The sequence below is a fragment of the Cryptomeria japonica genome, chromosome 1 (genome assembly GCF_030272615.1).
Source record: "Cryptomeria japonica chromosome 1, Sugi_1.0, whole genome shotgun sequence".
Classification (NCBI taxonomy): domain Eukaryota; kingdom Viridiplantae; phylum Streptophyta; class Pinopsida; order Cupressales; family Cupressaceae; genus Cryptomeria; species Cryptomeria japonica.
The window spans coordinates 241,776,279-241,848,367 of record NC_081405.1 but is presented as its reverse complement, the minus strand read 5'-3'; the positions used below and the strand labels follow the sequence as shown (position 1 = coordinate 241,848,367).

General features: G+C 33.4%; 5 protein-coding genes and 2 pseudogenes across 5 annotated transcripts; all 7 read left to right on the top strand.

The window, feature by feature from the left end:
* LOC131034150 (chitinase 2-like) overlaps positions 1-1,422 on the top strand; it is a 6,546-nt pseudogene extending 5,124 nt beyond the window's left edge.
* A 4,586-nt stretch (positions 1,423-6,008) lies between these two features.
* LOC131034151 (chitinase 2-like) lies at positions 6,009-10,002 on the top strand. The gene is given in 4 exon segments (XM_057965542.1): positions 6,009-6,069; positions 6,197-7,047; positions 7,874-7,916; positions 9,992-10,002. Coding segments are annotated over 4 exon segments (966 nt in total).
* Positions 10,003-17,140: 7,138 nt separating this feature from the next.
* LOC131034152 (chitinase 2-like) lies at positions 17,141-21,133 on the top strand. Its single transcript, XM_057965543.1, is given in 4 exon segments — positions 17,141-17,201; positions 17,329-18,179; positions 19,006-19,048; positions 21,123-21,133. Coding segments are annotated over 4 exon segments (966 nt in total).
* Positions 21,134-28,271: 7,138 nt separating this feature from the next.
* LOC131034154 (chitinase 2-like) lies at positions 28,272-32,265 on the top strand. The gene is given in 4 exon segments (XM_057965544.1): positions 28,272-28,332; positions 28,460-29,310; positions 30,137-30,179; positions 32,255-32,265. Coding segments are annotated over 4 exon segments (966 nt in total).
* A 7,138-nt stretch (positions 32,266-39,403) lies between these two features.
* LOC131034155 (chitinase 2-like) lies at positions 39,404-43,397 on the top strand. The gene is given in 4 exon segments (XM_057965545.1): positions 39,404-39,464; positions 39,592-40,442; positions 41,269-41,311; positions 43,387-43,397. Coding segments are annotated over 4 exon segments (966 nt in total).
* Positions 43,398-50,258: 6,861 nt separating this feature from the next.
* On the top strand, positions 50,259-51,315 carry LOC131034156 (chitinase 2-like; annotated as a pseudogene).
* Positions 51,316-64,722: 13,407 nt separating this feature from the next.
* LOC131034157 (chitinase 1-like) lies at positions 64,723-65,537 on the top strand. Its single transcript, XM_057965547.2, has 2 exons — positions 64,723-64,783; positions 64,888-65,537. Exons 1-2 carry the CDS (start codon positions 64,723-64,725, stop codon positions 65,535-65,537), a joined length of 711 nt encoding a protein of 236 aa, XP_057821530.2.
* Positions 65,538-72,089: the final 6,552 nt, after the last annotated feature.

Genomic DNA, 72,089 nt, shown 5'->3' with positions numbered 1-72,089 from the left:
TCTTCATACTAGTTAAGAAGCTCCTTCTGTTTAAGAAAATTGTTTTGATCCATGCCGTGTAGAATAACTTCTTTGTTCAGAGAATCCAGTTCCTCTTCAAATTTTAATTTGACTAAAAAAATGGTTAGAAAATTTTCCCTGTTCCATTTTAAGAGCTTCTACTTGATAGATTTCTGTTTGACTACAAAGAAATATAATTTAGATCCTTCACACTGAACTTCCTTCCACCAGCTTTCAACCATCTCAAAGAATCTTGGATCCTTCGTCCATATTTTCTCAAAATTAAAGGGATGGTTTAAAGGTTTTAACTCTCCCAAAATATCCAACTATATAGGGAAATGATTTGAGCCTAAAGAAAGTAAATTATATGATTTAAACAAAAAGAGAAAAGTGGAAAGATCTCCTCTAAAGAGGATCGTGTCCAATAATTCAACAATATTGTTGAATCCTAACCTGATATTATTCCATGTGAAAGAGCCATTCTTTTATTTTATTTTGATTAAGTATTTCGAGCTAGCCAACTCTTGAATTTTGGTTGAGACTGAGATTCTCTTTGAATGCCTCCAATTTTCTTTGAGATGTGAAGAATTGCATTGAAGTTACTTCCAAGGACTATGTTTTCCAAAGGGGCCAAATGAACAACCTTTTCTAGGCCCCTCAATATTCCTAACTTCTCATTGTTTTATACTAGCCTATAAACATTAATAATTATTATGTTAACATCCCCATTGTTATATATTAGGGAATCACTAATCCAATTTATACTACTTGTTGTTTTCACAAAGGAAACCCTTCCAAGATTCCAAAACAGAGCCAGACCACCTGAGGAGCACACTGCTTCAAGAAATTCAACTTCCCATACTCCTAATTTCCTTTTAAATGGTGTCATTTGTTCTCCATTCAGCTTGGCTTCTTTTTTAGAGAAATTGTATATACTTTTGAAAGTTTAATACAGTTCTTTACTGAACATTGTTTGTTAGGGGCATTTAGTCCCCTAAATTTCATGAAATAATATGCATTGGTCCAAGAGGAAGGGTTTCCCTAATCTTATGATTCAGAGTGTTGAAATGTTTTTCTCATCTTTGGCTTCACCATCTAATTTTTTGTGTTATATCAATGATCTCCATCATCTCCTACTACTAGGAGACTTACCACAATCTGGTTTTATCTTTATCAATAGATTTTCTTGCAGAACCAAGGAACTTCTATATTTAGGGCATTCCATAACTTCTAATTGATCTATATCCTCTTTTAATATTCTAATGTCATCCTCCTCTGGCTCTTCAAGATTTAGAATTTTTTGAATAAGAGTTTATTTTTCAATCTAACATTCTTCATTATCTATAGATTGATTATTAGAAATTCTCAAAAAATAATAAACAACTGCTAACTTGACAGGGACTGGAGAGCCCTCCTCGATAGAGTTATTTACCTCTAGAGCCTTAGAGGAGAAGGTTTGAGTTACAGGTGGAGCTTCACCATCCTCTAAAGAGATTGTGTTCTTTTGATTGAAGTCTGGAATCGAAGACAAACTATAATCATTCCTCCTAAATGAGTCTAAAGAGGATAACATTCCAAACTTCTTCACAGACACTAGTTCAAAACCTTTCACATTTTTCTGACCTTGTAATCTCACGAACCTTCTTTCGACTTAAATAAGACTCCAAGCTATAAATTTTTTTGAATTTTATCCACCACATGACTTCCTTTTCTAGTTGTTTTAATTGCCCATACACCTCCCACTTTTGTCTTTCGGAGAGGTGGAGAACTCATCCCCTAACTCTCTCAATCCATTTACTTCAGGTCGAGGAACAATTCCACTAACAGATTGAAGGTTTTTCTTTGTCAATTATAAAAAATGGTTTATTGAGCCTTCCTCAATCTTTTAATGAATTATTAACCTTATGCTTGTCCTTGGAAATTTTCTTTCTACATTCTCAGTTTGAGCCAATCTCCATTTCTTAAAGAGATTCATTTCCAGGCCTTAAATACCAATTTTTAGGAAAAATTCTCTGGTTTGCCAAAGAAAAATTTCCTTTTTCATCTCAAAACCCTTCTTTACATAATTCATTAGTTTCTTTCCTTTATACTTAATCATCTCTTGTTATCTTCTAAGTCCTTCCAAGTTTAGAAGGTAATTTTAATTTTTAGATAGATTACCTTACCGCTTTCCCTGAAAAATCCTCTCCAACCCTCTATCCAAATTTCTGCCAAATTAATTCCCTCTAGTATAATTTTGATGGAATTGGGAAATAAGAAGGCAACCAATCTTCTTTTCTATTGATCGTACAAAGTGGTATCTTGTTATTTCATCCAACTAATTGAATTAGAATAGGTAAATTTTTATTTACAGTTTCTAAGTTAGCAACTTCTACTTTTTGAAGATGAAGATATTGATCTCTTATCCCTTTATCTTCCCCTAGCACTTCATTATCTATCTCTTCCAACATTTTGTCTTGACTTCCTCATACCAACATTGAAAAAAAATATCTTAAGTCTTTTAAGAAAAAATTATCCTATGGAATCTCAAAGTTCCTCAAAATCATTTGAGAAACTGCTATAGGGGAACAAGGAGAAGAAATTTCAAGGAAGACCTCTGAAGCTTCAAATATATCCTCCATGAATTGAAAATGATTGGAGATGGAGAAAATAATTGGCTATGAATTAGAGTTAACTCAACTGCTAGAACTATTGATGTCCAGGCATGAAGAAGAAATATAATCAGGTAAGTGGCATATACTACAAACTAGGGAGGGTTCTTCAGAAAACAACTTTTGGGGCCAGCAACCATTTTTTGAATTTATTTTCAAAGAAGGAAAATCTAAAAACAACGTCTCTTTCTTCTTTTGATTCCAAAAGTGACACAAAAAAGCCATTTCCTTGATATATTAGAAATACTTCTAAAACTCCTTTTCAATTCTTTGATACACAATGAAATTAAAAAAATATATCAATAAAGGTTTTTGAAAGTACAAATTAGTGGTTGTTGGCAAAATTTGTGAATCTAAGGAGAGAGGGAAGATTTTGAAAGTGTAATACTCGAATATTTACTCCTTTCCCCATTGCCAACCTAAAATTCTTTACCTTATTCAAAGCTAGCTGAATCCATATGAACTTTTGCAGAGTACAAATGATCGTTCTCTACTTCTCCTTCTTGAATAATTTCTTTTACCAATGGGAAAGACTATTTTTCTACTTCTTTCTCTGTTGCTTGATCCATAGAAGAACTAGAAAATTTGGGATCCTATATGTTGCGATTCTAAGGTTTCCATAAATGATTTTAGTTTGGGAACACCTTTCTAAATATTGAACCAATGGAGTTATCCCCAACCCGAGATCTATATTGATGAAAACGTAGAGACTTATGTGAAATTAGAATGTTGTTAGGGAAGTATGGCCGAAAGGAAATGTTTCTAGGATTCCCAAACCTACTAGAATCAGGAGGAAAATGGTTATTCAACTATGGCTCTGAAAAGGGATTTTTCTTCCACCCATATGATGACCTCAAAGCTTCATTTCTTCTCTTATGGATATCCTAATGATCAGCTAACCAAGCCTTCTTTGTAAAGGAAGATTTATTGGAATCCCAGAAGGACAGAGAAGAAAGATTGGTATACTGTTCGGAAAAGAAGCTGATTTTTTCCCTAGAAAGGATACTTGAGATGATCTCCTTCTACCATTTCTTTCTCCCTGCCACGAGGAATTGTTTCCATACTACTTTAGAGTTCTTTTTTCAAATCTGGAGAAAAAAGGAACTAATGTTCTCATCTTAACTAACTGAAATCCTTCCTAGAACCCTAGGAACTCCTCACAAATCTCAAACCATCTCTACTCTGATCCAATCTCCATGCTCTTCTCCAATCTCTTCTCTAAGATTGCATGGAAGAATAATAATTGCAGAAGTAGGAAATTACGTAAGTAAATAATATTGTTTTGAATTTAATATATTTTTTATTTAAAAATAAGAATAATTTTATTGAATTTTTTTGAAACTTATCTTGATCACTAATCAAATATCTTTTTTAATTAATTAATTTGAGAAGGTATTTTAAGTACCTTTAAATTTTTTATGTAAATCTAATTTTATTTAAAAAAATTGTTTTTCTTGCAAATCCAACAATTTACTATTTAATATTTTAAAGAAATGTTTATTTTTTATAAATATATATTTATCCATATTCCTTTTATACCTATTTAAATAACATAGTTTTTAAAATATTGATCAAATATTTATAATTTAAAGCAAACTATGACACAAATTATTTATATATAGAAAGAAGAGTTGGAATTCAAATCGCATCGAGTTTTTATTTATATATACCTTCTTTAATTCATTCAATTAGTGTAATATTCCTCTCATTGTAATTATAATGGACCATGTGAAAATCTATTAAAACAAATAGTATGACATCTAATATCCAATGTGACAATACAAAATGCTCCAATCATTCTCCATCTCTCATCTTGCATGATTACTATTCTAATGGAACTTCATCATACACATGAATAAAATAGGATTTCGTATGGCTACTAAATTAGGTAATAAAATCTACCTTTCATGTCTACTTTGATAATTTATCAAAATAAATATGATCTTAGATTGGTCAATTGAAAATGAAATCAAATAATTGGCAAAAGAATTTATAAATAAAAATTAATTAAATTAGATTGGATTTACTTTGACTTTATTGTTACGTCGATCTTAACTATCTAGAGGTTGAAAAAGATTTAGAAACTCTCTATCTCTCCATCCTCTTTCTCTATCTTCTTACCGCTCCCTGGATCTATGTCTATCTCTCTCTCGTCTCCCTCTATATTTCGCATTCTCTCTCTCTATCTCCCCATATTTATGTCTCTTTGTTTCTTTCCCTCAGTCTTACTCACTCATCTCTCTCCATTCACATCTTTCACTACTAAATCTCCCTTTCCATCTATATCTCTGTCTCCATCAATATATGCTAAACTATATCTCCCTCTCTACCTATCTCTCTTCCTCTATCCCCCATTTTCACTCTCCCCCTCCTCTAACTATATCTCTCCCTCTCCCTCCCCCCTCTCTCTCTATACATTGATAAAAATAACTTGTATTACAAACTTCTTACAAACCTAATTTGACTTTAAGAATGATTATTTAAATTTTTGAATATAATAAACTAAAACATAAGAAAAATACAATAAAAACTAAAATATAAGAAGATTACCATAAAAGCTAAAACACGACAAGAATACGATATGACATATATACATTGATAAAATAAGATGTATTGCAAACTTCTTACACACATAAGAATTATTATTTAAAATTTTAAACAATATTTTCTTAATTTTTAAAAATCAATAAAGATTTTAATTTAATTTATTATACTCATACAAATGTTCAATTCCACGACTTTAATTATAATTTGGTTTTTAAATTTGAAACTAATCAGTGAACGGCAATTTAATATGGGTGTGTATTTTGTTGGTTCATCCATATTATTGCTTTGTATTGCTTTTTGTTTGCAATGGCATCTACATAGACATTATCTTCCGAAGATGAGAATACAAAAGACGAATAAAATGAACGTAATATTCAGTTCCTTACGAAAGCCAAAATGTAACTTGCACAACTACGCTTCATTAGTATGTATTCACGTAGCCGTCTGTCGAAGTGAGGAGAGTAACATAAACAGAATTTCAATGGAACCTTCACAAATAGGCTAAGAAAACGCATCGACCAAATTGCCAGCCATCGTGATGTTTCTTGCCTGATAAATAACAAACTCTTGAACCCTTCTGAAAGCACAAGAATAGTTAAAAATACACAAGGTTTTATTCTATTAGTAAGTGACATGACCTCGCCTAATATGTAGTTTAGTGTCCCACATCACGTGATAGCGACAAATACCGTCTACATAATTTAAAGTTATTCCATGTATGTATATATATAGGACTGTTTGCTCTAATCGTTCATCCATATTTCTCACGACAATCCTCTCAGGCTGCGCTTTCTTTCTTCGCCTAACGCCATGGCTGAATTCTTCAAGATTTCTCTACTTGTTCTTGCGTTGCTCGTGCCTACTACAATAGGTACGTGTCTAACTGTACTCTATTTTTATTGAAGTACAGGGGAATAAGAGATTGTTCTTCTCGTTTGTATTCGGTCCTCTCCATCGCTATATATTGTTTTCACATTGTTGCCACATTAATTTAGCAGCCTTATTGTTTTATTAACCGGATTAAATTTCAGGTGCGAACACGAAACTTTTTAGGGAATACATTGGCGCCGAGTTCGATAATGTCAAATTTTCTGACTTACCAATCGATCCCGGCACGCAATTTCATTTCATTTTGGCCTTCGCTATCGACTACACCCCGTCAGGAAGCTCTCCTACAAATGGAAAGTTCAACATTTTCTGGGATAGTGACAATCTGAGCCCGAGCGCCGTGCAAGCCATCAAAGCTCAACACAAGAACGTCAAAGTTGCTCTCAGCTTAGGTGGAGACAGCGTGAGCAGTGGCAACGTCCAGTTCAGACCATCGTCTGTGTCGTCGTGGGTGAGCAATGCAGTTTCTTCGCTCACTGACATAATCCAGCAATACCATCTTGACGGCATCGACATCGATTATGAGCATTTCGACTATTCCGATCCCAACACATTTTCTGAGTGCATTGGGCAGCTCATCACGCAATTAAAGCAGAACAATGTCATCTCCTTCGCCTCCATCGCTCCCTATGACGACGGCCCAATACAATCCCATTACACTGCACTCTGGAAAAACTACGGCAATTCAATTGACTATGTGAATTTCCAATTCTATGCCTATGACTCGAGCACCAGCGTCTCACAGTTCATGAACTATTTCAACGCTCAGGAGTCTCGCTATAGCGGTGGAAAAGTGCTGGCTAGTTTCATGACGGAGGGAAGTGGAGGTTTGTCACCTGCGAATGGCTTCTTTGACGCGTGCAGAAAGCTTAGAGACTCTGGCAAGCTCCACGGCATCTTTGTGTGGTGTGCAGACAGCTCGCAGTCTAATGACTTCCAATATGAAAAGCAATCCCAGTCTGTCATCTTGGGCTCCTGATTCGCACAATAGGATTTGATGATAGTGGCTGGTGAATAATAATTACATTGTTTCCTTTTTATGTACTTGTTTCCATACTTTTAATATATTTCCTAGATTTCAAAGGGCGTCCCATCAAAGATTCGGTTCAAGCTTAAGACTAGTAGGATTTTGAGAACCATGACTTAAATTATAGCCTGGCTCTGTTTCTTTGTTCCTTTTTAAATCCTTCGGCAACCCAGTTTCTTGCGACATTGACCGTTACTGTCAAAAAAATTTATATCAAGAGTTTTTTTTTTTTTATAATCTAAGTAACGTTCTTTCCAAAAAAATCTCAAATGAGAATTCCATTTACCTATTAAGAAATCATGGTCATCGTCATTATCACTGTCCAATATCTAATTTAGAAGAAAGTATCTATTTATTATGCATAAATAAATCTCCCTTAGGAATTTCACGAAAATATTTATTTATTATGCACAAATAAATCCCCCTTAGGAATTTCACGAAAAGATTAAATTACTAGTTCTGATAAGCGAACATTCAGTCTAATTCTAAAAGCAATTTGAAAATTGTATTTACAATTACAGTTTAATGTATCATATGTTGTTATAATTATAAGTTTGCAGTAAATATTTTGAAATCATTTATTCTGGAACACTTTTCAGTTTGTACAATCTAGCATCTCTAAAATAATTAGACAGATTGGGATCTCGGAAATTATAAATAAATATAAGTTTTTAACACGGTTCATCAATTTGGCTATATCCACAGGCTTTACTATTATTGCAGCTTGCATACACAGTAAATATCTTTATTATTATTAAAGCTTGTTGCGACGATGAACCGTCGACTTCGACATGTCCAGTTAGGCATTATTACCCTATTCATGCTCCTATTTATCACCCCCACTCGGTCGAACGCTCGGGGTCATACCCTACCGGTGTCGTCCCTTGAGCGCCCTAACTTGTAAAAATATAGATAAGCAAGTTCTTACACATCCTGACCTATTGATCCAACCACTGAGACCTATGGGTGTGCCTTGCATACTTGTAGAAAATATCCTCCTTAAAATCCAAAATAAAATCAGCAATACTCACTTCTCTTGAGACTAATTCACATCTAGAACCTTCACCTCCACTCTTCAAAGTATATTTCACTGTCTCATATCTTTTTTTCTCAACATAATTCTTTCCAAACTCGTGTTCGCTGCCCTCATGAAAACATGAAACAAACTTTGACAACCCACCACATTCCGAGCACTTCTCATTCAAACAATCATTTCTATAGAAATAGCAGCCATCATCTCGAGGGCATAAAAATGGATCTTGCAAGTCTCTTGATGTTTGGGATGTGGTGTGCGGTCTCGGTTGCCGATTCTTAATTTCAAAACGTCCTTTACATTGGGTGACACTCTAGAATTAGAGTGCCAAAATTGTTTAATCTCCTCCTTCACATTGTCAATCAACTTTCTATCAACACGTCGAACCCTCTCACCAAAAGCCCATGTATCTTGTTGAAGTGGATCGTCAAGTCTTTGTCTTCGTGCAAGTGCTCTATCCAAAGTTTTACAGTTTATGTTAAAATCAATACAAGTTTGTCTCATTTGACGATCCTTCCTTAATTGATGGCTTACTAAGGAGGTTGTAATCACTCTTCGAGCGACTCTCTTATCTCTTTCTTTGGTATTTTTTCCAATAGAATTGAGAGCATCAAATAGATTTTTTCCAATAATAGAATTTCTCTCCATCTTCTTGTTCATACGAATCTTCAATTTGTTTAGCAATGGTCTCATCTTTATCATCTTAAGCAATTGAACAAAGAGTTGGCATTGCTCGGTCAATGTCTTATTGCTAAAATTTTGGTCAAAAATTTGTGTAGCCCACAACTGAACGGTTCTTATTGACCTCTTACCTTCAAGATTTGCAATAATGTTCTCATCGATTTCAAATAACCATTTTGGGGTTCTTGAAGGTCTTGGATTTGCAATTTTTCTTTCATCCATGAGAGCGTCTTCATTTCTAAAGTAATTAGGTGTTACATATGGTTCACTTGGTTGAACAATTCCACCTTCAATGTCAAAATTTTCCACATTTTCACCTCCTACGTCAAATTTTCCACATATTGAGCATTTTCATTATCACTTTCAACATTTTCAACATTTTCAACATTTTCACTTTCAAAATCTAAATTTTTATTTTCAATAACTTGTGACATTCGTTAGTTTGTCTAAGGCCAGAAAACCCTACCAAAGAGTTATACCTAAAAAGAGCCTTGAGACCATCTCTTATATTTCATGAGATCTAATTTGTTATTAATTATCTTTATTTTAATAAAAAATTCTACACACTTGATCCTTTTGGGGGATATTGAGACATAAAGATCCCCTCTAAACTCAAATCGTCTAAATATTTCTCTTTTAAAATTTTCATCCATTTCAAATTCGAATCGTTATAGAGTTTCCAAATGAGTTTTTATGTTAAAGCTTTATTTTGTCAAAGATGATTCCTCAAACTAACACCCCCCAAGTTTTTGGGCCTACAAATATTTTCCCAAATGACCATAGCTATTTTCTTTTTATCAACCATACCTTGCTAATGAAAGGTTCTAAATTTCTCAACTAGCTTATTGTTTACTCCAATATAGAGAGATAAGTAGGACATTAGATAGATAGGTAGAGTATAAAGAAAATATTTTAACATAGTTACTCTTCCTTCCTAGGACAATCATTTTGTCTTCCAAGATTCCATCCTTTTGTCTATTCTTTTTCCTATTGGGTCCCAAACATTGGATGATCTCAAACCCTTTAGTAAAGCTAGACCTAAATAAGACCAAGGATGTTCTCCTTCCATAAAACCGAAAAGAGAAAAGATCTCATGCTCAAGAAATGGTTTAATATTAAAGAATAAAACTTCATACTTGATCTGGTTTACCTGTTGACTTGCAGCTTTGGAGTAGATTCAAAGAATTTTTCTAAATTTCATTGCTTCCCTCTTCTCTGCCTGCCCAAAGAGAATTGTGTCATCCGCAAATTGTTGATGTGTGATAGCTTCAAATTCATTTATAATCTTAATTCTTCTAATAAATACATCTTGTTGAGATTTGATTAGAGACCTACCTAATGCTTCTACCATTAGTATAAATATGAAAGGACAAATAGGATCCCCTTGATGAATACCTCTAGAGGTTTCAAAAATCCTATTGGAGATCAATTAAGTAGGACCAAAAAATGAATAGAAATATAATAAAAGATTAGATTAATCCATTCTTTTGAAAAAACAAAAGCTTCTAATTATTTACATATGAATAACCAATCCACTTTATCATATGCCTCCCTAATATCTAGTTCGATCAGCATGCTGAGTTTCTTGTTAACTTAAATTGAGTGGATAGATTCTTGGGCAACAATTACTCCGTCAATGATTGATCTTCCTAGAACTAATAATTTTTGTCCTTCAAAAATTAAAAGAGGAAGGATTTTATTCAATCTATTAGCTAAAACTTTGGACAACAACTTATAAATTATATTTCATATGGAAATAGGTCTGAATTCATCTAATTTTAAAGCCTTTTCTTTCTTTGGGACTAAAGCAATAAAAGAAGTGTTAATTTACTTGAATACTCATCCTAAATTCATTAGTTCCTCTAATGCTTCTATCATTTCAACTCTAAGAAATGCCAACACTTTTGAAAGAAGTTGGTAGGAAATCCATCTAGGCTTGGAGATTCATTAGGATGCAGTTTATTAAGAGATATTTCCACTTCCCAAAATGGTAATTTTTTAGTTAGAATTCTTTTTCGCAACTCTGAAATCAATCTTGAAATTTTAATCAAAAGTGCTTTTTTGTGAGGATAGATTTGAACCTTACCAATTGTTTAAGATTTCATAGAAGTAGGACACTGTTTTTCTTAATATTTCCTCTAGATCCTTTATCATTATATCCTTCTCATCCTTAATCATTAAATTTTAATTAATTGTCCTTCTCTTCTTGGTATTGTTGTGAAATTTTTTTGAATTCCCATCTCCCTCTGCAAGACAAACTTCTCTAGACTTTTGTCTCCAAAAGACCTCTTCCTTAGCCAAAGCCTCTTCATACTAGTTAAGAAGCTCCTTCTGTTTAAGAAAATTGTTTTGATCCATGCCGTGTAGAATAACTTCTTTGTTCAGAGAATCCAGTTCCTCTTCAAATTTTAATTTGACTAAAAAAATGGTTAGAAAATTTTCCCTGTTCCATTTTAAGAGCTTCTACTTGATAGATTTCTGTTTGACTACAAAGAAATATAATTTAGATCCTTCACACTGAACTTCCTTCCACCAGCTTTCAACCATCTCAAAGAATCTTGGATCCTTCGTCCATATTTTCTCAAAATTAAAGGGATGGTTTAAAGGTTTTAACTCTCCCAAAATATCCAACTATATAGGGAAATGATTTGAGCCTAAAGAAAGTAAATTATATGATTTAAACAAAAAGAGAAAAGTGGAAAGATCTCCTCTAAAGAGGATCGTGTCCAATAATTCAACAATATTGTTGAATCCTAACCTGATATTATTCCATGTGAAAGAGCCATTCTTTTATTTTATTTTGATTAAGTATTTCGAGCTAGCCAACTCTTGAATTTTGGTTGAGACTGAGATTCTCTTTGAATGCCTCCAATTTTCTTTGAGATGTGAAGAATTGCATTGAAGTTACTTCCAAGGACTATGTTTTCCAAAGGGGCCAAATGAAGAACCTTTTCTAGGCCCCTCAATATTCCTAACTTCTCATTGTTTTATACTAGCCTATAAACATTAATAATTATTATGTTAACATCCCCATTGTTATATATTAGGGAATCACTAATCCAATTTATACTACTTGTTGTTTTCACAAAGGAAACCCTTCCAAGATTCCAAAACAGAGCCAGACCACCTGAGGAGCACACTGCTTCAAGAAATTCAACTTCCCATACTCCTAATTTCCTTTTAAATGGTGTCATTTGTTCTCCATTCAGCTTGGCTTCTTTTTTAGAGAAATTGTATATACTTTTGAAAGTTTAATACAGTTCTTTACTGAACATTGTTTGTTAGGGGCATTTAGTCCCCTAAATTTCATGAAATAATATGCATTGGTCCAAGAGGAAGGGTTTCCCTAATCTTATGATTCAGAGTGTTGAAATGTTTTTCTCATCTTTGGCTTCACCATCTAATTTTTTGTGTTATATCAATGATCTCCATCATCTCCTACTACTAGGAGACTTACCACAATCTGGTTTTATCTTTATCAATAGATTTTCTTGCAGAACCAAGGAACTTCTATATTTAGGGCATTCCATAACTTCTAATTGATCTATATCCTCTTTTAATATTCTAATGTCATCCTCCTCTGGCTCTTCAAGATTTAGAATTTTTTGAATAAGAGTTTATTTTTCAATCTAACATTCTTCATTATCTATAGATTGATTATTAGAAATTCTCAAAAAATAATAAACAACTGCTAACTTGACAGGGACTGGAGAGCCCTCCTCGATAGAGTTATTTACCTCTAGAGCCTTAGAGGAGAAGGTTTGAGTTACAGGTGGAGCTTCACCATCCTCTAAAGAGATTGTGTTCTTTTGATTGAAGTCTAGAATCGAAGACAAACTATAATCATTCCTCCTAAATGAGTCTAAAGAGGATAACATTCCAAACTTCTTCACAGACACTAGTTCAAAACCTTTCACATTTTTCTGACCTTGTAATCTCACGAACCTTCTTTCGACTTAAATAAGACTCCAAGCTATAAATTTTTTTGAATTTTATCCACCACATGACTTCCTTTTCTAGTTGTTTTAATTGCCCATACACCTCCCACTTTTGTCTTTCGGAGAGGTGGAGAACTCATCCCCTAACTCTCTCAATCCATTTACTTCAGGTCGAGGAACAATTCCACTAACAGATTGAAGGTTTTTCTTTGTCAATTATAAAAAATGGTTTATTGAGCCTTCCTCAATCTTTTAATGAATTATTAACCTTATGCTTGTCCTTGGAAATTTTCTTTCTACATTCTCAGTTTGAGCCAATCTCCATTTCTTAAAGAGATTCATTTCCAGGCCTTAAATACCAATTTTTAGGAAAAATTCTCTGGTTTGCCAAAGAAAAATTTCCTTTTTCATCTCAAAACCCTTCTTTACATAATTCATTAGTTTCTTTCCTTTATACTTAATCATCTCTTGTTATCTTCTAAGTCCTTCCAAGTTTAGAAGGTAATTTTAATTTTTAGATAGATTACCTTACCGCTTTCCCTGAAAAATCCTCTCCAACCCTCTATCCAAATTTCTGCCAAATTAATTCCCTCTAGTATAATTTTGATGGAATTGGGAAATAAGAAGGCAACCAATCTTCTTTTCTATTGATCGTACAAAGTGGTATCTTGTTATTTCATCCAACTAATTGAATTAGAATAGGTAAATTTTTATTTACAGTTTCTAAGTTAGCAACTTCTACTTTTTGAAGATGAAGATATTGATCTCTTATCCCTTTATCTTCCCCTAGCACTTCATTATCTATCTCTTCCAACATTTTGTCTTGACTTCCTCATACCAACATTGAAAAAAAATATCTTAAGTCTTTTAAGAAAAAATTATCCTATGGAATCTCAAAGTTCCTCAAAATCATTTGAGAAACTGCTATAGGGGAACAAGGAGAAGAAATTTCAAGGAAGACCTCTGAAGCTTCAAATATATCCTCCATGAATTGAAAATGATTGGAGATGGAGAAAATAATTGGCTATGAATTAGAGTTAACTCAACTGCTAGAACTATTGATGTCCAGGCATGAAGAAGAAATATAATCAGGTAAGTGGCATATACTACAAACTAGGGAGGGTTCTTCAGAAAACAACTTTTGGGGCCAGCAACCATTTTTTGAATTTATTTTCAAAGAAGGAAAATCTAAAAACAACGTCTCTTTCTTCTTTTGATTCCAAAAGTGACACAAAAAAGCCATTTCCTTGATATATTAGAAATACTTCTAAAACTCCTTTTCAATTCTTTGATACACAATGAAATTAAAAAAATATATCAATAAAGGTTTTTGAAAGTACAAATTAGTGGTTGTTGGCAAAATTTGTGAATCTAAGGAGAGAGGGAAGATTTTGAAAGTGTAATACTCGAATATTTACTCCTTTCCCCATTGCCAACCTAAAATTCTTTACCTTATTCAAAGCTAGCTGAATCCATATGAACTTTTGCAGAGTACAAATGATCGTTCTCTACTTCTCCTTCTTGAATAATTTCTTTTACCAATGGGAAAGACTATTTTTCTACTTCTTTCTCTGTTGCTTGATCCATAGAAGAACTAGAAAATTTGGGATCCTATATGTTGCGATTCTAAGGTTTCCATAAATGATTTTAGTTTGGGAACACCTTTCTAAATATTGAACCAATGGAGTTATCCCCAACCCGAGATCTATATTGATGAAAACGTAGAGACTTATGTGAAATTAGAATGTTGTTAGGGAAGTATGGCCGAAAGGAAATGTTTCTAGGATTCCCAAACCTACTAGAATCAGGAGGAAAATGGTTATTCAACTATGGCTCTGAAAAGGGATTTTTCTTCCACCCATATGATGACCTCAAAGCTTCATTTCTTCTCTTATGGATATCCTAATGATCAGCTAACCAAGCCTTCTTTGTAAAGGAAGATTTATTGGAATCCCAGAAGGACAGAGAAGAAAGATTGGTATACTGTTCGGAAAAGAAGCTGATTTTTTCCCTAGAAAGGATACTTGAGATGATCTCCTTCTACCATTTCTTTCTCCCTGCCACGAGGAATTGTTTCCATACTACTTTAGAGTTCTTTTTTCAAATCTGGAGAAAAAAGGAACTAATGTTCTCATCTTAACTAACTGAAATCCTTCCTAGAACCCTAGGAACTCCTCACAAATCTCAAACCATCTCTACTCTGATCCAATCTCCATGCTCTTCTCCAATCTCTTCTCTAAGATTGCATGGAAGAATAATAATTGCAGAAGTAGGAAATTACGTAAGTAAATAATATTGTTTTGAATTTAATATATTTTTTATTTAAAAATAAGAATAATTTTATTGAATTTTTTTGAAACTTATCTTGATCACTAATCAAATATCTTTTTTAATTAATTAATTTGAGAAGGTATTTTAAGTACCTTTAAATTTTTTATGTAAATCTAATTTTATTTAAAAAAATTGTTTTTCTTGCAAATCCAACAATTTACTATTTAATATTTTAAAGAAATGTTTATTTTTTATAAATATATATTTATCCATATTCCTTTTATACCTATTTAAATAACATAGTTTTTAAAATATTGATCAAATATTTATAATTTAAAGCAAACTATGACACAAATTATTTATATATAGAAAGAAGAGTTGGAATTCAAATCGCATCGAGTTTTTATTTATATATACCTTCTTTAATTCATTCAATTAGTGTAATATTCCTCTCATTGTAATTATAATGGACCATGTGAAAATCTATTAAAACAAATAGTATGACATCTAATATCCAATGTGACAATACAAAATGCTCCAATCATTCTCCATCTCTCATCTTGCATGATTACTATTCTAATGGAACTTCATCATACACATGAATAAAATAGGATTTCGTATGGCTACTAAATTAGGTAATAAAATCTACCTTTCATGTCTACTTTGATAATTTATCAAAATAAATATGATCTTAGATTGGTCAATTGAAAATGAAATCAAATAATTGGCAAAAGAATTTATAAATAAAAATTAATTAAATTAGATTGGATTTACTTTGACTTTATTGTTACGTCGATCTTAACTATCTAGAGGTTGAAAAAGATTTAGAAACTCTCTATCTCTCCATCCTCTTTCTCTATCTTCTTACCGCTCCCTGGATCTATGTCTATCTCTCTCTCGTCTCCCTCTATATTTCGCATTCTCTCTCTCTATCTCCCCATATTTATGTCTCTTTGTTTCTTTCCCTCAGTCTTACTCACTCATCTCTCTCCATTCACATCTTTCACTACTAAATCTCCCTTTCCATCTATATCTCTGTCTCCATCAATATATGCTAAACTATATCTCCCTCTCTACCTATCTCTCTTCCTCTATCCCCCATTTTCACTCTCCCCCTCCTCTAACTATATCTCTCCCTCTCCCTCCCCCCTCTCTCTCTATACATTGATAAAAATAACTTGTATTACAAACTTCTTACAAACCTAATTTGACTTTAAGAATGATTATTTAAATTTTTGAATATAATAAACTAAAACATAAGAAAAATACAATAAAAACTAAAATATAAGAAGATTACCATAAAAGCTAAAACACGACAAGAATACGATATGACATATATACATTGATAAAATAAGATGTATTGCAAACTTCTTACACACATAAGAATTATTATTTAAAATTTTAAACAATATTTTCTTAATTTTTAAAAATCAATAAAGATTTTAATTTAATTTATTATACTCATACAAATGTTCAATTCCACGACTTTAATTATAATTTGGTTTTTAAATTTGAAACTAATCAGTGAACGGCAATTTAATATGGGTGTGTATTTTGTTGGTTCATCCATATTATTGCTTTGTATTGCTTTTTGTTTGCAATGGCATCTACATAGACATTATCTTCCGAAGATGAGAATACAAAAGACGAATAAAATGAACGTAATATTCAGTTCCTTACGAAAGCCAAAATGTAACTTGCACAACTACGCTTCATTAGTATGTATTCACGTAGCCGTCTGTCGAAGTGAGGAGAGTAACATAAACAGAATTTCAATGGAACCTTCACAAATAGGCTAAGAAAACGCATCGACCAAATTGCCAGCCATCGTGATGTTTCTTGCCTGATAAATAACAAACTCTTGAACCCTTCTGAAAGCACAAGAATAGTTAAAAATACACAAGGTTTTATTCTATTAGTAAGTGACATGACCTCGCCTAATATGTAGTTTAGTGTCCCACATCACGTGATAGCGACAAATACCGTCTACATAATTTAAAGTTATTCCATGTATGTATATATATAGGACTGTTTGCTCTAATCGTTCATCCATATTTCTCACGACAATCCTCTCAGGCTGCGCTTTCTTTCTTCGCCTAACGCCATGGCTGAATTCTTCAAGATTTCTCTACTTGTTCTTGCGTTGCTCGTGCCTACTACAATAGGTACGTGTCTAACTGTACTCTATTTTTATTGAAGTACAGGGGAATAAGAGATTGTTCTTCTCGTTTGTATTCGGTCCTCTCCATCGCTATATATTGTTTTCACATTGTTGCCACATTAATTTAGCAGCCTTATTGTTTTATTAACCGGATTAAATTTCAGGTGCGAACACGAAACTTTTTAGGGAATACATTGGCGCCGAGTTCGATAATGTCAAATTTTCTGACTTACCAATCGATCCCGGCACGCAATTTCATTTCATTTTGGCCTTCGCTATCGACTACACCCCGTCAGGAAGCTCTCCTACAAATGGAAAGTTCAACATTTTCTGGGATAGTGACAATCTGAGCCCGAGCGCCGTGCAAGCCATCAAAGCTCAACACAAGAACGTCAAAGTTGCTCTCAGCTTAGGTGGAGACAGCGTGAGCAGTGGCAACGTCCAGTTCAGACCATCGTCTGTGTCGTCGTGGGTGAGCAATGCAGTTTCTTCGCTCACTGACATAATCCAGCAATACCATCTTGACGGCATCGACATCGATTATGAGCATTTCGACTATTCCGATCCCAACACATTTTCTGAGTGCATTGGGCAGCTCATCACGCAATTAAAGCAGAACAATGTCATCTCCTTCGCCTCCATCGCTCCCTATGACGACGGCCCAATACAATCCCATTACACTGCACTCTGGAAAAACTACGGCAATTCAATTGACTATGTGAATTTCCAATTCTATGCCTATGACTCGAGCACCAGCGTCTCACAGTTCATGAACTATTTCAACGCTCAGGAGTCTCGCTATAGCGGTGGAAAAGTGCTGGCTAGTTTCATGACGGAGGGAAGTGGAGGTTTGTCACCTGCGAATGGCTTCTTTGACGCGTGCAGAAAGCTTAGAGACTCTGGCAAGCTCCACGGCATCTTTGTGTGGTGTGCAGACAGCTCGCAGTCTAATGACTTCCAATATGAAAAGCAATCCCAGTCTGTCATCTTGGGCTCCTGATTCGCACAATAGGATTTGATGATAGTGGCTGGTGAATAATAATTACATTGTTTCCTTTTTATGTACTTGTTTCCATACTTTTAATATATTTCCTAGATTTCAAAGGGCGTCCCATCAAAGATTCGGTTCAAGCTTAAGACTAGTAGGATTTTGAGAACCATGACTTAAATTATAGCCTGGCTCTGTTTCTTTGTTCCTTTTTAAATCCTTCGGCAACCCAGTTTCTTGCGACATTGACCGTTACTGTCAAAAAAATTTATATCAAGAGTTTTTTTTTTTTTATAATCTAAGTAACGTTCTTTCCAAAAAAATCTCAAATGAGAATTCCATTTACCTATTAAGAAATCATGGTCATCGTCATTATCACTGTCCAATATCTAATTTAGAAGAAAGTATCTATTTATTATGCATAAATAAATCTCCCTTAGGAATTTCACGAAAATATTTATTTATTATGCACAAATAAATCCCCCTTAGGAATTTCACGAAAAGATTAAATTACTAGTTCTGATAAGCGAACATTCAGTCTAATTCTAAAAGCAATTTGAAAATTGTATTTACAATTACAGTTTAATGTATCATATGTTGTTATAATTATAAGTTTGCAGTAAATATTTTGAAATCATTTATTCTGGAACACTTTTCAGTTTGTACAATCTAGCATCTCTAAAATAATTAGACAGATTGGGATCTCGGAAATTATAAATAAATATAAGTTTTTAACACGGTTCATCAATTTGGCTATATCCACAGGCTTTACTATTATTGCAGCTTGCATACACAGTAAATATCTTTATTATTATTAAAGCTTGTTGCGACGATGAACCGTCGACTTCGACATGTCCAGTTAGGCATTATTACCCTATTCATGCTCCTATTTATCACCCCCACTCGGTCGAACGCTCGGGGTCATACCCTACCGGTGTCGTCCCTTGAGCGCCCTAACTTGTAAAAATATAGATAAGCAAGTTCTTACACATCCTGACCTATTGATCCAACCACTGAGACCTATGGGTGTGCCTTGCATACTTGTAGAAAATATCCTCCTTAAAATCCAAAATAAAATCAGCAATACTCACTTCTCTTGAGACTAATTCACATCTAGAACCTTCACCTCCACTCTTCAAAGTATATTTCACTGTCTCATATCTTTTTTTCTCAACATAATTCTTTCCAAACTCGTGTTCGCTGCCCTCATGAAAACATGAAACAAACTTTGACAACCCACCACATTCCGAGCACTTCTCATTCAAACAATCATTTCTATAGAAATAGCAGCCATCATCTCGAGGGCATAAAAATGGATCTTGCAAGTCTCTTGATGTTTGGGATGTGGTGTGTGGTCTCGGTTGCCGATTCTTAATTTCAAAACGTCCTTTACATTGGGTGACACTCTAGAATTAGAGTGCCAAAATTGTTTAATCTCCTCCTTCACATTGTCAATCAACTTTCTATCAACACGTCGAACCCTCTCACCAAAAGCCCATGTATCTTGTTGAAGTGGATCGTCAAGTCTTTGTCTTCGTGCAAGTGCTCTATCCAAAGTTTTACAGTTTATGTTAAAATCAATACAAGTTTGTCTCATTTGACGATCCTTCCTTAATTGATGGCTTACTAAGGAGGTTGTAATCACTCTTCGAGCGACTCTCTTATCTCTTTCTTTGGTATTTTTTCCAATAGAATTGAGAGCATCAAATAGATTTTTTCCAATAATAGAATTTCTCTCCATCTTCTTGTTCATACGAATCTTCAATTTGTTTAGCAATGGTCTCATCTTTATCATCTTAAGCAATTGAACAAAGAGTTGGCATTGCTCGGTCAATGTCTTATTGCTAAAATTTTGGTCAAAAATTTGTGTAGCCCACAACTGAACGGTTCTTATTGACCTCTTACCTTCAAGATTTGCAATAATGTTCTCATCGATTTCAAATAACCATTTTGGGGTTCTTGAAGGTCTTGGATTTGCAATTTTTCTTTCATCCATGAGAGCGTCTTCATTTCTAAAGTAATTAGGTGTTACATATGGTTCACTTGGTTGAACAATTCCACCTTCAATGTCAAAATTTTCCACATTTTCACCTCCTACGTCAAATTTTCCACATATTGAGCATTTTCATTATCACTTTCAACATTTTCAACATTTTCAACATTTTCACTTTCAAAATCTAAATTTTTATTTTCAATAACTTGTGACATTCGTTAGTTTGTCTAAGGCCAGAAAACCCTACCAAAGAGTTATACCTAAAAAGAGCCTTGAGACCATCTCTTATATTTCATGAGATCTAATTTGTTATTAATTATCTTTATTTTAATAAAAAATTCTACACACTTGATCCTTTTGGGGGATATTGAGACATAAAGATCCCCTCTAAACTCAAATCGTCTAAATATTTCTCTTTTAAAATTTTCATCCATTTCAAATTCGAATCGTTATAGAGTTTCCAAATGAGTTTTTATGTTAAAGCTTTATTTTGTCAAAGATGATTCCTCAAACTAACACCCCCCAAGTTTTTGGGCCTACAAATATTTTCCCAAATGACCATAGCTATTTTCTTTTTATCAACCATACCTTGCTAATGAAAGGTTCTAAATTTCTCAACTAGCTTATTGTTTACTCCAATATAGAGAGATAAGTAGGACATTAGATAGATAGGTAGAGTATAAAGAAAATATTTTAACATAGTTACTCTTCCTTCCTAGGACAATCATTTTGTCTTCCAAGATTCCATCCTTTTGTCTATTCTTTTTCCTATTGGGTCCCAAACATTGGATGATCTCAAACCCTTTAGTAAAGCTAGACCTAAATAAGACCAAGGATGTTCTCCTTCCATAAAACCGAAAAGAGAAAAGATCTCATGCTCAAGAATGGTTTAATATTAAAGAATAAAACTTCATACTTGATCTGGTTTACCTGTTGACTTGCAGCTTTGGAGTAGATTCAAAGAATTTTTCTAAATTTCATTGCTTCCCTCTTCTCTGCCTGCCCAAAGAGAATTGTGTCATCCGCAAATTGTTGATGTGTGATAGCTTCAAATTCATTTATAATCTTAATTCTTCTAATAAATACATCTTGTTGAGATTTGATTAGAGACCTACCTAATGCTTCTACCATTAGTATAAATATGAAAGGACAAATAGGATCCCCTTGATGAATACCTCTAGAGGTTTCAAAAATCCTATTGGAGATCAATTAAGTAGGACCAAAAAATGAATAGAAATATAATAAAAGATTAGATTAATCCATTCTTTTGAAAAAACAAAAGCTTCTAATTATTTACATATGAATAACCAATCCACTTTATCATATGCCTCCCTAATATCTAGTTCGATCAGCATGCTGAGTTTCTTGTTAACTTAAATTGAGTGGATAGATTCTTGGGCAACAATTACTCCGTCAATGATTGATCTTCCTAGAACTAATAATTTTTGTCCTTCAAAAATTAAAAGAGGAAGGATTTTATTCAATCTATTAGCTAAAACTTTGGACAACAGCTTATAAATTATATTTCATATGGAAATAGGTCTGAATTCATCTAATTTTAAAGCCTTTTCTTTCTTTGGGACTAAAGCAATAAAAGAAGTGTTAATTTACTTGAATACTCATCCTAAATTCATTAGTTCCTCTAATGCTTCTATCATTTCAACTCTAAGAAATGCCAACACTTTTGAAAGAAGTTGGTAGGAAATCCATCTAGGCTTGGAGATTCATTAGGATGCAGTTTATTAAGAGATATTTCCACTTCCCAAAATGGTAATTTTTTAGTTAGAATTCTTTTTCGCAACTCTGAAATCAATCTTGAAATTTTAATCAAAAGTGCTTTTTTGTGAGGATAGATTTGAACCTTACCAATTGTTTAAGATTTCATAGAAGTAGGACACTGTTTTTCTTAATATTTCCTCTAGATCCTTTATCATTATATCCTTCTCATCCTTAATCATTAAATTTTAATTAATTGTCCTTCTCTTCTTGGTATTGTTGTGAAATTTTTTTGAATTCCCATCTCCCTCTGCAAGACAAACTTCTCTAGACTTTTGTCTCCAAAAGACCTCTTCCTTAGCCAAAGCCTCTTCATACTAGTTAAGAAGCTCCTTCTGTTTAAGAAAATTGTTTTGATCCATGCCGTGTAGAATAACTTCTTTGTTCAGAGAATCCAGTTCCTCTTCAAATTTTAATTTGACTAAAAAAATGGTTAGAAAATTTTCCCTGTTCCATTTTAAGAGCTTCTACTTGATAGATTTCTGTTTGACTACAAAGAAATATAATTTAGATCCTTCACACTGAACTTCCTTCCACCAGCTTTCAACCATCTCAAAGAATCTTGGATCCTTCGTCCATATTTTCTCAAAATTAAAGGGATGGTTTAAAGGTTTTAACTCTCCCAAAATATCCAACTATATAGGGAAATGATTTGAGCCTAAAGAAAGTAAATTATATGATTTAAACAAAAAGAGAAAAGTGGAAAGATCTCCTCTAAAGAGGATCGTGTCCAATAATTCAACAATATTGTTGAATCCTAACCTGATATTATTCCATGTGAAAGAGCCATTCTTTTATTTTATTTTGATTAAGTATTTCGAGCTAGCCAACTCTTGAATTTTGGTTGAGACTGAGATTCTCTTTGAATGCCTCCAATTTTCTTTGAGATGTGAAGAATTGCATTGAAGTTACTTCCAAGGACTATGTTTTCCAAAGGGGCCAAATGAACAACCTTTTCTAGGCCCCTCAATATTCCTAACTTCTCATTGTTTTATACTAGCCTATAAACATTAATAATTATTATGTTAACATCCCCATTGTTATATATTAGGGAATCACTAATCCAATTTATACTACTTGTTGTTTTCACAAAGGAAACCCTTCCAAGATTCCAAAACAGAGCCAGACCACCTGAGGAGCACACTGCTTCAAGAAATTCAACTTCCCATACTCCTAATTTCCTTTTAAATGGTGTCATTTGTTCTCCATTCAGCTTGGCTTCTTTTTTAGAGAAATTGTATATACTTTTGAAAGTTTAATACAGTTCTTTACTGAACATTGTTTGTTAGGGGCATTTAGTCCCCTAAATTTCATGAAATAATATGCATTGGTCCAAGAGGAAGGGTTTCCCTAATCTTATGATTCAGAGTGTTGAAATGTTTTTCTCATCTTTGGCTTCACCATCTAATTTTTTGTGTTATATCAATGATCTCCATCATCTCCTACTACTAGGAGACTTACCACAATCTGGTTTTATCTTTATCAATAGATTTTCTTGCAGAACCAAGGAACTTCTATATTTAGGGCATTCCATAACTTCTAATTGATCTATATCCTCTTTTAATATTCTAATGTCATCCTCCTCTGGCTCTTCAAGATTTAGAATTTTTTGAATAAGAGTTTATTTTTCAATCTAACATTCTTCATTATCTATAGATTGATTATTAGAAATTCTCAAAAAATAATAAACAACTGCTAACTTGACAGGGACTGGAGAGCCCTCCTCGATAGAGTTATTTACCTCTAGAGCCTTAGAGGAGAAGGTTTGAGTTACAGGTGGAGCTTCACCATCCTCTAAAGAGATTGTGTTCTTTTGATTGAAGTCTGGAATCGAAGACAAACTATAATCATTCCTCCTAAATGAGTCTAAAGAGGATAACATTCCAAACTTCTTCACAGACACTAGTTCAAAACCTTTCACATTTTTCTGACCTTGTAATCTCACGAACCTTCTTTCGACTTAAATAAGACTCCAAGCTATAAATTTTTTTGAATTTTATCCACCACATGACTTCCTTTTCTAGTTGTTTTAATTGCCCATACACCTCCCACTTTTGTCTTTCGGAGAGGTGGAGAACTCATCCCCTAACTCTCTCAATCCATTTACTTCAGGTCGAGGAACAATTCCACTAACAGATTGAAGGTTTTTCTTTGTCAATTATAAAAAATGGTTTATTGAGCCTTCCTCAATCTTTTAATGAATTATTAACCTTATGCTTGTCCTTGGAAATTTTCTTTCTACATTCTCAGTTTGAGCCAATCTCCATTTCTTAAAGAGATTCATTTCCAGGCCTTAAATACCAATTTTTAGGAAAAATTCTCTGGTTTGCCAAAGAAAAATTTCCTTTTTCATCTCAAAACCCTTCTTTACATAATTCATTAGTTTCTTTCCTTTATACTTAATCATCTCTTGTTATCTTCTAAGTCCTTCCAAGTTTAGAAGGTAATTTTAATTTTTAGATAGATTACCTCACCGCTTTCCCTGAAAAATCCTCTCCAACCCTCTATCCAAATTTCTGCCAAATTAATTCCCTCTAGTATAATTTTGATGGAATTGGGAAATAAGAAGGCAACCAATCTTCTTTTCTATTGATCGTACAAAGTGGTATCTTGTTATTTCATCCAACTAATTGAATTAGAATAGGTAAATTTTTATTTACAGTTTCTAAGTTAGCAACTTCTACTTTTTGAAGATGAAGATATTGATCTCTTATCCCTTTATCTTCCCCTAGCACTTCATTATCTATCTCTTCCAACATTTTGTCTTGACTTCCTCATACCAACATTGAAAAAAAATATCTTAAGTCTTTTAAGAAAAAATTATCCTATGGAATCTCAAAGTTCCTCAAAATCATTTGAGAAACTGCTATAGGGGAACAAGGAGAAGAAATTTCAAGGAAGACCTCTGAAGCTTCAAATATATCCTCCATGAATTGAAAATGATTGGAGATGGAGAAAATAATTGGCTATGAATTAGAGTTAACTCAACTGCTAGAACTATTGATGTCCAGGCATGAAGAAGAAATATAATCAGGTAAGTGGCATATACTACAAACTAGGGAGGGTTCTTCAGAAAACAACTTTTGGGGCCAGCAACCATTTTTTGAATTTATTTTCAAAGAAGGAAAATCTAAAAACAACGTCTCTTTCTTCTTTTGATTCCAAAAGTGACACAAAAAAGCCATTTCCTTGATATATTAGAAATACTTCTAAAACTCCTTTTCAATTCTTTGATACACAATGAAATTAAAAAAATATATCAATAAAGGTTTTTGAAAGTACAAATTAGTGGTTGTTGGCAAAATTTGTGAATCTAAGGAGAGAGGGAAGATTTTGAAAGTGTAATACTCGAATATTTACTCCTTTCCCCATTGCCAACCTAAAATTCTTTACCTTATTCAAAGCTAGCTGAATCCATATGAACTTTTGCAGAGTACAAATGATTGTTCTCTACTTCTCCTTCTTGAATAATTTCTTTTACCAATGGGAAAGACTATTTTTCTACTTCTTTCTCTGTTGCTTGATCCATAGAAGAACTAGAAAATTTGGGATCCTATATGTTGCGATTCTAAGGTTTCCATAAATGATTTTAGTTTGGGAACACCTTTCTAAATATTGAACCAATGGAGTTATCCCCAACCCGAGATCTATATTGATGAAAACGTAGAGACTTATGTGAAATTAGAATGTTGTTAGGGAAGTATGGCCGAAAGGAAATGTTTCTAGGATTCCCAAACCTACTAGAATCAGGAGGAAAATGGTTATTCAACTATGGCTCTGAAAAGGGATTTTTCTTCCACCCATATGATGACCTCAAAGCTTCATTTCTTCTCTTATGGATATCCTAATGATCAGCTAACCAAGCCTTCTTTGTAAAGGAAGATTTATTGGAATCCCAGAAGGACAGAGAAGAAAGATTGGTATACTGTTCGGAAAAGAAGCTGATTTTTTCCCTAGAAAGGATACTTGAGATGATCTCCTTCTACCATTTCTTTCTCCCTGCCACGAGGAATTGTTTCCATACTACTTTAGAGTTCTTTTTTCAAATCTGGAGAAAAAAGGAACTAATGTTCTCATCTTAACTAACTGAAATCCTTCCTAGAACCCTAGGAACTCCTCACAAATCTCAAACCATCTCTACTCTGATCCAATCTCCATGCTCTTCTCCAATCTCTTCTCTAAGATTGCATGGAAGAATAATAATTGCAGAAGTAGGAAATTACGTAAGTAAATAATATTGTTTTGAATTTAATATATTTTTTATTTAAAAATAAGAATAATTTTATTGAATTTTTTTGAAACTTATCTTGATCACTAATCAAATATCTTTTTTAATTAATTAATTTGAGAAGGTATTTTAAGTACCTTTAAATTTTTTATGTAAATCTAATTTTATTTAAAAAAATTGTTTTTCTTGCAAATCCAACAATTTACTATTTAATATTTTAAAGAAATGTTTATTTTTTATAAATATATATTTATCCATATTCCTTTTATACCTATTTAAATAACATAGTTTTTAAAATATTGATCAAATATTTATAATTTAAAGCAAACTATGACACAAATTATTTATATATAGAAAGAAGAGTTGGAATTCAAATCGCATCGAGTTTTTATTTATATATACCTTCTTTAATTCATTCAATTAGTGTAATATTCCTCTCATTGTAATTATAATGGACCATGTGAAAATCTATTAAAACAAATAGTATGACATCTAATATCCAATGTGACAATACAAAATGCTCCAATCATTCTCCATCTCTCATCTTGCATGATTACTATTCTAATGGAACTTCATCATACACATGAATAAAATAGGATTTCGTATGGCTACTAAATTAGGTAATAAAATCTACCTTTCATGTCTACTTTGATAATTTATCAAAATAAATATGATCTTAGATTGGTCAATTGAAAATGAAATCAAATAATTGGCAAAAGAATTTATAAATAAAAATTAATTAAATTAGATTGGATTTACTTTGACTTTATTGTTACGTCGATCTTAACTATCTAGAGGTTGAAAAAGATTTAGAAACTCTCTATCTCTCCATCCTCTTTCTCTATCTTCTTACCGCTCCCTGGATCTATGTCTATCTCTCTCTCGTCTCCCTCTATATTTCGCATTCTCTCTCTCTATCTCCCCATATTTATGTCTCTTTGTTTCTTTCCCTCAGTCTTACTCACTCATCTCTCTCCATTCACATCTTTCACTACTAAATCTCCCTTTCCATCTATATCTCTGTCTCCATCAATATATGCTAAACTATATCTCCCTCTCTACCTATCTCTCTTCCTCTATCCCCCATTTTCACTCTCCCCCTCCTCTAACTATATCTCTCCCTCTCCCTCCCCCCTCTCTCTCTATACATTGATAAAAATAACTTGTATTACAAACTTCTTACAAACCTAATTTGACTTTAAGAATGATTATTTAAATTTTTGAATATAATAAACTAAAACATAAGAAAAATACAATAAAAACTAAAATATAAGAAGATTACCATAAAAGCTAAAACACGACAAGAATACGATATGACATATATACATTGATAAAATAAGATGTATTGCAAACTTCTTACACACATAAGAATTATTATTTAAAATTTTAAACAATATTTTCTTAATTTTTAAAAATCAATAAAGATTTTAATTTAATTTATTATACTCATACAAATGTTCAATTCCACGACTTTAATTATAATTTGGTTTTTAAATTTGAAACTAATCAGTGAACGGCAATTTAATATGGGTGTGTATTTTGTTGGTTCATCCATATTATTGCTTTGTATTGCTTTTTGTTTGCAATGGCATCTACATAGACATTATCTTCCGAAGATGAGAATACAAAAGACGAATAAAATGAACGTAATATTCAGTTCCTTACGAAAGCCAAAATGTAACTTGCACAACTACGCTTCATTAGTATGTATTCACGTAGCCGTCTGTCGAAGTGAGGAGAGTAACATAAACAGAATTTCAATGGAACCTTCACAAATAGGCTAAGAAAACGCATCGACCAAATTGCCAGCCATCGTGATGTTTCTTGCCTGATAAATAACAAACTCTTGAACCCTTCTGAAAGCACAAGAATAGTTAAAAATACACAAGGTTTTATTCTATTAGTAAGTGACATGACCTCGCCTAATATGTAGTTTAGTGTCCCACATCACGTGATAGCGACAAATACCGTCTACATAATTTAAAGTTATTCCATGTATGTATATATATAGGACTGTTTGCTCTAATCGTTCATCCATATTTCTCACGACAATCCTCTCAGGCTGCGCTTTCTTTCTTCGCCTAACGCCATGGCTGAATTCTTCAAGATTTCTCTACTTGTTCTTGCGTTGCTCGTGCCTACTACAATAGGTACGTGTCTAACTGTACTCTATTTTTATTGAAGTACAGGGGAATAAGAGATTGTTCTTCTCGTTTGTATTCGGTCCTCTCCATCGCTATATATTGTTTTCACATTGTTGCCACATTAATTTAGCAGCCTTATTGTTTTATTAACCGGATTAAATTTCAGGTGCGAACACGAAACTTTTTAGGGAATACATTGGCGCCGAGTTCGATAATGTCAAATTTTCTGACTTACCAATCGATCCCGGCACGCAATTTCATTTCATTTTGGCCTTCGCTATCGACTACACCCCGTCAGGAAGCTCTCCTACAAATGGAAAGTTCAACATTTTCTGGGATAGTGACAATCTGAGCCCGAGCGCCGTGCAAGCCATCAAAGCTCAACACAAGAACGTCAAAGTTGCTCTCAGCTTAGGTGGAGACAGCGTGAGCAGTGGCAACGTCCAGTTCAGACCATCGTCTGTGTCGTCGTGGGTGAGCAATGCAGTTTCTTCGCTCACTGACATAATCCAGCAATACCATCTTGACGGCATCGACATCGATTATGAGCATTTCGACTATTCCGATCCCAACACATTTTCTGAGTGCATTGGGCAGCTCATCACGCAATTAAAGCAGAACAATGTCATCTCCTTCGCCTCCATCGCTCCCTATGACGACGGCCCAATACAATCCCATTACACTGCACTCTGGAAAAACTACGGCAATTCAATTGACTATGTGAATTTCCAATTCTATGCCTATGACTCGAGCACCAGCGTCTCACAGTTCATGAACTATTTCAACGCTCAGGAGTCTCGCTATAGCGGTGGAAAAGTGCTGGCTAGTTTCATGACGGAGGGAAGTGGAGGTTTGTCACCTGCGAATGGCTTCTTTGACGCGTGCAGAAAGCTTAGAGACTCTGGCAAGCTCCACGGCATCTTTGTGTGGTGTGCAGACAGCTCGCAGTCTAATGACTTCCAATATGAAAAGCAATCCCAGTCTGTCATCTTGGGCTCCTGATTCGCACAATAGGATTTGATGATAGTGGCTGGTGAATAATAATTACATTGTTTCCTTTTTATGTACTTGTTTCCATACTTTTAATATATTTCCTAGATTTCAAAGGGCGTCCCATCAAAGATTCGGTTCAAGCTTAAGACTAGTAGGATTTTGAGAACCATGACTTAAATTATAGCCTGGCTCTGTTTCTTTGTTCCTTTTTAAATCCTTCGGCAACCCAGTTTCTTGCGACATTGACCGTTACTGTCAAAAAAATTTATATCAAGAGTTTTTTTTTTTTTATAATCTAAGTAACGTTCTTTCCAAAAAAATCTCAAATGAGAATTCCATTTACCTATTAAGAAATCATGGTCATCGTCATTATCACTGTCCAATATCTAATTTAGAAGAAAGTATCTATTTATTATGCATAAATAAATCTCCCTTAGGAATTTCACGAAAATATTTATTTATTATGCACAAATAAATCCCCCTTAGGAATTTCACGAAAAGATTAAATTACTAGTTCTGATAAGCGAACATTCAGTCTAATTCTAAAAGCAATTTGAAAATTGTATTTACAATTACAGTTTAATGTATCATATGTTGTTATAATTATAAGTTTGCAGTAAATATTTTGAAATCATTTATTCTGGAACACTTTTCAGTTTGTACAATCTAGCATCTCTAAAATAATTAGACAGATTGGGATCTCGGAAATTATAAATAAATATAAGTTTTTAACACGGTTCATCAATTTGGCTATATCCACAGGCTTTACTATTATTGCAGCTTGCATACACAGTAAATATCTTTATTATTATTAAAGCTTGTTGCGACGATGAACCGTCGACTTCGACATGTCCAGTTAGGCATTATTACCCTATTCATGCTCCTATTTATCACCCCCACTCGGTCGAACGCTCGGGGTCATACCCTACCGGTGTCGTCCCTTGAGCGCCCTAACTTGTAAAAATATAGATAAGCAAGTTCTTACACATCCTGACCTATTGATCCAACCACTGAGACCTATGGGTGTGCCTTGCATACTTGTAGAAAATATCCTCCTTAAAATCCAAAATAAAATCAGCAATACTCACTTCTCTTGAGACTAATTCACATCTAGAACCTTCACCTCCACTCTTCAAAGTATATTTCACTGTCTCATATCTTTTTTTCTCAACATAATTCTTTCCAAACTCGTGTTCGCTGCCCTCATGAAAACATGAAACAAACTTTGACAACCCACCACATTCCGAGCACTTCTCATTCAAACAATCATTTCTATAGAAATAGCAGCCATCATCTCGAGGGCATAAAAATGGATCTTGCAAGTCTCTTGATGTTTGGGATGTGGTGTGCGGTCTCGGTTGCCGATTCTTAATTTCAAAACGTCCTTTACATTGGGTGACACTCTAGAATTAGATTGCCAAAATTGTTTAATCTCCTCCTTCACATTGTCAATCAACTTTCTATCAACACGTCGAACCCTCTCACCAAAAGCCCATGTATCTTGTTGAAGTGGATCGTCAAGTCTTTGTCTTCGTGCAAGTGCTCTATCCAAAGTTTTACAGTTTATGTTAAAATCAATACAAGTTTGTCTCATTTGACGATCCTTCCTTAATTGATGGCTTACTAAGGAGGTTGTAATCACTCTTCGAGCGACTCTCTTATCTCTTTCTTTGGTATTTTTTCCAATAGAATTGAGAGCATCAAATAGATTTTTTCCAATAATAGAATTTCTCTCCATCTTCTTGTTCATACGAATCTTCAATTTGTTTAGCAATGGTCTCATCTTTATCATCTTAAGCAATTGAACAAAGAGTTGGCATTGCTCGGTCAATGTCTTATTGCTAAAATTTTGGTCAAAAATTTGTGTAGCCCACAACTGAACGGTTCTTATTGACCTCTTACCTTCAAGATTTGCAATAATGTTCTCATCGATTTCAAATAACCATTTTGGGGTTCTTGAAGGTCTTGGATTTGCAATTTTTCTTTCATCCATGAGAGCGTCTTCATTTCTAAAGTAATTAGGTGTTACATATGGTTCACTTGGTTGAACAATTCCACCTTCAATGTCAAAATTTTCCACATTTTCACCTCCTACGTCAAATTTTCCACATATTGAGCATTTTCATTATCACTTTCAACATTTTCAACATTTTCAACATTTTCACTTTCAAAATCTAAATTTTTATTTTCAATAACTTGTGACATTCGTTAGTTTGTCTAAGGCCAGAAAACCCTACCAAAGAGTTATACCTAAAAAGAGCCTTGAGACCATCTCTTATATTTCATGAGATCTAATTTGTTATTAATTATCTTTATTTTAATAAAAAATTCTACACACTTGATCCTTTTGGGGGATATTGAGACATAAAGATCCCCTCTAAACTCAAATCGTCTAAATATTTCTCTTTTAAAATTTTCATCCATTTCAAATTCGAATCGTTATAGAGTTTCCAAATGAGTTTTTATGTTAAAGCTTTATTTTGTCAAAGATGATTCCTCAAACTAACACCCCCCAAGTTTTTGGGCCTACAAATATTTTCCCAAATGACCATAGCTATTTTCTTTTTATCAACCATACCTTGCTAATGAAAGGTTCTAAATTTCTCAACTAGCTTAGTGTTTACTCCAATATAGAGAGATAAGTAGGACATTAGATAGATAGGTAGAGTATAAAGAAAATATTTTAACATAGTTACTCTTCCTTCCTAGGACAATCATTTTGTCTTCCAAGATTCCATCCTTTTGTCTATTCTTTTTCCTATTGGGTCCCAAACATTGGATGATCTCAAACCCTTTAGTAAAGCTAGACCTAAATAAGACCAAGGATGTTCTCCTTCCATAAAACCGAAAAGAGAAAAGATCTCATGCTCAAGAAATGGTTTAATATTAAAGAATAAAACTTCATACTTGATCTGGTTTACCTGTTGACTTGCAGCTTTGGAGTAGATTCAAAGAATTTTTCTAAATTTCATTGCTTCCCTCTTCTCTGCCTGCCCAAAGAGAATTGTGTCATCCGCAAATTGTTGATGTGTGATAGCTTCAAATTCATTTATAATCTTAATTCTTCTAATAAATACATCTTGTTGAGATTTGATTAGAGACCTACCTAATGCTTCTACCATTAGTATAAATATGAAAGGACAAATAGGATCCCCTTGATGAATACCTCTAGAGGTTTCAAAAATCCTATTGGAGATCAATTAAGTAGGACCAAAAAATGAATAGAAATATAATAAAAGATTAGATTAATCCATTCTTTTGAAAAAACAAAAGCTTCTAATTATTTACATATGAATAACCAATCCACTTTATCATATGCCTCCCTAATATCTAGTTCGATCAGCATGCTGAGTTTCTTGTTAACTTAAATTGAGTGGATAGATTCTTGGGCAACAATTACTCCGTCAATGATTGATCTTCCTAGAACTAATAATTTTTGTCCTTCAAAAATTAAAAGAGGAAGGATTTTATTCAATCTATTAGCTAAAACTTTGGACAACAGCTTATAAATTATATTTCATATGGAAATAGGTCTGAATTCATCTAATTTTAAAGCCTTTTCTTTCTTTGGGACTAAAGCAATAAAAGAAGTGTTAATTTACTTGAATACTCATCCTAAATTCATTAGTTCCTCTAATGCTTCTATCATTTCAACTCTAAGAAATGCCAACACTTTTGAAAGAAGTTGGTAGGAAATCCATCTAGGCTTGGAGATTCATTAGGATGCAGTTTATTAAGAGATATTTCCACTTCCCAAAATGGTAATTTTTTAGTTAGAATTTTTTTTCGCAACTCTGAAATCAATCTTGAAATTTTAATCAAAAGTGCTTTTTTGTGAGGATAGATTTGAACCTTACCAATTGTTTAAGATTTCATAGAAGTAGGACACTGTTTTTCTTAATATTTCCTCTAGATCCTTTATCATTATATCCTTCTCATCCTTAATCATTAAATTTTAATTAATTGTCCTTCTCTTCTTGGTATTGTTGTGAAATTTTTTTGAATTCCCATCTCCCTCTGCAAGACAAACTTCTCTAGACTTTTGTCTCCAAAAGACCTCTTCCTTAGCCAAAGCCTCTTCATACTAGTTAAGAAGCTCCTTCTGTTTAAGAAAATTGTTTTGATCCATGCCGTGTAGAATAACTTCTTTGTTCAGAGAATCCAGTTCCTCTTCAAATTTTAATTTGACTAAAAAAATGGTTAGAAAATTTTCCCTGTTCCATTTTAAGAGCTTCTACTTGATAGATTTCTGTTTGACTACAAAGAAATATAATTTAGATCCTTCACACTGAACTTCCTTCCACCAGCTTTCAACCATCTCAAAGAATCTTGGATCCTTCGTCCATATTTTCTCAAAATTAAAGGGATGGTTTAAAGGTTTTAACTCTCCCAAAATATCCAACTATATAGGGAAATGATTTGAGCCTAAAGAAAGTAAATTATATGATTTAAACAAAAAGAGAAAAGTGGAAAGATCTCCTCTAAAGAGGATCGTGTCCAATAATTCAACAATATTGTTGAATCCTAACCTGATATTATTCCATGTGAAAGAGCCATTCTTTTATTTTATTTTGATTAAGTATTTCGAGCTAGCCAACTCTTGAATTTTGGTTGAGACTGAGATTCTCTTTGAATGCCTCCAATTTTCTTTGAGATGTGAAGAATTGCATTGAAGTTACTTCCAAGGACTATGTTTTCCAAAGGGGCCAAATGAAGAACCTTTTCTAGGCCCCTCAATATTCCTAACTTCTCATTGTTTTATACTAGCCTATAAACATTAATAATTATTATGTTAACATCCCCATTGTTATATATTAGGGAATCACTAATCCAATTTATACTACTTGTTGTTTTCACAAAGGAAACCCTTCCAAGATTCCAAAACAGAGCCAGACCACCTGAGGAGCACACTGCTTCAAGAAATTCAACTTCCCATACTCCTAATTTCCTTTTAAATGGTGTCATTTGTTCTCCATTCAGCTTGGCTTCTTTTTTAGAGAAATTGTATATACTTTTGAAAGTTTAATACAGTTCTTTACTGAACATTGTTTGTTAGGGGCATTTAGTCCCCTAAATTTCATGAAATAATATGCATTGGTCCAAGAGGAAGGGTTTCCCTAATCTTATGATTCAGAGTGTTGAAATGTTTTTCTCATCTTTGGCTTCACCATCTAATTTTTTGTGTTATATCAATGATCTCCATCATCTCCTACTACTAGGAGACTTACCACAATCTGGTTTTATCTTTATCAATAGATTTTCTTGCAGAACCAAGGAACTTCTATATTTAGGGCATTCCATAACTTCTAATTGATCTATATCCTCTTTTAATATTCTAATGTCATCCTCCTCTGGCTCTTCAAGATTTAGAATTTTTTGAATAAGAGTTTATTTTTCAATCTAACATTCTTCATTATCTATAGATTGATTATTAGAAATTCTCAAAAAATAATAAACAACTGCTAACTTGACAGGGACTGGAGAGCCCTCCTCGATAGAGTTATTTACCTCTAGAGCCTTAGAGGAGAAGGTTTGAGTTACAGGTGGAGCTTCACCATCCTCTAAAGAGATTGTGTTCTTTTGATTGAAGTCTGGAATCGAAGACAAACTATAATCATTCCTCCTAAATGAGTCTAAAGAGGATAACATTCCAAACTTCTTCACAGACACTAGTTCAAAACCTTTCACATTTTTCTGACCTTGTAATCTCACGAACCTTCTTTCGACTTAAATAAGACTCCAAGCTATAAATTTTTTTGAATTTTATCCACCACATGACTTCCTTTTCTAGTTGTTTTAATTGCCCATACACCTCCCACTTTTGTCTTTCGGAGAGGTGGAGAACTCATCCCCTAACTCTCTCAATCCATTTACTTCAGGTCGAGGAACAATTCCACTAACAGATTGAAGGTTTTTCTTTGTCAATTATAAAAAATGGTTTATTGAGCCTTCCTCAATCTTTTAATGAATTATTAACCTTATGCTTGTCCTTGGAAATTTTCTTTCTACATTCTCAGTTTGAGCCAATCTCCATTTCTTAAAGAGATTCATTTCCAGGCCTTAAATACCAATTTTTAGGAAAAATTCTCTGGTTTGCCAAAGAAAAATTTCCTTTTTCATCTCAAAACCCTTCTTTACATAATTCATTAGTTTCTTTCCTTTATACTTAATCATCTCTTGTTATCTTCTAAGTCCTTCCAAGTTTAGAAGGTAATTTTAATTTTTAGATAGATTACCTTACCGCTTTCCCTGAAAAATCCTCTCCAACCCTCTATCCAAATTTCTGCCAAATTAATTCCCTCTAGTATAATTTTGATGGAATTGGGAAATAAGAAGGCAACCAATCTTCTTTTCTATTGATCGTACAAAGTGGTATCTTGTTATTTCATCCAACTAATTGAATTAGAATAGGTAAATTTTTATTTACAGTTTCTAAGTTAGCAACTTCTACGTTTTGAAGATGAAGATATTGATCTCTTATCCCTTTATCTTCCCCTAGCACTTCATTATCTATCTCTTCCAACATTTTGTCTTGACTTCCTCATACCAACATTGAAAAAAAATATCTTAAGTCTTTTAAGAAAAAATTATCCTATGGAATCTCAAAGTTCCTCAAAATCATTTGAGAAACTGCTATAGGGGAACAAGGAGAAGAAATTTCAAGGAAGACCTCTGAAGCTTCAAATATATCCTCCATGAATTGAAAATGATTGGAGATGGAGAAAATAATTGGCTATGAATTAGAGTTAACTCAACTGCTAGAACTATTGATGTCCAGGCATGAAGAAGAAATATAATCAGGTAAGTGGCATATACTACAAACTAGGGAGGGTTCTTCAGAAAACAACTTTTGGGGCCAGCCACCATTTTTTGAATTTATTTTCAAAGAAGGAAAATCTAAAAACAACGTCTCTTTCTTCTTTTGATTCCAAAAGTGACACAAAAAAGCCATTTCCTTGATATATTAGAAATACTTCTAAAACTCCTTTTCAATTCTTTGATACACAATGAAATTAAAAAAATATATCAATAAAGGTTTTTGAAAGTACAAATTAGTGGTTGTTGGCAAAATTTGTGAATCTAAGGAGAGAGGGAAGATTTTGAAAGTGTAATACTCGAATATTTACTCCTTTCCCCATTGCCAACCTCAAATTCTTTACCTTATTCAAAGCTAGCTGAATCCATATGAACTTTTGCAGAGTACAAATGATCGTTCTCTACTTCTCCTTCTTGAATAATTTCTTTTACCAATGGGAAAGACTATTTTTCTACTTCTTTCTCTGTTGCTTGATCCATAGAAGAACTAGAAAACTTGGGATCCTATATGTTGCGATTCTAAGGTTTCCATAAATGATTTTAGTTTGGGAACACCTTTCTAAATATTGAACCGATGGAGTTATCCCCAACCCGAGATCTATATTGATGAAAACGTAGAGACTTATGTGAAATTAGAATGTTGTTAGGGAAGTATGGCCGAAAGGAAATGTTTCTAGGATTCCCAAACCTACTAGAATCAGGAGGAAAATGGTTATTCAACTATGGCTCTGAAAAGGGATTTTTCTTCCACCCATATGATGACCTCAAAGCTTCATTTCTTCTCTTATGGATATCCTAATGATCAGCTAACCAAGCCTTCTTTGTAAAGGAAGATTTATTGGAATCCCAGAAGGACAGAGAAGAAAGATTGGTATACTGTTGGGAAAAGAAGCTGATTTTTTCCCTAGAAAGGATACCTGAGATGATCTCCTTCTACCATTTCTTTCTCCCTGCCACGAGGAATTGTTTCCATACTACTTTAGAGTTCTTTTTTCAAATCTGGAGAAAAAAGGAACTAATGTTCTCATCTTAACTAACTGAAATCCTTCCTAGAACCCTAGGAACTCCTCACAAATCTCAAACCATCTCTACTCTGATCCAATCTCCATGCTCTTCTCCAATCTCTTCTCTAAGATTGCATGGAAGAATAATAATTGCAGAAGTAGGAAATTACGTAAGTAAATAATATTGTTTTGAATTTAATATATTTTTTATTTAAAAATAAGAATAATTTTATTGAATTTTTTTGAAACTTATCTTGATCACTAATCAAATATCTTTTTTAATTAATTAATTTGAGAAGGTATTTTAAGTACCTTTAAATTTTTTATGTAAATCTAATTTTATTTAAAAAAATTGTTTTTCTTGCAAATCCAACAATTTACTATTTAATATTTTAAAGAAATGTTTATTTTTTATAAATATATATTTATCCATATTCCTTTTATACCTATTTAAATAACATAGTTTTTAAAATATTGATCAAATATTTATAATTTAAAGCAAACTATGACACAAATTATTTATATATAGAAAGAAGAGTTGGAATTCAAATCGCATCGAGTTTTTATTTATATATACCTTCTTTAATTCATTCAATTAGTGTAATATTCCTCTCATTGTAATTATAATGGACCATGTGAAAATCTATTAAAACAAATAGTATGACATCTAATATCCAATGTGACAATACAAAATGCTCCAATCATTCTCCATCTCTCATCTTGCATGATTACTATTCTAATGGAACTTCATCATACACATGAATAAAATAGGATTTCGTATGGCTACTAAATTAGGTAATAAAATCTACCTTTCATGTCTACTTTGATAATTTATCAAAATAAATATGATCTTAGATTGGTCAATTGAAAATGAAATCAAATAATTGGCAAAAGAATTTATAAATAAAAATTAATTAAATTAGATTGGATTTACTTTGACTTTATTGTTACGTCGATCTTAACTATCTAGAGGTTGAAAAAGATTTAGAAACTCTCTATCTCTCCATCCTCTTTCTCTATCTTCTTACCGCTCCCTGGATCTATGTCTATCTCTCTCTCGTCTCCCTCTATATTTCGCATTCTCTCTCTCTATCTCCCCATATTTATGTCTCTTTGTTTCTTTCCCTCAGTCTTACTCACTCATCTCTCTCCATTCACATCTTTCACTACTAAATCTCCCTTTCCATCTATATCTCTGTCTCCATCAATATATGCTAAACTATATCTCCCTCTCTACCTATCTCTCTTCCTCTATCCCCCATTTTCACTCTCCCCCTCCTCTAACTATATCTCTCCCTCTCCCTCCCCCCTCTCTCTCTATACATTGATAAAAATAACTTGTATTACAAACTTCTTACAAACCTAATTTGACTTTAAGAATGATTATTTAAATTTTTGAATATAATAAACTAAAACATAAGAAAAATACAATAAAAACTAAAATATAAGAAGATTACCATAAAAGCTAAAACACGACAAGAATACGATATGACATATATACATTGATAAAATAAGATGTATTGCAAACTTCTTACACACATAAGAATTATTATTTAAAATTTTAAACAATATTTTCTTAATTTTTAAAAATCAATAAAGATTTTAATTTAATTTATTATACTCATACAAATGTTCAATTCCACGACTTTAATTATAATTTGGTTTTTAAATTTGAAACTAATCAGTGAACGGCAATTTAATATGGGTGTGTATTTTGTTGGTTCATCCATATTATTGCTTTGTATTGCTTTTTGTTTGCAATGGCATCTACATAGACATTATCTTCCGAAGATGAGAATACAAAAGACGAATAAAATGAACGTAATATTCAGTTCCTTACGAAAGCCAAAATGTAACTTGCACAACTACGCTTCATTAGTATGTATTCACGTAGCCGTCTGTCGAAGTGAGGAGAGTAACATAAACAGAATTTCAATGGAACCTTCACAAATAGGCTAAGAAAACGCATCGACCAAATTGCCAGCCATCGTGATGTTTCTTGCCTGATAAATAACAAACTCTTGAACCCTTCTGAAAGCACAAGAATAGTTAAAAATACACAAGGTTTTATTCTATTAGTAAGTGACATGACCTCGCCTAATATGTAGTTTAGTGTCCCACATCACGTGATAGCGACAAATACCGTCTACATAATTTAAAGTTATTCCATGTATGTATATATATAGGACTGTTTGCTCTAATCGTTCATCCATATTTCTCACGACAATCCTCTCAGGCTGCGCTTTCTTTCTTCGCCTAACGCCATGGCTGAATTCTTCAAGATTTCTCTACTTGTTCTTGCGTTGCTCGTGCCTACTACAATAGGTACGTGTCTAACTGTACTCTATTTTTATTGAAGTACAGGGGAATAAGAGATTGTTCTTCTCGTTTGTATTCGGTCCTCTCCATCGCTATATATTGTTTTCACATTGTTGCCACATTAATTTAGCAGCCTTATTGTTTTATTAACCGGATTAAATTTCAGGTGCGAACACGAAACTTTTTAGGGAATACATTGGCGCCGAGTTCGATAATGTCAAATTTTCTGACTTACCAATCGATCCCGGCACGCAATTTCATTTCATTTTGGCCTTCGCTATCGACTACACCCCGTCAGGAAGCTCTCCTACAAATGGAAAGTTCAACATTTTCTGGGATAGTGACAATCTGAGCCCGAGCGCCGTGCAAGCCATCAAAGCTCAACACAAGAACGTCAAAGTTGCTCTCAGCTTAGGTGGAGACAGCGTGAGCAGTGGCAACGTCCAGTTCAGACCATCGTCTGTGTCGTCGTGGGTGAGCAATGCAGTTTCTTCGCTCACTGACATAATCCAGCAATACCATCTTGACGGCATCGACATCGATTATGAGCATTTCGACTATTCCGATCCCAACACATTTTCTGAGTGCATTGGGCAGCTCATCACGCAATTAAAGCAGAACAATGTCATCTCCTTCGCCTCCATCGCTCCCTATGACGACGGCCCAATACAATCCCATTACACTGCACTCTGGAAAAACTACGGCAATTCAATTGACTATGTGAATTTCCAATTCTATGCCTATGACTCGAGCACCAGCGTCTCACAGTTCATGAACTATTTCAACGCTCAGGAGTCTCGCTATAGCGGTGGAAAAGTGCTGGCTAGTTTCATGACGGAGGGAAGTGGAGGTTTGTCACCTGCGAATGGCTTCTTTGACGCGTGCAGAAAGCTTAGAGACTCTGGCAAGCTCCACGGCATCTTTGTGTGGTGTGCAGACAGCTCGCAGTCTAATGACTTCCAATATGAAAAGCAATCCCAGTCTGTCATCTTGGGCTCCTGATTCGCACAATAGGATTTGATGATAGTGGCTGGTGAATAATAATTACATTGTTTCCTTTTTATGTACTTGTTTCCATACTTTTAATATATTTCCTAGATTTCAAAGGACGTCCCATCAAAGATTCGGTTCAAGCTTAAGACTAGTAGGATTTTGAGAACCATGACTTAAATTATAGCCTGGCTCTGTTTCTTTGTTCCTTTTTAAATCCTTCGGCAACCCAGTTTCTTGCGACATTGACCGTTACTGTCAAAAAAATTTATATCAAGAGTTTTTTTTTTTTTATAATCTAAGTAACGTTCTTTCCAAAAAAATCTCAAATGAGAATTCCATTTACCTATTAAGAAATCATGGTCATCGTCATTATCACTGTCCAATATCTAATTTAGAAGAAAGTATCTATTTATTATGCATAAATAAATCTCCCTTAGGAATTTCACGAAAATATTTATTTATTATGCACAAATAAATCCCCCTTAGGAATTTCACGAAAAGATTAAATTACTAGTTCTGATAAGCGAACATTCAGTCTAATTCTAAAAGCAATTTGAAAATTGTATTTACAATTACAGTTTAATGTATCATATGTTGTTATAATTATAAGTTTGCAGTAAATATTTTGAAATCATTTATTCTGGAACACTTTTCAGTTTGTACAATCTAGCATCTCTAAAATAATTAGACAGATTGGGATCTCGGAAATTATAAATAAATATAAGTTTTTAACATGGTTCATCAATTTGGCTATATCCACAGGCTTTACTATTATTGCAGCTTGCATACACAGTAAATATCTTTATTATTATTAAAGCTTGTTGCGACGATGAACCGTCGACTTCGACATGTCCAGTTAGGCATTATTACCCTATTCATGCTCCTATTTATCACCCCCACTCGGTCGAACGCTCGGGGTCATACCCTACCGGTGTCGTCCCTTGAGCGCCCTAACTTGTAAAAATATAGATAAGCAAGTTCTTACACATCCTGACCTATTGATCCAACCACTGAGACCTATGGGTGTGCCTTGCATACTTGTAGAAAATATCCTCCTTAAAATCCAAAATAAAATCAGCAATACTCACTTCTCTTGAGACTAATTCACATCTAGAACCTTCACCTCCACTCTTCAAAGTATATTTCACTGTCTCATATCTTTTTTTCTCAACATAATTCTTTCCAAACTCGTGTTCGCTGCCCTCATGAAAACATGAAACAAACTTTGACAACCCACCACATTCCGAGCACTTCTCATTCAAACAATCATTTCTATAGAAATAGCAGCCATCATCTCGAGGGCATAAAAATGGATCTTGCAAGTCTCTTGATGTTTGGGATGTGGTGTGCGGTCTCGATTGCCGATTCTTAATTTCAAAACGTCCTTTACATTGGGTGACACTCTAGAATTAGAGTGCCAAAATTGTTTAATCTCCTCCTTCACATTGTCAATCAACTTTCTATCAACACGTCGAACCCTCTCACCAAAAGCCCATGTATCTTGTTGAAGTGGATCGTCAAGTCTTTGTCTTCGTGCAAGTGCTCTATCCAAAGTTTTACAGTTTATGTTAAAATCAATACAAGTTTGTCTCATTTGACGATCCTTCCTTAATTGATGGCTTACTAAGGAGGTTGTAATCACTCTTCGAGCGACTCTCTTATCTCTTTCTTTGGTATTTTTTCCAATAGAATTGAGAGCATCAAATAGATTTTTTCCAATAATAGAATTTCTCTCCATCTTCTTGTTCATACGAATCTTCAATTTGTTTAGCAATGGTCTCATCTTTATCATCTTAAGCAATTGAACAAAGAGTTGGCATTGCTCGGTCAATGTCTTATTGCTAAAATTTTGGTCAAAAATTTGTGTAGCCCACAACTGAACGGTTCTTATTGACCTCTTACCTTCAAGATTTGCAATAATGTTCTCATCGATTTCAAATAACCATTTTGGGGTTCTTGAAGGTCTTGGATTTGCAATTTTTCTTTCATCCATGAGAGCGTCTTCATTTCTAAAGTAATTAGGTGTTACATATGGTTCACTTGGTTGAACAATTCCACCTTCAATGTCAAAATTTTCCACATTTTCACCTCCTACGTCAAATTTTCCACATATTGAGCATTTTCATTATCACTTTCAACATTTTCAACATTTTCAAAATTTTCACTTTCAAAATCTAAATTTTTATTTTCAATAACTTGTGACATTCGTTAGTTTGTCTAAGGCCAGAAAACCCTACCAAAGAGTTATACCTAAAAAGAGCCTTGAGACCATCTCTTATATTTCATGAGATCTAATTTGTTATTAATTATCTTTATTTTAATAAAAAATTCTACACACTTGATCCTTTTGGGGGATATTGAGACATAAAGATCCCCTCTAAACTCAAATCGTCTAAATATTTCTCTTTTAAAATTTTCATCCATTTCAAATTCGAATCGTTATAGAGTTTCCAAATGAGTTTTTATGTTAAAGCTTTATTTTGTCAAAGATGATTCCTCAAACTAACACCCCCCAAGTTTTTGGGCCTACAAATATTTTCCCAAATGACCATAGCTATTTTCTTTTTATCAACCATACCTTGCTAATGAAAGGTTCTAAATTTCTCAACTAGCTTAGTGTTTACTCCAATATAGAGAGATAAGTAGGACATTAGATAGATAGGTAGAGTATAAAGAAAATATTTTAACATAGTTACTCTTCCTTCCTAGGACAATCATTTTGTCTTCCAAGATTCCATCCTTTTGTTTATTCTTTTTCCTATTGGGTCCCAAACATTGGATGATCTCAAACCCTTTAGTAAAGCTAGACCTAAATAAGACCAAGGATGTTCTCCTTCCATAAAACCGAAAAGAGAAAAGATCTGATGCTCAAGAAATGGTTTAATATTAAAGAATAAAACTTCATACTTGATCTGGTTTACCTGTTGACTTGCAGCTTTGGAGTAGATTCAAAGAATTTTTCTAAATTTCATTGCTTCCCTCTTCTCTGCCTGCCCAAAGAGAATTGTGTCATCCGCAAATTGTTGATGTGTGATAGCTTCAAATTCATTTATAATCTTAATTCTTCTAATAAATACATCTTGTTGAGATTTGATTAGAGACCTACCTAATGCTTCTACCATTAGTATAAATATGAAAGGACAAATAGGATCCCCTTGATGAATACCTCTAGAGGTTTCAAAAATCCTATTGGAGATCAATTAAGTAGGACCAAAAAATGAATAGAAATATAATAAAAGATTAGATTAATCCATTCTTTTGAAAAAACAAAAGCTTCTAATTATTTACATATGAATAACCAATCCACTTTATCATATGCCTCCCTAATATCTAGTTCGATCAGCATGCTGAGTTTCTTGTTAACTTAAATTGAGTGGATAGATTCTTGGGCAACAATTACTCCGTCAATGATTGATCTTCCTAGAACTAATAATTTTTGTCCTTCAAAAATTAAAAGAGGAAGGATTTTATTCAATCTATTAGCTAAAACTTTGGACAACAGCTTATAAATTATATTTCATATGGAAATAGGTCTGAATTCATCTAATTTTAAAGCCTTTTCTTTCTTTGGGACTAAAGCAATAAAAGAAGTGTTAATTTACTTGAATACTCATCCTAAATTCATTAGTTCCTCTAATGCTTCTATCATTTCAACTCTAAGAAATGCCAACACTTTTGAAAGAAGTTGGTAGGAAATCCATCTAGGCTTGGAGATTCATTAGGATGCAGTTTATTAAGAGATATTTCCACTTCCCAAAATGGTAATTTTTTAGTTAGAATTTTTTTTCGCAACTCTGAAATCAATCTTGAAATTTTAATCAAAAGTGCTTTTTTGTGAGGATAGATTTGAACCTTACCAATTGTTTAAGATTTCATAGAAGTAGGACACTGTTTTTCTTAATATTTCCTCTAGATCCTTTATCATTATATCCTTCTCATCCTTAATCATTAAATTTTAATTAATTGTCCTTCTCTTCTTGGTATTGTTGTGAAATTTTTTTGAATTCCCATCTCCCTCTGCAAGACAAACTTCTCTAGACTTTTGTCTCCAAAAGACCTCTTCCTTAGCCAAAGCCTCTTCATACTAGTTAAGAAGCTCCTTCTGTTTAAGAAAATTGTTTTGATCCATGCCGTGTAGAATAACTTCTTTGTTCAAAGAATCCAGTTCCTCTTCAAATTTTAATTTGACTAAAAAAATGGTTAGAAAATTTTCCCTGTTCCATTTTAAGAGCTTCTACTTGATAGATTTCTGTTTGACTACAAAGAAATATAATTTAGATCCTTCACACTGAACTTCCTTCCACCAGCTTTCAACCATCTCAAAGAATCTTGGATCCTTCGTCCATATTTTCTCAAAATTAAAGGGATGGTTTAAAGGTTTTAACTCTCCCAAAATATCCAACTATATAGGGAAATGATTTGAGCCTAAAGAAAGTAAATTATATGATTTAAACAAAAAGAGAAAAGTGGAAAGATCTCCTCTAAAGAGGATCGTGTCCAATAATTCAACAATATTGTTGAATCCTAACCTGATATTATTCCATGTGAAAGAGCCATTCTTTTATTTTATTTTGATTAAGTATTTCGAGCTAGCCAACTCTTGAATTTTGGTTGAGACTGAGATTCTCTTTGAATGCCTCCAATTTTCTTTGAGATGTGAAGAATTGCATTGAAGTTACTTCCAAGGACTATGTTTTCCAAAGGGGCCAAATGAAGAACCTTTTCTAGGCCCCTCAATATTCCTAACTTCTCATTGTTTTATACTAGCCTATAAACATTAATAATTATTATGTTAACATCCCCATTGTTATATATTAGGGAATCACTAATCCAATTTATACTACTTGTTGTTTTCACAAAGGAAACCCTTCCAAGATTCCAAAACAGAGCCAGACCACCTGAGGAGCACACTGCTTCAAGAAATTCAACTTCCCATACTCCTAATTTCCTTTTAAATGGTGTCATTTGTTCTCCATTCAGCTTGGCTTCTTTTTTAGAGAAATTGTATATACTTTTGAAAGTTTAATACAGTTCTTTACTGAACATTGTTTGTTAGGGGCATTTAGTCCCCTAAATTTCATGAAATAATATGCATTGGTCCAAGAGGAAGGGTTTCCCTAATCTTATGATTCAGAGTGTTGAAATGTTTTTCTCATCTTTGGCTTCACCATCTAATTTTTTGTGTTATATCAATGATCTCCATCATCTCCTACTACTAGGAGACTTACCACAATCTGGTTTTATCTTTATCAATAGATTTTCTTGCAGAACCAAGGAACTTCTATATTTAGGGCATTCCATAACTTCTAATTGATCTATATCCTCTTTTAATATTCTAATGTCATCCTCCTCTGGCTCTTCAAGATTTAGAATTTTTTGAATAAGAGTTTATTTTTCAATCTAACATTCTTCATTATCTATAGATTGATTATTAGAAATTCTCAAAAAATAATAAACAACTGCTAACTTGACAGGGACTGGAGAGCCCTCCTCGATAGAGTTATTTACCTCTAGAGCCTTAGAGGAGAAGGTTTGAGTTACAGGTGGAGCTTCACCATCCTCTAAAGAGATTGTGTTCTTTTGATTGAAGTCTGGAATCGAAGACAAACTATAATCATTCCTCCTAAATGAGTCTAAAGAGGATAACATTCCAAACTTCTTCACAGACACTAATTCAAAACCTTTCACATTTTTTTGACCTTGTAATCTCACGAACCTTCTTTCGACTTAAATAAGACTCCAAGCTATAAATTTTTTTGAATTTTATCCACCACATGACTTCCTTTTCTAATTGTTTTAATTGCCCATACACCTCCCACTTTTGTCTTTCGGAGAGGTGGAGAACTCATCCCTTAACTCTCTCAATCCATTTACTTCAGGTCGAGGAACAATTCCACTAACAGATTGAAGGTTTTTCTTTGTCAATTATAAAAAATGGTTTATTGAGCCTTCCTCAATCTTTTAATGAATTATTAACCTTATGCTTGTCCTTGGAAATTTTCTTTCTACATTCTCAGTTTGAGCCAATCTCCATTTCTTAAAGAGATTCATTTCCAGGCCTTGAATACCAATTTTTAGGAAAAATTCTCTGGTTTGCCAAGGAAAAATTTCCTTTTTCATCTCAAAACCCTTCTTTACATAATTCATTAGTTTCTTTCCTTTATACTTAATCATCTCTTGTTATCTTCTAAGTCCTTCCAAGTTTAGAAGGTAATTTTAATTTTTAGATAGATTACCTTACCGCTTTCCCTGAAAAATCCTCTCCAACCCTCTATCCAAATTTCTGCCAAATTAATTCCCTCTAGTAAAATTATCCTATGGAATCTCAAAGTTCCTCAAAATCATTTGAGAAACTGCTATAGGGGAACAAGGAGAAGAAATTTCAAGGAAGACCTCTGAAGCTTCAAATATATCCTCCATGAATTGAAAATGATTGGAGATGGAGAAAATAATTGGCTATGAATTAGAGTGAACTCAACTGCTAGAACTATTGATGTCCAAGCATGAAGAAGAAATATAATCAGGTAAGTGGCATATACTACAAACTAGGGAGGGTTCTTCAGAAAACAACTTTTGGGGCCAGCCACCATTTTTTGAATTTATTTTCAAAGAAGGAAAATCTAAAAACAACGTCTCTTTCTTCTTTTGATTCCAAAAGTGACACAAAAAAGCCATTTCCTTGATATATTAGAAATACTTCTAAAACTCCTTTTCAATTCTTTGATACACAATGAAATTAAAAAAATATATCAATAAAGGTTTTTGAAAGTACAAATTAGTGGTTGTTGGCAAAATTTGTGAATCTAAGGAGAGAGGGAAGATTTTGAAAGTGTAATACTCGAATATTTACTCCTTTCCCCATTGCCAACCTCAAATTCTTTACCTTATTCAAAGCTAGCTGAATCCATATGAACTTTTGCAGAGTACAAATGATCGTTCTCTACTTCTCCTTCTTGAATAATTTCTTTTACCAATGGGAAAGACTATTTTTCTACTTCTTTCTCTGTTGCTTGATCCATAGAAGAACTAGAAAACTTGGGATCCTATATGTTGCGATTCTAAGGTTTCCATAAATGATTTTAGTTTGGGAACACCTTTCTAAATATTGAACCGATGGAGTTATCCCCAACCCGAGATCTATATTGATGAAAACATAGAGACTTATGTGAAATTAGAATGTTGTTAGGGAAGTATGGCCGAAAGGAAATGTTTCTAGGATTCCCAAACCTACTAGAATCAGGAGGAAAATGGTTATTCAACTATGGCTCTGAAAAGGGATTTTTCTTCCACCCATATGATGACCTCAAAGCTTCATTTCTTCTCTTATGGATATCCTAATGATCAGCTAACCAAGCCTTCTTTGTAAAGGAAGATTTATTGGAATCCCAGAAGGACAGAGAAGAAAGATTGGTATACTGTTGGGAAAAGAAGCTGATTTTTTCCCTAGAAAGGATACCTGAGATGATCTCCTTCTACCATTTCTTTCTCCCTACCACGAGGAATTGTTTCCATACTACTTTAGAGTTCTTTTTTCAAATCTGGAGAAAAAAGGAACTAATGTTCTCATCTTAACTAACTGAAATCCTTCCTAGAACCCTAGGAACTCCTCACAAATCTCAAACCATCTCTACTCTGATCCAATCTCCATGCTCTTCTCCAATCTCTTCTCTAAGATTGCATGGAAGAATAATAATTGCAGAAGTAGGAAATTACGTAAGTAAATAATATTGTTTTGAATTTAATATATTTTTTATTTAAAAATAAGAATAATTTTATTGAATTTTTTTGAAACTTATCTTGATCACTAATCAAATATCTTTTTTAATTAATTAATTTGAGAAGGTATTTTAAGTACCTTTAAATTTTTTATGTAAATCTAATTTTATTTAAAAAAATTGTTTTTCTTGCAAATCCAACAATTTACTATTTAATATTTTAAAGAAATGTTTATTTTTTATAAATATATATTTATCCATATTCCTTTTATACCTATTTAAATAACATAGTTTTTAAAATATTGATCAAATATTTATAATTTAAAGCAAACTATGACACAAATTATTTATATATAGAAAGAAGAGTTGGAATTCAAATCGCATCGAGTTTTTATTTATATATACCTTCTTTAATTCATTCAATTAGTGTAATATTCCTCTCATTGTAATTATAATGGACCATGTGAAAATCTATTAAAACAAATAGTATGACATCTAATATCCAATGTGACAATACAAAATGCTCCAATCATTCTCCATCTCTCATCTTGCATGATTACTATTCTAATGGAACTTCATCATACACATGAATAAAATAGGATTTCGTATGGCTACTAAATTAGGTAATAAAATCTACCTTTCATGTCTACTTTGATAATTTATCAAAATAAATATGATCTTAGATTGGTCAATTGAAAATGAAATCAAATAATTGGCAAAAGAATTTATAAATAAAAATTAATTAAATTAGATTGGATTTACTTTGACTTTATTGTTACGTCGATCTTAACTATCTAGAGGTTGAAAAAGATTTAGAAACTCTCTATCTCTCCATCCTCTTTCTCTATCTTCTTACCGCTCCCTGGATCTATGTCTATCTCTCTCTCGTCTCCCTCTATATTTCGCATTCTCTCTCTCTATCTCCCCATATTTATGTCTCTTTGTTTCTTTCCCTCAGTCTTACTCACTCATCTCTCTCCATTCACATCTTTCACTACTAAATCTCCCTTTCCATCTATATCTCTGTCTCCATCAATATATGCTAAACTATATCTCCCTCTCTACCTATCTCTCTTCCTCTATCCCCCATTTTCACTCTCCCCCTCCTCTAACTATATCTCTCCCTCTCCCTCCCCCCTCTCTCTCTATACATTGATAAAAATAACTTGTATTACAAACTTCTTACAAACCTAATTTGACTTTAAGAATGATTATTTAAATTTTTGAATATAATAAACTAAAACATAAGAAAAATACAATAAAAACTAAAATATAAGAAGATTACCATAAAAGCTAAAACACGACAAGAATACGATATGACATATATACATTGATAAAATAAGATGTATTGCAAACTTCTTACACACATAAGAATTATTATTTAAAATTTTAAACAATATTTTCTTAATTTTTAAAAATCAATAAAGATTTTAATTTAATTTATTATACTCATACAAATGTTCAATTCCACGACTTTAATTATAATTTGGTTTTTAAATTTGAAACTAATCAGTGAACGGCAATTTAATATGGGTGTGTATTTTGTTGGTTCATCCATATTATTGCTTTGTATTGCTTTTTGTTTGCAATGGCATCTACATAGACATTATCTTCCGAAGATGAGAATACAAAAGACGAATAAAATGAACGTAATATTCAGTTCCTTACGAAAGCCAAAATGTAACTTGCACAACTACGCTTCATTAGTATGTATTCACGTAGCCGTCTGTCGAAGTGAGGAGAGTAACATAAACAGAATTTCAATGGAACCTTCACAAATAGGCTAAGAAAACGCATCGACCAAATTGCCAGCCATCGTGATGTTTCTTGCCTGATAAATAACAAACTCTTGAACCCTTCTGAAAGCACAAGAATAGTTAAAAATACACAAGGTTTTATTCTATTAGTAAGTGACATGACCTCGCCTAATATGTAGTTTAGTGTCCCACATCACGTGATAGCGACAAATACCGTCTACATAATTTAAAGTTATTCCATGTATGTATATATATAGGACTGTTTGCTCTAATCGTTCATCCATATTTCTCACGACAATCCTCTCAGGCTGCGCTTTCTTTCTTCGCCTAACGCCATGGCTGAATTCTTCAAGATTTCTCTACTTGTTCTTGCGTTGCTCGTGCCTACTACAATAGGTACGTGTCTAACTGTACTCTATTTTTATTGAAGTACAGGGGAATAAGAGATTGTTCTTCTCGTTTGTATTCGGTCCTCTCCATCGCTATATATTGTTTTCACATTGTTGCCACATTAATTTAGCAGCCTTATTGTTTTATTAACCGGATTAAATTTCAGGTGCGAACACGAAACTTTTTAGGGAATACATTGGCGCCGAGTTCGATAATGTCAAATTTTCTGACTTACCAATCGATCCCGGCACGCAATTTCATTTCATTTTGGCCTTCGCTATCGACTACACCCCGTCAGGAAGCTCTCCTACAAATGGAAAGTTCAACATTTTCTGGGATAGTGACAATCTGAGCCCGAGCGCCGTGCAAGCCATCAAAGCTCAACACAAGAACGTCAAAGTTGCTCTCAGCTTAGGTGGAGACAGCGTGAGCAGTGGCAACGTCCAGTTCAGACCATCGTCTGTGTCGTCGTGGGTGAGCAATGCAGTTTCTTCGCTCACTGACATAATCCAGCAATACCATCTTGACGGCATCGACATCGATTATGAGCATTTCGACTATTCCGATCCCAACACATTTTCTGAGTGCATTGGGCAGCTCATCACGCAATTAAAGCAGAACAATGTCATCTCCTTCGCCTCCATCGCTCCCTATGACGACGGCCCAATACAATCCCATTACACTGCACTCTGGAAAAACTACGGCAATTCAATTGACTATGTGAATTTCCAATTCTATGCCTATGACTCGAGCACCAGCGTCTCACAGTTCATGAACTATTTCAACGCTCAGGAGTCTCGCTATAGCGGTGGAAAAGTGCTGGCTAGTTTCATGACGGAGGGAAGTGGAGGTTTGTCACCTGCGAATGGCTTCTTTGACGCGTGCAGAAAGCTTAGAGACTCTGGCAAGCTCCACGGCATCTTTGTGTGGTGTGCAGACAGCTCGCAGTCTAATGACTTCCAATATGAAAAGCAATCCCAGTCTGTCATCTTGGGCTCCTGATTCGCACAATAGGATTTGATGATAGTGGCTGGTGAATAATAATTACATTGTTTCCTTTTTATGTACTTGTTTCCATACTTTTAATATATTTCCTAGATTTCAAAGGGCGTCCCATCAAAGATTCGGTTCAAGCTTAAGACTAGTAGGATTTTGAGAACCATGACTTAAATTATAGCCTGGCTCTGTTTCTTTGTTCCTTTTTAAATCCTTCGGCAACCCAGTTTCTTGCGACATTGACCGTTACTGTCAAAAAAATTTATATCAAGAGTTTTTTTTTTTTTATAATCTAAGTAACGTTCTTTCCAAAAAAATCTCAAATGAGAATTCCATTTACCTATTAAGAAATCATGGTCATCGTCATTATCACTGTCCAATATCTAATTTAGAAGAAAGTATCTATTTATTATGCATAAATAAATCTCCCTTAGGAATTTCACGAAAATATTTATTTATTATGCACAAATAAATCCCCCTTAGGAATTTCACGAAAAGATTAAATTACTAGTTCTGATAAGCGAACATTCAGTCTAATTCTAAAAGCAATTTGAAAATTGTATTTACAATTACAGTTTAATGTATCATATGTTGTTATAATTATAAGTTTGCAGTAAATATTTTGAAATCATTTATTCTGGAACACTTTTCAGTTTGTACAATCTAGCATCTCTAAAATAATTAGACAGATTGGGATCTCGGAAATTATAAATAAATATAAGTTTTTAACATGGTTCATCAATTTGGCTATATCCACAGGCTTTACTATTATTGCAGCTTGCATACACAGTAAATATCTTTATTATTATTAAAGCTTGTTGCGATGATGAACCGTTGACTTCGACATGTCCAGTTAGGCATTATTACCCTATTCATGCTCCTATTTATCACCCCCACGCGGTCGAACGCTCGGGGTCATACCCTACCCGTGTCCTCCCTTGAGCGCCCTAACTTGTAAAAATATAGATAAGCAAGTTCTTACACATCCTGACCTATTGATCGAACCACTGAGACCTATGGGTGTGCCTTGCATACTTGTAGAAAATATCCTCCTTAAAATCAAAAATAAAATCAGCAATACTCACTTCTCTTGAGACTAATTCACATCTAGAACCTTCACCTCCACTCTTCAAAGTATATTTCACTGTCTCATATCTTTTTTTCTCAACATAATTCTTTCCAAACTCGTGTTCGCTGCCCTCATGAAAACATGAAACAAACTTTGACAACCCACCACATTCCGAGCACTTCTCATTCAAACAATCATTTCTATAGAAATAGCAGCCATCATCTCGAGGGCATAAAAATGGATCTTGCAAGTCTCTTGATGTTTGGGATGTGGTGTGCGGTCTCGGTTGCCGATTCTTAATTTCAAAACGTCCTTTACATTGGGTGACACTCTAGAATTAGAGTGCCAAAATTGTTGAATCTCCTCCTTCACATTGTCAGTCAACTTTCTATCAACACGTCGAACCCTCTCACCAAAAGCCCATGTATCTTGTTGAAGTGGATCGTCAAGTCTTTGTCTTCGTGCAAGTGCTCTATCCAAAGTTTTACAGTTTATGTTAAAATCAATACAAGTTTGTCTCATTTGACGATCCTTCCTTAATTGATGGCTTACTAAGGAGGTTGTAATCACTCTTCGAGCGACTCTCTTATCTCTTTCTTTGGTATTTTTTCCAATAGAATTGAGAGCATCAAATAGATTTTTTCCAATAATAGAATTTCTCTCCATCTTCTTGTTCATACGAATCTTCAATTTGTTTAGCAATGGTCTCATCTTTATCATCTTAAGCAATTGAACAAAGAGTTGGCATTGCTCGGTCAATGTCTTATTGCTAAAATTTTGGTCAAAAATTTGTGTAGCCCACAACTGAACGGTTCTTATTGACCTCTTACCTTCAAGATTTGCAATAATGTTCTCATCGATTTCAAATAACCATTTTGGGGTTCTTGAAGGTCTTGGATTTGCAATTTTTCTTTCATCCATGAGAGCGTCTTCATTTCTAAAGTAATTAGGTGTTACATATGGTTCACTTGGTTGAACAATTCCACCTTCAATGTCAAAATTTTCCACATTTTCACCTCCTACGTCAAATTTTCCACATATTGAGCATTTTCATTATCACTTTCAACATTTTCAACATTTTCAAAATTTTCACTTTCAAAATCTAAATTTTTATTTTCAATAACTTGTGACATTCGTTAGTTTGTCTAAGGCCAGAAAACCCTACCAAAGAGTTATACCTAAAAAGAGCCTTGAGACCATCTCTTATATTTCATGAGATCTAATTTGTTATTAATTATCTTTATTTTAATAAAAAATTCTACACACTTGATCCTTTTGGGGGATATTGAGACATAAAGATCCCTTCTAAACTCAAATCGTCTAAACATTTCTCTTTTAAAATTTTCATCCATTTCAAATTCGAATCCTTATAGAGTTTCCAAATGAGTTTTTATGTTAAAGCTTTATTTTGTCAAAGATGATTCCTCAAACTAACACCCCCCAAGTTTTTGGGCCTACAAATATTTTCCCAAATGACCATAGCTATTTTCTTTTTATCAACCATACCTTGCTAATGAAAGGTTCTAAATTTCTCAACTAGCTTAGTGTTTACTCCAATATAGAGAGATAAGTAGGACATTAGATAGATAGGTAGAGTATAAAGAACATATTTTAACATAGTTACTCTTCCTTCCTAGGACAATCATTTTGTCTTCCAAGATTCCATCCTTTTGTCTATTCTTTTTCCTATTGGGTCCCAAACATTGGATGATCTCAAACCCTTTAGTAAAGCTAGACCTAAATAAGACCAAGGATGTTTTCCTCCCATAAAACCGAAAAGAGAAAAGATATCATGCTCAAGAAATGGTTTAATATTAAAGAATAAAACTTCATACCTGATCTGGTTTACCTGTTGACTTGCAGCTTTGGAGTAGATTCAAAGAATTTTTCTAAATTTCATTGCTTCCCTCTTCTCTGCCTGCCCAAAGAGAATTGTGTCATCCGCAAATTGTTGATGTGTGATAGCTTCAAATTCATTTATAATCTTAATTCTTCTAATAAATACATCTTGTTGAGATTTGATTAGAGACCTACCTAATGCTTCTACCATTAGTATAAATATGAAAGGACAAATAGGATCTCCTTGATGAATACCTCTAGAGGTTTCAAAAATCCTATTGGAGATCAATTAAGTAGGACCAAAAAATGAATAGAAATATAATAAAAGATTAGATTAATCCATTCTTTTGAAAAAACAAAAGCTTCTAATTATTTACATATGAATAACCAATCCACTTTATCATATGCCTCCCTAATATCTAGTTTGATCAGCATGCTGAGTTTCTTGTTAACTTAAATTGAGTGGATAGATTCTTGGGCAACAATTACTCCGTCAATGATTGATCTTCCTAGAACTAATAATTTTTGTCCTTCAGAAATTAAAAGAGGAAGGATTTTATTCAATCTATTAGCTAAAACTTTGGACAACAGCTTATAAATTATATTTCATATGGAAATAGGTCTGAATTCATCTAATTTTAAAGCCTTTTCTTTCTTTGGGACTAAAGCAATAAAAGAAGTGTTAATTTACTTGAATACTCATCCTAAATTCATTAGTTCCTCTAATGCTTCTATCATTTCAACTCTAAGAAAATGCCAACACTTTTGAAAGAAGTTGGTAGGAAATCCATCTAGGCTTGGAGATTCATTAGGATGCAGTTTATTAAGAGATATTTCCACTTCCCAAAATGGTAATTTTATAGTTAGAATTTTTTTTTCGCAACTCTGAAATCAATCTTGAAATTTTAATCAAAAGTTCCTTTTTGTGAGGATAGATTTGAACCTTACCAATTGTTTAAGATTTCATAGAAGTAGGACACTGTTTTTCTTAATATTTCCTCTAGATCCTTTATCATAATATCCTTCTCATCCTTAATCATTAAATTTTAATTAATTGTCCTTCTCTTCTTGGTATTGTTGTGGAATTTTTTTGAATTCCTATCTCCCTCTGCAAGCCAAACTTCTCTAGACTTTTGTCTCCAAAAGACCTCTTCCTTAGCCAAAGCCTCTTCATACTAGTTAAGGAGCTCCTTCTGTTTAAGAAAATTGTTTTGATCCATGCCCTGTAGAATAACTTCTTTGTTCAGAGAATCCAGTTCCTCTTCAAATTTTAATTTGACTAAAAAAATGGTTAGAAAATTTTCCCTGTTCCATTTTAAGAGCTTCTACTTGATAGATTTCCGTTTGACTACAAAGAAATATAATTTAGATCCTTCACACTGAACTTCCTTCCACCAGCTTTCAACCATCTCAAAGAATCTTGGATCCTTCGTCCATATTTTCTCAAAATTAAAGGGATGGTTTAAAGGTTTTAACTCTCCCAAAATATCCAACTATATAGGGAAATGATTTGAGCCTAAAGAAAGTAAAATATATGATTTAAACAAAAAAAGAAAAGTGGAAAGATCTCCTCTAAAGAGGAACGTGTCCAATATTTCAACAATATTGTTAAATCCTAACCTGATATTATTCCATGTGAAAGAGCCATTCTTTTATTTTATTTTGATTAAGTATTTCTAGCTAGCCAACTCTTGAATTTTGGTTGAGACTGAGATTCTCTTTGAATGCCCCCAATTTTCTTTGAGATGTGAAGAATTGCATTGAAGTTACTTCCAAGGACTATGTTTTCCAAAGGGGCCAAATGAAGAACCTTGTCCAGGCCCCTCAGTATTCCTAACTTCTCATTGTTTTGTAATAGCCTATAAACATTAATAATTATTATGTTAACATCCCCATTGTTATATCTTAGGGAATCACTAATCCAATTTATACTACTTGTTGTTTTCACAAAGGAAACTCTTCCAAGATTCCAAAACAGAGCCAGACCACCTGAGGAGCGCACTGCTTCAAGAAATTCAACTTCCCATACTCCTAATTTCCTTTTAAATGGTGTCATTTGTTCTCCATTCAGCTTGGCTTCTTGTTTAGAGAAATTCTATATACTTTTGAAAGTTTAATACAGTTCTTTACTGAACATTGTTTGTTAGGGGCATTTAGTCCCCTAAATTTCATGAAATAATATGCATTGGTCCAAGAGGAAGGGTTTCCCTAATCTTATGATTCAGAGTGTTGAAATGTTTTTCTCATCTTTGGCTTCACCATCTAATTTTTTGTGTTCTATCAATGATCTCCATCATCTCCTACTACTAGGAGACTTACCACAATCTGGTTTTATCTTTATCAATAGATTTTCTTGCAGAACCAAGGAACTTCTATATTTAGGGCATTCCATAACTTCTAATTGATCTATATCAACTTTTAATATTCTAATGTCATCCTCCTCTGGCTCTTCAAGATTTAGAATTTTTTGAATAAGAGTTTATTTTTCAATCTAACATTCTTCATTATCTATAGATTGATTATTAGAAATTCTCAAAAAATAATAAACAACTGCTAACTTGACAGGGACTGGAGAGCCCTCCTCGATAGAGTTATTTACCTCTAGAGCCTTAGAGGAGAAGGTTTGAGTTACAGGTGGAGCTTCACCATCCTCTAAAGAGATTGTGTTCTTTTGATTGAAGTCTGGAATCGAAGACAAACTATAATCATTCCTCCTAAATGAGTCTAAAGAGGATAACATTCCAAACTTCTTCACAGACACTAATTCAAACCCTTACACATTTTTTTGACCTTGTAATCTCACGAACCTTCTTTCGACTTAAATAAGACTCCAAGCTATAAATTTTTTTGAATTTTATCCACCACATGACTTCCTTTTCTAGTTGTTTTAATTGCCCATACACCTCCCACTTTTGTCTTTCGGAGAGGTGGAGAACTCATCCCCTAACTCTCTCAATCCATTTACTTCAGGTCGAGGAACAATTCCACTAACAGATTGAAGGTTTTTCTTTGTCAATTATAAAAAATGGTTTATTGAGCCTTCCTCAATCTTTTAATGAATTATTAACCTTATGCTTGTCCTTGGAAATTTTCTTTCTACATTCTCAGTTTGAGCCAATCTCCATTTCTTAAAGAGATTCATTTCCAGGCCTTGAATACCAATTTTTAGGAAAAATTCTCTGGTTTGCCAAGGAAAAATTTCCTTTTTCATCTCAAAACCCTTCTTTACATAATTCATTAGTTTCTTTCCTTTATACTTAATCATCTCTTGTTATCTTCTAAGTCCTTCCAAGTTTAGAAGGTAATTTTAATTTTTAGATAGATTACCTTACCGCTTTCCCTGAAAAATCCTCTCCAACCCTCTATCCAAATTTCTGCCAAATTAATTCCCTCTAGTATAATTTTGATGGAATTGGGAAATAAGAAGGCAACCAATCTTCTTTTCTATTGATCATACAAAGTGGTATCTTGTTATTTCATCCAACTAATTGAAATAGAATAGGTAAATTTTTATTTACAGTTTCTAAGTTAGCAACTTCTACTATCTGAAGATGAAGATATTGATCTCTTATCCCTTTATCTTCCCCTAGCACTTCATTATCTATCTCTTCCAACATTTTGTCTTGACTTCCTCATACCAACATTGAAAAAGAATATCTTAAGTCTTTTAAGAAAAAATTATCCTATGGAATCTCAAAGTTCCTCAAAATCATTTGAGAAACTGCTATAGGGGAACAAGGAGAAGAAATTTCAAGGAAGACCTCTGAAGCTTCAAATATATCCTCCATGAATTGAAAATTATTGGAGATGGAGAAAATAATTGGCTATGAATTAGAGTGAACTCAACTGCTAGAACTATTGATGTCCAAGCATGAAGAAGAAATATAATCAGGTAAGTGGCATATACGACAAACTAGGGAGGGTTCTTCAGAAAACAACTTTTGGGGCCAGCCACCATTTTTTGAATTTATTTTCAAAGAAGGAAAATATAAAAACAACGTCTCTTTCTTCTTTTGATTCCAAATGTGACACAAAAAAGCCATTTCCTTGATATATTAGAAATACTTCTAAAACTCCTTTTCAATTCTTTGATACACAATGAAATTAAAAAAATATATCAATAAAGGTTTTTGAAACTTACAAATTAGTGCTTGTTGGAAAAATTTGTGAATCTAAGGAGAGAGGGAAGATTTTGAAAGTGTAATACTCGAATATTTACTCCTTTCCCCATTGCCAACCTCAAATTCTTTACCTTATTCAAAGCTAGCTGAATCCATATGAACTTTTGCAGAGGACCTATGATCATTCTCTACTTCTCCTTCTTGAATAATTTCTTTTACCAATGGGAAAGACTATTTTTCTACTTCTTTCTCTGTTGCTTGATCCATAGAAGAACTAGAAAACTTGGGATCCTATATGTTGCGATTCTAAGGTTTCCATAAATGATTTTAGTTTGGGAACACCTTTCTAAATATTGAACCGATGGAGTTATCCCCAACCCGAGATCTATATTGATGAAAACATAGAGACTTATGTGAAATTAGAATGTTGTTAGGGAAGTATGGTCGAAAGGAAATGTTTCTAGGATTCCCAAACCTACTAGAATCAGGAGGAAAATGGTTATTCAACTGTGGCTCTGAAAAGGGATTTTTCTTCCACCCATATGATGACCTCAAAGCTTCATTTCTTCTCTTATGGATATCCTAATGATCAGCTAACCAAGCCTTCTTTGTAAAGGAAGATTTATTGGAATCCCAGAAGGACAGAGAAGAAAGATTGGTATACTATTCGGAAAAGAAGCTAATTTTTTCCCTAGAAAGGATACCTGAGATGATCTCCTTCTACCATTTCTTTCTCCCTGCCACGAGGAATTTTTTCCATACTACTTTAGAGTTCTTTTTCAAATCTGGAGAAAAAAGGAACTAATGTTCTCATCTTAACTAACTGAAATCCTTCCTAGAACCCTAGGAACTCCTCACAAATCTCAAACCATCTCTTCTCTGATCCAATCTCCATGCTCTTCTCCAAGCTCTTCTCTAAGATTGCATGGAAGAATAATAATTGCAGAAGTAGGAAATTACGTAACTAAATAATATTGTTTTGAATTTAATATATTTTTTATTTAAAAATAAGAATAATTTTATTGAATTTTTAACATACCTTGTCTTCTCCTCCTATGACATTCTCTATCTCTTTCTCTATACATTTCAATTTGGTCATTTGAAAGTTTTCTTGTGCGTTTAGACTTCTGATGATTACTACTCCCCATTTACCTCCAAACATTATGCTCCTAAATGATTGACAATGTAAGATTTGACTTTAAGAATCTCCTAAAAGCACAAATTTGTCTCAGCCTATCTGAAAACCTGTGATCGTCGACAGAAAACAAAATATGAAGATTGTGGGCCGTTGGAATCCACAAAATGGCCCACAAGGCTCTTTTTTATTTACAAAAATTGGATATCTGATTTTAATGTAAAAATTTGTGGTCCCAAAATTTTTTCCCATTGCCGCATTGCTACATTAATGGCAATGACATAAATTGGATATTTGATATCCGATTTTATTAGTCATATTTTTAGATAGCGAGAGAGAGAGAGAGAGAGAGAGAGAGAGAGAGAGAGAGAGAGAGAGAGAGAGAGAGAGAGAGAGAGAGAGAGAGAGAGAGAGAGAGAGAGAGAGAGAGAGAGAGAGAGAGAGAGAGAGAGAGAGAATTTGATATAATCATGCATGATTATTTTAAAGCACCATGTTTCCACCTATTGCATGCATTTTTGAGCTTTCAAGCAACTTCAAAAAATAATGAATTTTGAAAAATGCAAAATTACAAAACTGTAATCTTAAAAAAATGATTTTAGGTATCTCATTTATAAACAATATCTAGTCAAGAGTTTTAAACAAATTTACATGGATTGTAAGACTACACGACTTTATGACTTCATTCAAATTTGATTCAAAATTTCAAGATGCCCATATTTAACTCCTAATCACATGTACAACCAAGGGCCAAACAAGCATTTCACTAGACAAAAATAGATTAGTTTGTTTCCCGAATCACCTAAAATTAAGAATATATGATTAAGCATAAATAATACATTTCTATATAATGCTTAAATGACCTTTGAAAAAGTTATATGACCAACAAACTATAACTTGATGCCTTTTTTTTTTTTTCAATATACTATACTGTATTTGAAAATATCTTGATATTTTAAACTCAAATAATATATTAGCATATATTCCAACATGTAATAATATGACAACCAAATAAATTAATTTATGAATATATTCCAATAACAAAATCTAATGACGATAAAATTCCCATTTTGTTTTAATTAAATTGACGACATGCATTATTCAACAAACAAAAGGTTGATACTATACATTTCCAACCTTGTCTTTAGTCAAATAGTGCAACCACTTTAACAATGGAATTTGAGAGAGACCTCTTTCTAGTTAGTTCTTGCCTGTAGGAAACTATAGCGGAGGTTGTCTTCACTAACCCGTGATTAATCTGATTAGAAGCAACCAATGAGAAATTGCCCTGTTTCTATAGTTTTGTTTGTATTTATTTTAAAGGTATCTTCAAACAATAAAAGATGCATGTTCTTTAAACCTTAAAAATTTCAAATTCATTTTTCTCTTGTTCGATTGGACTAAAGCTGACAGGAACAAATTGTCAGAAAAATAATGTGAATTACGATAAGAGAGAATGCATGTTCTACGATGTCATGTCAGAGGCTTGTGCAGTGGACGAGGGAAGAGAACTTGAGATAACCTAGATGTTCTGTTTTGAAATATGTGGCATTGCAGGAGCTGGTGTAGAATACAGATAAGACGTGGTGTTCACAAATTAATATGCTGGCATGTCTGCACGCAGAGGAGACTTCACTGGGCGACACTACAGCAGTGGGCAGTTTATAACTTTCACCAAATAGACAATTAAAATAGACAAACGGAGAACAACATTAAAAACAAAAGGATTGAAGAATGGTTTTTGACGATATTTGAGTGGTCGGGCAAAACTTTTGCGATGTGAAAGCATGAAAGTTTCTTTTGTTCAATGCCAAATTTATTATAGCATACTTCCTTGCTAATTTTTCTTTATAGCATTCTTTGACAGTATTTTAGTCTGGATAAATTCAAGAAGGGCAACTGGAGCATTTGAAAAATGCCCTTTTATGTATAATGCAAAAAGAAAATGGTTGTTAAGATGTTAAAAAGTAGATAAAACAATGCAAATCGAAGTTTGTGTTTCAAGGATTGTTGTTTCAGCTGAAGTTTAAAGATGGATGAAGACAATGTGAATTGTTTCAGATTGTTCCACACAATAAAATAGGAAATAGGTTCATGTCACTTCATAGTTGACAAGGACTGATGTAATTGCACATAACTCTGGTAAGAAATTGAAGGAGAATTTGTACCACTTCAATGTGATTTAATACTGGTAAAATATTTTTACTGACCATGCGCTGCACAAAAGAGCTTTATAATGCTTCAATAAAGTTTGTTGAGCCTTAAACCTTGGCTTTTCCAGAGTTCAATAAAGTCTTCTGTGTGGGACATTATTGTAATGGCTTTTGAATGGTAGTAAATGGTTTAATAAGCAAAGAGTTATTTCAACAACTAAAAATAGTAGAAGAGAATTTTATAGGGTGAAAATTTTGATTATTGAGGCTCCCTATTTGACGTCCCCAACTTCCACAAAGTCTTTTGTGTGGAGTATGATTTCAGTGGCATTCAAGAAACTCTAATTGATTTACTATAGGAGAGATATTTTCAGCAAGAAGAGCCAGCCGAAAAGACTTTTAAAATAATAAAAAATTTCATTACTGAGGGTCCCATATAGGCCTTCTCAAACTTTGATAAAGTGTTGCATATGGAATGTCATGCTTTCAGAACAATGACAGGAGGAGTATCAAGCCAAGATGGGAGGCCTTCCGTCAGGTTCTTACCAAATTTATGTTGGAAATTGGGGTGTGAATGCCTGCATTAGATTGTTCTCTACAGTTTCTATTTGGTTTCATAGTCTCTAGTTTACATTTAGCAATTATTTTGTTTAGAATTTCCCTCAAACTCTTCAACATGACATAGTAAGTTTGCTATGGTTTAAAGGAAACAATCCTTTATTAATTAATTCTATTTAATGACAATCTTATGAAAAGTTGCTCTATTTTTGTAAAAGCTTAAAAGAATAAAATTGATGAATGTTGTTCATTAAAAACAACCCGCATAATTGTACAATGTTTTAAGTCTTTTAAATTCTACTTGTATTTTGTGTCTGATTTAGAATTTACAATTTCATCAGACTCTTATCGGTAGATAATAGATAGTTAATTCATAAAAGCCCAAATTCATATATCAGTCACATCCCACTCTTCATATATATTAGAAGGTTTGAAGAAATCCAAGTTTTTAAAGTTGTGATTACCTAAACATCCATCAGCAAGGTACATAAAGACACCAAGACCTCTTAAGTGTCCAAATGGTCCAGACATGGAATAATTGCATTCTCACTAGGCAACTCAAACCCAGTCTCAAAAGAGTTGATCAAAATATTATAATTTGTCAGTAGTTGGAAATTACATCTTAATTATTTGTCTTCTATAAATGCTGCAATGTCTAGTGGGACTTTTATAAATGCTACAATGTCTAGTGGGATGGTATCGTCCATGTCTAAAATTACTTCCTGCCACATAGGGCTTCAAACTTGACTTTATCATATCATTTTAAAATGGATTTCAATGCAATACACAGTAGTCCGAGTGCATTTTAATTATTAAATTTAAATAATTCCAGTGGTGTTCAGCTCCCTAGCTTACAATGCACCTGCAGAAGTATTTTGGAAAAAATCTGGTAAATATTGGACTACCATCAATTTCAGTCTATGGGCTATAAAACATCCACAAGAGTATCCTGATCAATTTATAAATAGAATTTTCTTGGATTAAATGAAAACAAACACATCAAACACATCAAGAAACAACAAATTTGAAGTTATTACAATGAAAAAAGAGATGTAAACATTTGTTGAACGAATCTCGATGGGCAAGTTAAAAGAAAGTACAAAATGAGGAAAGCCTATGTATGCACTTCATCTTATTAACCAACATATACAATTAAGCCTTGTTTAGCCTAGGTGTATTGACAACAAATACTTTCCCACCTTTACACCCCTATTTTTCTTTAATTGAAATCCTTGGACTACCTGCAGTCAAAATAATTGATGTCATATGAGAGCTTCCATTTGGAGGAAGATAGAATATTTATATATCATGATTCCAGTTTGAAGATCTCTTGCTTATCAAAATATGAGAGCTTCCATTTGGAGGAAGATAAAATATTTATATATCATGATTCCAGTCTGAAGATCTTGCTTAACAAAATTACCAACAAATGGAGATTTAATGCAAGCATTTTAGGCAGCCAACTATAGAAAAAATGACTGGCCATTAATCTTACTCCCATTAATCTTACTCCTTTTGTAAAGTGGAATAGATTTTATCTGGTAGACCATTGATTTAGGTAATATTGTGTAACATCGAGTCAACTTCAGTTTTTGATGACAGCTTTTGATATTTACGAGGATGTTTAGAAATTGTTACTACAAATGAAACTATTATCCAGTAAGAAGCACTTGCACCAAGAATATCTAGTTAGGATAATGGACATACAATCTCCTTCTGAATGTAGCAGGTAGAGAAGTTCAAAACAATTTAAGAGACTAAAAGTCCTTGGCATCTACTGGGTGGATAGTATGTGTAGCTTATGGTCATTAGAAGTTTCTGGTAGCTCAAACAGTGAAGGCTTTCTTTATGTTGGGGAAAGCAACGCATGTGTTTCACCTGCATTGGCAAACTCAGCAAACTTGACAAGATTGTCAATTCCCCTATTTTTTAAAATTGCCCTGCCAGATGCTGGCAGGAACTTCGCTGCACTGCAGCTCTTGTTCATATAGTATAGAGGATGAATGTGCTCCATTATTGGATTCTATTCAATTACGTAAGCAACGAATTTCATTGTTGCAGGTTTAGGCTGGCAATAGTGTTTGTTTTTTCACGGCACCGTACCCCATCTCTATAAAGATTCCTTCCTCACAACAGACGTAGCCGGTAATTATTGTTTACAGGTTTAGGCTGGCAATAGTGTTGGGTTTCTCTATAAAGATTCCTTCCTCACAACCGACAATTATGATTGATAGTATCTTTGCGATATACCTGGCAATAGAGTTCTTCTGAATCTTTGCTAGATACTTGCTCGCCCAATCAGACAGTGAAAAGAAATGAATCGAGAAAGTAACTCACAATGTTCTAATTATTTGCGTCGTCTAATCCGCCTCTCTCATGTCTTTTCCTTTGATCGCACATTGGAGATGGGGATGTAAAAATAAATAAAAAAATAGGCAACATCAGACAAACAATAATCTCCCTATAAAAGAAGACGTTCCTCTTGAAACTGCTCACACAACTCCACTTCCAAGCTACAATCAGTAATTCCCAGGCACCATGGAGTTTTATATCAAGATCTACGTTTCCTTGATTTTGTTATTTCTCCCTACGTCACTGTGTAAGTTTTCAAATAGTTTTGTCACTTTTTTTGCTAATTTCGGTTTTATACATTGTTTGGCGACTTGATTACGCTCACTCTTACTTCTAAACGATTCTGTGCAGGTGGTAACGGCAAATTATTGAGGGAATACATAGGTGGCGAAGGCCTCAATGTCAAATTCTCCGATGTGCCGATCAATGAGAATATTGAGGTCCATTTTATTCTGTCATTTGCCATCGACTACACCAGCTCTGCTAGCTTTCCCTCTCCAACAAACGGCAAATTTAACGTCTTCTGGGACACCCAAAATCTGAGCCCTGCGGACGTGTTGGAGATTAAGTCGAAGCATAAGAATGTCAAATTTGCTGTCAGCCTAGGCGGTGACGTGACAGGAGATAACACTGCTGTACAGTTCAATCCATCTTCTGTGTCTTCATGGATTAGCAACGCAGTTTCTTCTCTCACTGAGATAGTCAAGCAATACCATCTTGATGGCATCGACATTGACTACGAGCATTTTGATCATTCCAATCCCAATACATTTGCTAAGTGTATTGGGGAATTAATCTTGCAGCTGAAGCAGAAAAAGGTCATCTCCATGGCGTCCATTGCTCCGTTTGAAGATGAAGGCCCCGTGCAGTCTCATAATAAGGCACTGTGGAGGAAATATGGTCGATTCATAGACTACGTGAATTTTCAGTTATATGCCTACGATAGGAGTACCTCTGTCAAGCGATTTCTCGAGTACTTCGACACTCAAGCCTCTAATTAGAAGGGCAGGAAATTATTAAGCAGCTTCAGTACAGATAGCGGTTCAGATGGCCTCACACCAGACAAAGGATTCTTTGACGCATGCAGAGAATTGAAGAAAAGAAGGAAGCTTGAGGGTATATTCATCTGGCCTGCTGACGACTCCAAAAAGTATGACTTCAAATATGAAGTGGAAGCTGAAGCAATCTTGGCCTCCGACTGATAACCAGGACCAATGCAACTTGCATCTACCATCAATAGTTTTTTTAAGGAAGATACATTTAGTGATTAGGAACTGTAATATCTGCATCCCCGAAATGGAAAATTTAATCCAAGGTGAATGAATAAATCAACCATGGAAAGCATCAAATAAAGAAGAGCCTAAAGTAGGCTGAGTCTACATCACCAATACAATTGATTTAGTAAACCTCGATTACAACTCTATATCAGTTCTTTGTTTTCCTCATAAACAATTTTTTGATTGAAGCAAATATTACTTAGAGAAAATCTTTTAAATGTTCTGTTTTAGAAAATGCTTAAAATTTGGATACATGGTAACATACGTGCTTATATATTTCTTTTCTGTTCATTCTCACTCCTTTCATTCAAACTGTTTCAAATAACTGTTTTTTCCCCAGCACCTGCTCCCTAACATAGTTAATCATATGCTTGAATCCCTAATGCCTGTACTTTCTTGCTTGTATGAATGGCATTCTCCTTGTTTCGTTTTGTTTAATTTTGCCAAAATATCATGCAGGAAGAACTGTACATAAGATCACCTAACAGTTACTTTCTACCAACGCTTAATCTATCAATGTCTTTAATATGTTCAGGTACAATGTAGTAACTCCTATCAAGCAATTAAAGTTAAATAGTTTTGTTATTGATTCTAAGTGGAGATCTAAAAAAGAGTTCTATTAGGGTTTGTATCATATTTTGGTCTATTGTCAATCTTATATCACTCCACAATTTTGTACTCTTAAATATTTATTGTAGACCTTTCTGATAGTCATTTATATGGCCACAAACTATGTAAACTTAGGAATTTCTATTTGTGATGAAGCCTTGGTAGATTTGAGTAACAACACCACTCAAAATGTATCCTCATCATTTTCCCCTAGAATATTCTATAATGTGTGTTATTTAATTATCTGGTGGACGTCGTATAACAAATTCCTAATTTAGATAATGCATACAATTGAATATAACATTTTATTTTGATAGGAAATTTTATAAGGAGAGCTCTTCTCAAAAGAAGATGCCGTGAATAGGTTAAAAACAACTGGACCTCACATGTGTTATGTTTGATACTTCTCAAAATGCTATTAAGATGTTTCCTTTTCTTCTTTCCTAGTACTATCATCAAGTCTGGCTCATGGCATTCTCATATCCTTGTTACTCTTTAAGTTGTAGAGAGATAGTTTAATGCTTTCATATAAAAGATGCTTCATATCCTTGTGTGGCTTGAATTTTTAGGGTAACCTTACCTTGTTGGAATTATTTGACTACTACTAACACTATAAGAATACTTATTTGTGTTCAACATGGTATATTCTATCAACATCAGTCTCCAACTATGTATGTGTTGAGATAGATCTTTCTACTGACCTAAAATAGTCTATAGATATCTAGATTGGATATCCAGACTACACCCACCACATGCTTTCCTTTAACCTTCTTATTATTTAATGCAACTATTTAGAGTATAAGATTAAATACCACCCCTTTCCATTCCTTGTAATAATCATTCCCCCTCTGCTATTAAGGTTTCTTCTTCAAACTCTAAAATGAATAGTACCATCTAATTGGAATCCACTAAAAAGAAGTACATACACTAGTGGTTAACATGTCAAAAATAATTCTAATCCTATCCACCTAGCTACTCAAGTATAACCAAGGTTGTCTTCAAATCTTTCTAAGAAGGAAAAAGAGGTCACTATCTTTAATGTCGATCCTTTCACTAGACCATGGTTCTCTTTATCAATGTAATAAATGACTATGTTATCCTACCAACCATAAAGACATATTCACTATCCATATTCTCTTGCAAATCTAGTATCATAGTTAAGGAATAAGATTATAATATATTAAAAATGATGTTTTCAATCAACACAATTTCATTGTGAAGTTTCTGGACAAAGATGACCTTTTCCAGAATTATTGTTCCATATTTAAAATGATGGATTGTAATCACATTCCTCTTGATTCTTTTCAAGAAAATTTATATCCTAGGATACTTGAGATCTGACTATCCTCAAGACAAAGGAAATAGTAAGAGGTGTTCATTAAAATTGTTTACCTTTCAATGTCCTTATCAATAGGTGGTCAAGATTACTAGTTTCTTTTGTGCAATAGCATTCTATGTTTTTGATTATGGGAAAAACAGGTTTTGAAGGGACCTCGAAACCCTTTACATAAGAACCTTAAAAGATAAGAGCATTAAGAAAGAAGACAGATCAGACTGCAAAAAAAACAACAAAGAATTGGGCAAAAGACAACACAAAAGCCCAACACAACCAACAACAACCAACAAAAAATAGAAAAAAGACAAATTACATAATGTTTTTAAGGGCATTAGCCAATTTCTCGGTAATCCCTTGCATTTCTTCGATATTATCCCTAAGAATTGGGATTTCCTTGGAAGAGGCCAAGGTAGCTTTTTTCATACTTGCCCTAGTCCTTTTGGCCGCACCTTTAGGAGCACTATCCACATTCCTAGCCTCAGTAGAAGCATCATCAACATCAAGGTCCACAACAAGTTTGGTAGGCCTAGGGTCATCAAGGTATTTGGAAATTTCCTCCATGTTCGTGGTCACAGAGTTAAGGATATCCAGAATCAGAATCAAGAAGTTCTTCAAGCCCACCTTTCCTTCCTCTAGCTTGTTGATCTAAACTTCTAGCTTTTCCATTTTTTCATCCATTACCTTTTTCCACTGCTCCAGGTTACTTTCACCTTTCGATCCCTGTTGTTCTTGCTGATTAGCATTTTTTTCCATTTTATTAATTTTTTCATATACCCACCTATCAAAACCCAAACGAGCATCAGACTGGTTCTTGAGCTTATCCAGAATAATCTCATCTCTAGCAATCCGATTTTATTAGTCATATTTTAGAGAGAGAGAGAGAGAGAGAGAGAGAGAGAGAGAGAGAGAGAGAGAGATTGATAATGGAGTTGAAATTTTAGTACCACTGCATTGAAATTTGAAATTTCATCAAATGGGATTTTGTTTTCGAAAAAACAACTAGTATATTAGAAACTACATTCAATTTTATATATATTCTCTTCTTACATATTTTAAAAATAATGTTCACAAATTATTCAAATTTTCATGTCAAGTTGTATGACTCTGATTTTTTGAAATTTCATTGCCACTTAAGGGCCTGTTTTGGCACACCATGATCCTGCACATACCCCTAAGGAATTTAATAAATAAATCATGATTTAAAAGAAGGATTTCCTTCATCCCACTGTCAATACTCACCAACCAACTTTAAAGAATTTAATGAGATTAGACCTTTGCATATCCGTAACCATTGTTAGGAGAGGGATACAAAGAAGATAATTCTAAATTCTTAGCTGAAAGGAATGATGTCCATCACCATACTCTCAACACTTTACCAATAAACTTTACTACATTAAATGAGAATAGTCCTTCTCATAAATGTTATCATTTCTTTCTTGATATAATCTCCTCCAAAATCCCACCTTAAAAAATGTTTAAATAGGGTTTGAATTTCTTCTCGTTTATTTATATTTCGTAAAATGTTAATCGTAAGCATGCGAATGATTTTCCATACTTTAGTTATGATGTTGAAGCACTTTGGTAGTGAGGATTTGAATTTTCTACAACAAAACAATGTGGATTTTCCTCAATTACATCCTTTCAAGGAGAAGAGTATGGAATTCTACTCCTCTCTCCTTTTATTCTTGTCCTTCATAGATTGAATTTTTTTATCTTATGACAAATTTCAAATTTTGAACAAAAACAAGATCCTACAATACAACCTTCATTTCCCAACTTCTTTAAGTGGCTAAGTGTTTAAATGATTCTCACCTCATTGATAAGTTTTTTATCGATTCCATCTGCCCCCGTAGTTGCCAATTCATCAGCTAAGCAATTTACTTCACTATAAATATTATTTATTGTAAATGCTTCAAAACACTTTAACTCCAAAGATCTACCTAAAAAAGAACTTCACCTCCAATCTGGAGTGGCCCCCATTTTGATAGCATTAATTAGGACTATTGAGTCTACCACTCTCTCCCAATAATGAATGATATAACTTGCCCCTAAGATACCAAGATTTCCACTAGAGGCCCGATCAAAATTCATATGTATATCATCCAAAATCTAGAGGAATCAAAGAACTTTGGTATCTAGCAATTTTAGAAGACTCTACGCTTACCCAACAAATGAAGGAGTCTTCAACCCAAACCAGTTATCCTTCATTTTATTATCCCAACTAGAGAATTGGGATATATTAGACCCAAATATGGTAATTCTATTTTTTAGTACTTCCTTTATTGTAGCTTCAATCTTATTTATAAGGGCCTCCCAAGACATTTCCCCTGCTTGAAATTATTTTCTCTTTCTTTCCTTCCAGAGTTCCCATATAATAATCTAGGGTAAAGATATATACATAGAGCCAAATAAATTTTAATAATAAAGAGTAGGCCAACTTGTAAGTTACATACTAACTACATCATTTGGGAGTGTAGAAAACTAGCCCAGTATGGCACATAACCATTACCAACATCTATTAGCAAAGGGGTAGGTCAATAAAATATGATCTATAGATTGTTCATTATGCTCACATAAGACACATATAGAGGGTCCTACAAAATATAACTTTATAAACAATTTTGTTGTTAGAATTTTGCCTTGTAGTGTTGTTCAAATGAAAAACCTGGCTTGTTTTCTAAGTGTTATAATTCTCTATTATTTCTCTACAAACCATCTTTAGAATTATAGTCTTTTGAATTTTCCCATGTTCAAATCACTGAGTTTGAATGAAATTGATTTGGTTTTTAGGATCTCCATTTATTTGTTTGAATGAAATTGATTTCCCAAATGACCAAAGATATTTTCTTTTTATCAACCATACCTTGCTAATAAAAGGTTCTAAATTTCTCAACTAGCTTAGTGTTTACTCCAATAGAGAGAGATAAGTAGGACATTAGATAGATAGGTAGAGTATAAAGAACATATTTTAACATAGTTACTCTTCGTTCCTAGGACAATCATTTTATCTTCCAAGATTCCATCCGTTTGTCTATTCTTTTTCCTATTGGGTCCCAAACATTGGATGATCTCAAACCCTTTAGTAAAGCTAGACCTAAACAAGACCAAGGATGTTTTCCTCCCATAAAACCGAAAAGAGATGAGATCTCATGCTCAAGAAATGGTTTAATATTAAAGAATAAAACTTCATACTTGATCTAGTTTACCTGTTGACTTGAAGCTTTGGAGTAGATTCAAAGAATTTTTCTAAATTTCATTGCTTCCCTCTTCTCTGCCTGCCCAAAGAGAATTGTGTCATCTGCAAATTGTTGATGTGTGATAGCTTCAAATTCATTTATAATCTTAATTCTTCTAATTAATACATCTTGTTGAGCTTTGATTAGAGACCTACCTAATGCTTCTACCATTAGTATAAATATGAAAGGACAAATAGGATCCCCTTGATGAATACCTCTAGAGGTTTCAAAAATCCTATTGGAGATCAATTAAGTAGGACCAAAAAATGAATAGAAATATAATAAAAGATTATATTAATCCATTCTTTTGAAAAAAGAAAAGCTTCTAATTATTTACATATGAATCACCAATCCACTTTATCATATGCCTTCCTAATATCTAGTTTGATCAGCATGTTGAGTTTCTTGTTAACTTAAATTGAGAGGATAGATTCTTGGGCAATAATTACTCCGTCAATGATTGATCTTCCTAGAACAAATCTTTTTTGTCCTTCAAAAATTAAAAGAGGAAGGATTATATTCAATCTATTAGCTAAAACTTTGGACAATAGCTTATAGATTATATTTCATATGGAAATAGGTCTGAATTCATCTAATTTTAAAGCCTTTTCTTTCTTTGGGACTAAAGCAATAAAAGAAGTGTTAATTTACTTTAATAGTCATCCTAAATTCATTAGTTCCTCTAATGCTTCTATCATTTCAACTCTAAGAAAATGCCAACACTTTTGAAAGAAGTTGGTAGGAAATCCATCTAGGCTTGGAGATTCATTAGGATGCAGTTTATTAAGAGATATTTCCACTTCCCAAAATGGTAATTTTATAGTTAGAATTTTTTTCTGCTCCTCTGAAATCAATCTTGAAATTTTAATCAAAAGTGCTTTTTGTGAGGATAGAATTGAACCTTACCAATTGTTTAAGATTTCATAGAAGTAGGACACTGTTTTTCTTAATATTTCCTCTAGATCCTTTATCATTATATCCTTCTCATCCTTAATCATTAAATTTTAATTAATTGTCCTTCTCTTCTTGGTATTGTTCTGGAATCTTTTTGAATTCCTATCTCCCTCTGCAAGCCAAACTTCTCTAGACTTTTGT

Excerpts from the sequence above, each read along its gene's own strand:
- LOC131034157 (XM_057965547.2), top strand. The coding sequence starts at position 64,723 with ATGGAGTTTTATATCAAGATCTACGTTTCCTTGATTTTGTTATTTCTC. Across the intron at positions 64,784-64,887 it reads ATTTCTCCCTACGTCACTGT|GTGGTAACGGCAAATTATTG; the intron begins GTAAGTTTTCAA and ends GATTCTGTGCAG.